At 34.4% G+C, this 72089-nt stretch overlaps 3 protein-coding genes across 3 annotated transcripts; 2 read left to right on the forward strand and 1 right to left on the reverse strand.

The window, feature by feature from the left end:
* Positions 1 to 3063: 3063 nt before the first annotated feature.
* On the forward strand, positions 3064 to 9955 carry LOC133338119 (antigen 5 like allergen Cul n 1-like). Its single transcript, XM_061546305.1, has 5 exons — positions 3064 to 3104; positions 8856 to 8927; positions 9036 to 9114; positions 9250 to 9644; positions 9703 to 9955. The coding sequence occupies exons 1-5, from the start codon at positions 3064 to 3066 to the stop codon at positions 9953 to 9955; spliced, it is 840 nt and encodes a 279-aa protein (XP_061402289.1).
* Positions 9956 to 14241: 4286 nt separating this feature from the next.
* Positions 14242 to 15251, forward strand: LOC133338120 (antigen 5 like allergen Cul n 1-like). The gene is made up of 3 exons (XM_061546306.1): positions 14242 to 14364; positions 14542 to 14936; positions 14999 to 15251. The coding sequence occupies exons 1-3, from the start codon at positions 14242 to 14244 to the stop codon at positions 15249 to 15251; spliced, it is 771 nt and encodes a 256-aa protein (XP_061402290.1).
* A 3332-nt stretch (positions 15252 to 18583) lies between these two features.
* Positions 18584 to 37123, reverse strand: LOC133338121 (antigen 5 like allergen Cul n 1-like). The gene is made up of 4 exons (XM_061546307.1): positions 36980 to 37123; positions 29613 to 29762; positions 18903 to 19150; positions 18584 to 18836 (listed from the first exon to the last, which is right to left on the reverse strand). The coding sequence occupies exons 1-4, from the start codon at positions 37121 to 37123 to the stop codon at positions 18584 to 18586; spliced, it is 795 nt and encodes a 264-aa protein (XP_061402291.1).
* Between the last annotated feature and the right edge of the window lie 34966 nt (positions 37124 to 72089).

Consider the following 72089-nt stretch of genomic DNA (forward strand, 5'->3'; position numbering starts at 1 on the left):
ACTAAGAACAATAGTAAAGTCGGTCTGAGCCGACTGTATGATACCCTTCACCACTTTGGGTATATTGTACATATGTATCTTTACAATTGTATGTCAATGTTCCCTCGAAGGAACATACTCGTGTTTTTCTGCAATCTATGAGACGTATCAAAATCTGAACCGATTTTTCCGAAACTTAGCACACATCATTCTAGACTCAATTCAGTACGCTATGACGAATTTCGTGCAAATTGAAATATATAGGGACTTTGGTACATTATTTACATTAAATCGGACAAAAAATATATATCGGAGCTATATCTAAACCTGAACCGATTTTCACGAAATTTAACACACATTGCTCTCGACTTAATTCATTACGCTATGCTAAATTTCGTGCAAATCGAAGGATATATAGTGACTTTGGTGCACCATTTACATGAAATCGGACGGAAATATATATGGGAGCTATATCTAAATCTGAACCGATTTTCCCGAAACTCACCACTTATCATTCTATACTCAGTTCTGTACGCTATGCCAAATTTAGTGCAAATCGAAGGATATATAGGGACTTTGGTACATTATTTACATTAAATCGGACAAAAATATATATCGGAGCTTTATCTAAATCTGAACCGATTTTCACGAAATTTAACACACATTGCTCTCGACTTAATACAATACGCTATGCCAAATTTCGTGCAAATCGATGGATATATAAGGACTTTGATGCACTGTTTACCTTAAATCGGACGAAAATATATATCGGAGCTATATCTAAATCTGAACCGATTTTCGCGAAATTTAACACACATCACTCTAGACTTAATTTAGTGCACTATGCCAAATTTCGTTGAAATCGAAAGATATATAGGTACTTTGGTGCACCATTTACATTAAGTCGGACGAAAATATAAATGAGAGCTATATCTAAATCTGAACCGATTTTAACGAAATTTAGCACACATCACTCTAAGCTTAATTCAGTAGGCTGCACCAAATTTCGTTCAAATCAAAAGATATTCAGAGTCTTTGATGTACCATTTACCTTAAATCGGACGAAAATATTATATATGGGATCTATATCTAAATCTGGACCGATTTTCACGAAACATGGCAGACATCACTCTAGGCTTAATTCAGTACGTTATGCCAAATTTCGTTGAAATCGAAAGATATATAGGTACTTTGGTGCACCATTTACCTTTAGTCGGACGATTTTCACCAACCAATTTCAATAGGGGTTCATCCAATTCCAATCAAAATGCCCTCGTACGAATTGTGCCCTAAAAGTTGCATATGTTAATACGAGCGCCATCTATATTTGATTTTAGTTCTTGTTAAGGTTTTTTCTGCATACTTTTAAGAACTAAGAAGTAAAAAAATTCATTTTTTCTAAAAATGTCCCTTAGAGAAGCTGAGGAATTGATTTCAATAGAAATAGTTCTTTAGAGAGACTGAAAATATGTCTACAGCGAAAGTCTATCAAAGCACTGTATAGTAGTTCATGATCTTTTATCCATAGAATAGCTATGGGATTTTTTACTACATGTAGTATCAGCGCCATCTACATTTCATTTTTAGTTTTTATACATAGTCCGTCAGAGAGAGAGAGAGAGAGTAAGAAATAATTGATTTTGTCATAATCAATTGATTTTTATTATATATTGCGGGAACCGAGAATTATTTTCTATAGGTTGAAGAATTTTTATATGTAGCGAACATTTCGGAACATTTCATATATATTTTTGTTACGTTGTAAAGTATGCACTATACTTTTAGGAGTTAAATTGGGATCTTGAGTTATTGATCCGTTTTGTAAGAAGACACTCTATAGAAAAATACTGTCTTAGTGTAACTAAGGAGTTAGTTTCTTTAGAAAAGTCTCTCAGATAACTGAGGATTTTTTCTTTAGAAAAAAGATCCCTCAGAGTAACTGTGGATTTTTTCTATAGAAAAAATATCCTTCATAAAGAGAAAATGATCTCTCAGACTAACTGCGGATTTTTTCTATAAAAAAATGAGATTTTGTATAAAAAATATATCCCTCAGTTTAACCTAGGATTTTTTTTAGAAAAATTATCCCACAGAGAAAATAGATACATCGGAGGAACTGAGTAATTTTTTATATGAAAAATATCCCTCAAGAAATAATTTGTACAGGAAAAAGATCCCTCTGAGTAATTGAGGTATTTTTTTTCTATATAGAAAAGATGCCTCACGGGAATTGAGGAGTTTTTTCTATAGGAAAAATAACTCTCTGAGTAATTGAGTGTAACATTTGCATTTTTTTGCAGAAAAAATGTCTCAAAGATACAGAATAGTTTTTAGTGAAAAAAGTTTCCTTAGAGTAACAGAGGAATTTTTTTCTATAAAAATAATATCCCTCCGATTAACTAATGAGATTTTTTTGAGTAGCTGGGGAATTTGTTTAATTCTTTAAGCCCCATAATTTCCACAGGCTATATGTTTTTCCACCTTTTGGACACAGTTCAGGATCACATCAATCCAAGGTTAAAATGTTATATCCCGTTAAAAAAATGTTAATATTAGTTTTGAAATATTTTTTTTTGTTGCAGAATCAATCGATATTTTTGTGAAATTTTCTTCAATGTTTTCAACGAAATATTTTCTCATGTTCGAATACTTTTAATATTTACATGACAATTCATATAGAGTATTTTTAGACTATGATCTTATTTGAATGCAAAATTTTTCGAAATGAAAAAAAAATCACACAAATAACAATAACCACAAGAAATATTTCCTTAAAAATTATTTCCCTTACAAAATGAATCAAAACAAGAAAAACACAAAAAATCGTAACAGTTTCCTGAGAATTTGTATGAATTGCATCCAGAGCACGTGTTCCTTGCCGCTCAGATTGCACAACTTTTTATTGTATTTTTATTAACATTCTGATTCATTGCAAGTTATTTTTTTAATTTTTGTTGTTTTATTTGAGGTAGGTTAGGAGGCTTCCTCTGTCAGGCTTTGTTAAATATTGTCAGACATGTTGTGTGTTATTTTTTTCATTTCATTTAGCATTACTTTGTGATATTTACGATAATATTTATCAAAATGGACACGCTGGGAGATTTTTTGCTTGCTTGCAAATACAAGTTTGTTATAAATCAGCTGCTAATTAAAACCATAGCATGTGCATTCGTTATTTTATCGATAACTTCTTACATGCTATGATATACGGATGGACGTTTGTTGTTATTTGTGGAGGAAACATGTGTTACCGCCCCGCAAAGGTTAATCCAAGGGGTCAGCTTGCTAATTTGCATAATATGCATCATAGTAAATATTCAATTTACAAATAAATAAATGTAAATAATGGTTATAAAAGATTCAATAAATTGTTCTATCCGCTTAGGTTTATGAACATAATATATGTAATAACCAGTAAGGAAAGTAGAAATGTCGGACGTGGCCGACTATATGATACCCTTCACCACTTTGGATATATTCAACAGATAAATCGTAATAGACGTCGCATTTTTAAAGGACCAGTAAAATGAAATTTGATCCATAAACATGGTATTCTGCAACCGATACTAATTTTTCATTTGTTCAGATATAGAAGCTATATCTAAATCTAAACCGATCTTCACGAAACTTAACACACATCATTCTAGACCTAATTCATTACGCTGTGCCTAATTTCGTGCAAACCGAAAGACATATAGGGACTTTGGTACACCATTTACCTTGAATCGGACGAAAATATATATGGGAGCTATATCTAGATCTGAACAGATGTTCACGAAACTTACCACACATCATTCTAGACCTAATTCATTACGCTGTGCAAATCGAAATATATTAAGGGACTTTGGTGCACCATTTACATTAAATCGGACGAAAATATATATGGGAGCTATGTCTAAATCTAATGATGTGTGTCTGGAAACTTGACACACATCATTCTAGACCTAATTCATTACGCTGTGCCAAATTTCGTGCAAATCGAAAGATATATAGGGACTTTGGTGCTATATCTAAATCTGAACCGATTTTCAGGAAACTTAACTCACATCATTCTAGACCGAATTCATTAGTATGTGTCATGTTTCGTGCAAATCGAAAAATATATAGGGACTTTGGTGCACCATTTACATTAAATCGGACGAAAATATATATCGGAGCTATATCTAAATCTGAACCGATTTTTCCCAATTTCAATAGGGTTCGTCCTTGGGCCAAATAAGTGACCTATGCCAAATTTCATCCAAATCGGATTATAAATGCGACTAGTACTTTGTTCACAAAAATACATGGACGGACAGACGGACATGCATAAATCGACTCAGAAAGTGATTCTATGCATATTCTCAAAAGGGACCAAGCTGTATCTGCTCTGCACCATTTTCAATAAAACACAATAACGTCTCAATTTGATACGTTGTGCAAAATTTCGTGTCAATCGGTGCAAAATTTTCCTAATATTCAACGAAAATATATATGGGAGCTATATCTAAATCTTAACCGATTTCAACAAAACTTGCCATAGATTAATTTATATTAACATCAATACTTTATACAAAATTGGGTGTCAATCGTACAATCTTTGGGTCTTTAGTGCACAATTTACATAAAATCAAAGGAAAATATATATGGGAGCTATATCTAAATCTAAACAGATTTTCACAAAACTTAGCAGACATCATTTTGCACTCAATTTAGTACGCTATGTCAAATCTCGCGCAATTCGAATAATATATATGGACTTTGGTGCACCATTTACTTTAAATCGCACCAAACTATATATGGGAGCTATATAAAAACCCGAACTAATTTTCACGAAATTTAGCATACATCAGTCAGACTCAATTCAATACGCTATGCCAAATTTCGTACAAATCGAAAGATATAAAGGGACATTGGTGAACCATTTCAATTAAATCGGACGAAAATATATATGGGAGATATATCTAAATTTGTACCGAAACTTACCACACATCATTCTACACTTAATTGGGTACGGTGTGCCAAATTTCGTGCAAATCGAAAGATATATAAGGACTTTGGTGCTCTATTTTCTTTAAATCGGACAAAAAATATATATGAGAGCTATAATTGAATCTGAACCGATTTCCCCAATTTCAATAGGGTTAGTCCTTAGGCCAAACAAATGAGCTGTAACAAATTTCAACCAAATCGGATTATGAATGCGAACTGTACTTTGTTTACAATTTAACATGACATCAGAAAGTGATTCTATGTATATTCTCAAAAGGAACCATGGGTCTATCCCGATTCCTTTAGTCTGTTACAAACATATGCACAAAGACATATTACCCTATAACATTTTATTTGCAATTAATTTATTTGCAATTAAGTTTCCCATCCTACGAATAAAAAAAATATTTTTTATGCCCTACACAACTATGTTGTCAGGGTATTAGCTTTATACAGCCCCAAGAGTTTGTAACGCCGCGAAATATTGGTCCTAGACCCATCTTTAAGTATACCGATCATATCTCGACTAGCTTAGTCGATCGAGACATGTGTGTCCGCCCATCCGCCCATCCGCCCGCCCGTCTGTCCATTATAATTTGTAAACACGATACAGGCCACAGTTATGGACGTATCTTCACGAAATTTTGCATGTAGGGTGGGTTCTGCCCAATGAAGACCCCTATTGTTTTTGGTAAAGATCGGTTAATATTAAGGGGATGAAATCAATCAAAAACTTTATTTTTTGTCTGATTTCTGGTTGCTCCAGAGGGCGCAATTATGACGCAAACTTCGAATTTTTACATGGAGAAGGGGATCGGGCCAAAGAATACCCATGCCTGTTTACATAAAGATCGGTCAATGTTTAACGGGTCAAATGGAACCTGACTTTTGTGCGAAAAATTACAAAATTTGTATTCTATAGCCTATATATTTAATTCTGAACGACATATCCAAGATGAGTGGTTGGCCTTTAAATTGATGTACTCGCATGCGGGACTTCGTATATACTGGCATGCGGGACTTCAACATAAATATTTACAGGTGCTTACGTATTCATATATTATTTAGTAACCTATTACCTCACTAGAGAGCGGAAATATAGAGCTGATCGCTTTGAAATTTTCCATGAGGTTCCACTTATGGTCAAGGACATAATAATTTTTTGTGGCCAAAATTGAAAGCCGAACATCGCAACACAACCCACGGGCAGGGGAATCTGCACATGTAATCAGAAGGTCTGTACTTAATATTAGTAATATTTGTTGACATCTAATCGGTCAAGAGGGTTCAAATATCGCGAAATATTGACCATGCTCAGAATATAGAACCACAGAAAGTTAGATTTTCGTGGAAGTTGTGTAGGGTATCATATGGTCGGCCCCCTCCGAATATACTGCTCCGCTCAGTGTTTTTTTATTTGATTCGACCCTAAACTAATTCAAGAATGTCCCTATAAAATTTCAAGTGAAAATCTTCTTTAGCCAGAACCGAACCTACATGCAAAATTTTATGAAGATTGGCCTGTACAGTGTTTACAAAAAAATGTACAGTCGGACGGAGAGTCACACATGTCTAGATGAACTCAGCTAGTCGAGATCGAGATACTAAAATATATGTCTATTACCAACATTTCGCAGCGATACAAATTCTTGAGGCCAGACGAAGCTCTAATACCCTTACAACATAGTTGTGTAGGGTATAAAAATGTGTTGTACGGGGTTTACCCCCAAAATATGGGCGAATATTAATAATTTATAGTAAGTAGATTTTTATCAAGTACGAATCTAAAATACAGAAAATACGGATAAAACGTTCTCAAAACCCCCAAAATGCCGCTACCCAAACAAATTGAAAATATTTTAGTATTTTTTGTCGGAAAGATGTGGTACGCAATTTGAACCCTATGTATCAAATTACAGCAAATTCTTTCGAAAAACTTTGTCAAAATCCTTAAGACTGGATATTTGGTGGCAAGGCCTTCCTGCGTACAGACAAATGACAACTATATGCACAATTTTAGCGATCTCAATTCGTTTAGAAGTTCGAGTGGTTACAATAAGCAGATATTTGTAAGTCGTCATACATCAAGAATATATATTGTTTATAGGGTCGAAAATGATTATTTTGATGAGTTGGAAACGGAAAAACAACCCTATAAGAAACATGGGCCTATAATGAAAAAGTTTTTTCTACACTAGAAATTTGGAATGCCAATTTTCAACCATTTTGGAGAAAAAATGCGGCTAAATCTTTAAATGTTGTCGGAACCATGATAAGCGCGCACTTTTAATAGACAATCCCAGAACAATATCAAATTACAGCAAGGAATAAATTATAGTCAATCTTTGTTTGATGGTGGCGTTTTCCCCACCCGGTCCGAACTACATGAAATTTTACATGGAGTATGTATTAGGGTTATGACTTTTTTACAACTTCGTATCCGATTCTATAAAAAAAGCTTATGCCCAAAACTATTTGAACATTTTTTGATTTTTTTTCTAAATATATATTTATACCTTTTACCAATCTGTGGTACAGGGTATTATGTCTTTTTGCATATGTTTGTAACAGCAAAAGGAAACGAGATAGACATAGACACACATATGCATAGAATCACTTTCTGAGTCGATTTATGCATGTCCGTGTGTTGATGTTGAATTGTAAATTTATGATCCGATTTGGATTAAATTTGGCACATGTCACTTATTTGCCCCAAGGACGAACCCTATTGAAATTGGAGAAAATCGGTTCAGATTTATAGCTTCCATACATATTTTTTCGTCCGATTGAGACAAAATATTATACTAAATTACGTTGAAATTACTTCCGATTTAGATATAGCTCTCATATATAGTTTCGTCCGGTTTGAGATAAAATTTTACACAACCTACAGAATTAAGTCCAGTTTGATGTCTGTGATGTTTTGTTGAAATCGGTTCAGTTTCCATATATAGCTTTGTCCGATATTATGTAAATGGTGCACCAAACTTTCAAGGATTTTCCAATTGAGACAACATTTTGAACAGCGTAGGAACAAATTAAAGTGTGCAAACTTTTGTTCAAGTCGCTTCATATTTAGATATAGCTCCCATATATATATATATATATATATATTTCGTTCGATTTTATGAAAATGGTGCACTAAAGCCCGTATATTTCTTTTGATTTGTATGAAATGCTGTTTGCTTAGTTGCTGCTGTTTGCTTAGTTGCGTGAAAATCGGTTTAGATTTAGATATAGCTATCTATTTCATACAAATGGTACACCAAAGAAATTAAGTCTGCCCGATTGGCATGTAATTTTTCATAGATTTCAGTATTGTATATGTATGGGTTGCTTTAAATTGGTTTAAATATCTTTGTAGATTATGTACTTAACTTCGTCCAATTCCATTTTAATATTCCGAACATATTCTATCTACAGGATAGAACAAACATTACATATCTTCTATGTACCCATGTGAATGGGCGAAGGGTATCATATAGTCGGCCTTTTGAACTTTTCTTACTGGTTTATTATAAAGATTGAACGTTGCCATGATCTGTGAAACACTACCTAATTTAAATGACCTCTAGCGAACTCTTACAAGCATTGATACTTTTGATGTAATTTTCAAACCCTTTTTAAAACATCTTTCGATGTGTTTTAAACGGAATGACAAATTTAATATACATTCCACCTTATGATGGACGGTATAACAATATTTTTGACAAAAATGTAATGTTATATTTTCAAGGGCACCGGATTACAGTTTCATATGCATATTCACCTTAGACCTGCCCTGCATCAACTTAAATTCCATTCCTCCACAGACTTAACAAAGGATTTAATAATAATTAAAAAACAACTTGTTAATTACATTCTAATGATTCAATGTATTGTCTTGTTTATTGTTTTATTTTAAGAATCAAATACGATATCGATTTTAATATCCTGATAACATTGCAGAATTATAAATATGATGAGACTACCGGATTGTGAGTTTATTAATATTTAAATTTTGTTCGGTCAAAGCAGACTCACGCGATTTATTGCAAAATGCATAAAGCCATAATATTTTCAATATTTTATTGTGTGATTGCCAGCTGTAGTGAGGTTTTGGATTGGTGTGATCCGAATTTATGTTCAAGTGGTGAACAACATATAGCCTGTAATAATGATGGGGTAAGAATCTATTCAAAAGACAATCTTTATAAATGGGGGACAATTTTTTAATTCATGTAAATCTATAAAAATCCCAAAATATAGCGAAGTTCCCTCAATAATCCCATTCCACTTTATAATTCCATCTTATATTAGGCTCTGCATGAACGATGTGGCTACGATGCTGAAATAATCGATTTGGAACCATATCGTGATTTAATCGTACATGAACACAATAAACGACGAAATTTTGTAGCACTTGGACTATTGCCAGGATATTATCCTGCCTCTCGCATGGCCACACTACAATGGGATGAAGAATTAGAATATTTAGCTGACCTGAATGTACGCAGCTGTATAGTGGAGCATGATGAGTGTCGTAATACATATCGTTTCCGTAATTCAGGACAAAATCTAGTTGGCATTTCACGTTTTAAAAATGTCTATCAAAATATAACTGAAATAATACTGAACGATATGTGGTTGTGGTTTCGAGAGCACAAAATAATCAATAGCGATATTATAACGGAATTTAAAGTTATTGGAGATCTGTAAGGAAATATGCTTAGTTTATAGAAAAATTAATAGATAATTTATATTTTTTTGCAGAGAAAAATACGGCCACTTTGCCGATTTGGTTTTGGAACGTAATACCCATGTGGGATGTTCTATGATACGTTACACACGACCAGAGTATCCGTATTTGTATATTTATAATTTTGCCTGTAATTATGCCACGGTATATGCCTATGATGTGCCCATTTATACGGTGGGTAGACCTGGTTCGAAATGTCGTAGCGGAATTAATTCTCATTATCCTGGGTTATGCTCCCCCGAAGAGGTTTATAATCCAAATTATTGAATAAAACAAGTTTTATTAATTTCTTATTTTATTTTTTTTAATAATTTAAAATTGTAATTTCGTTTGCAACATCCCAAATTCGACGCACGGATTTCTTATAATTTATATGTATTCTTGATCGGAGTAAAATTGTATATCTGTGGAACCAGACTCAATATTAAAGATAGGGACATTTTTATCGTTTATCGTACTCCGTTTCCTTAGTATTTTTTTTTTTAACCTCCATCAGAGACCTATATTAGAGATCGTAATATATAAGGTAGGGTTTTGAAATATTGCAAAGATATTGCTAGTAGATCGAGCATGTTTGGTATTGAAAATGGAATATATGGGTTTACGTTTTAGTATAGCCTTGATAAAGCGATACCCTTAGTATTTGGAAATGAATGAATATTTTTTTTTTCAATCGAATAGGCTGTAATTTGGTATTTTGTATTCTCTTTGGGTAGCATACTAAAAACAATTAATATTTTTTAGGGTAGCCACCATATCTTGGCCAGTTTTTAAACCAATTGTTTGTAATATACCCTCAGCCTATGGTTTGCGGAGGTCATCGGAATTACACACAGGATTTATTATTTTTTATCAAAGAGGTTTCGGATTTAATCTTGACCAAATCAGTTATTCAATTCGCTTCAAATTAAATTTACAAATTTATAAACCAGTAAGGAAAGTAGTAAAGTCGGACTGGGCCGATTAGGAGATACCCTTCACCACTTTGGATATATTCTACATATGTATCCTAACAGACGTCGCCTTTTCGAAGGGACATTGACATGAAATTAAACGAACATAAATATGTGATCTTTATCTAATCGGACGAAAATATATATGAACCGATTTTCACGAAACTTAGCACACATCATTCTTTACTTAATTCGGTATGCTGTGCCAAATTTCGTGCAAATCCAAAGAAATATAGTGGCTTTGTTGATTCATTACCATTAAATCGGGCGAAAATATATATGGAAACTATATCTAAATCTGAACCGATTTTCCCAAATTTCACCAGGGTTCGTCCTTGGGTCAAATAAATGAGCTGTGCCTGATTTTATCCAATTCGGATCATAAATGCGACCTGTATTTTGTTTACAATTTTCTAAAACTATGGTTCGCGGTACCATTACGATGCGAGGGCATTTAATTTGCACATGTCAATTAATTTTTCCACAAGATGTCTACTTGACAAGTATTTGGGAGATTTTGGCCTTTCCCTTCGGAATATCAATACAATAAATTTCAGAATTTAAGGTAGGTTAGTGTGCTGTATGCGTGGGTAGAAAACTTTTCGAATTCGAAACAATACAATTTATTTTCTTTGTTATTGAAATTAAATGACTGTTTTTGGTGATGTTTTGAAGGTGTCTGAAAAACCACCATTAATGTCCACAACTGTTAACTCAGATGCAGGTGATATAGTGAGAAATTCAAAAATAAAATAATTAATTATTAGTCATTGTTGACGTCAATTGTATAAATCAATATGTAAAAATTCATTCATATCGGTTGGAGTTTTTTTTTATATATAAATGAATGAAAGCCAGTATGTGGAGCAATAAAGTTGGATGGTAACGACGATATGATACCCTACACCGATTTTTTACGAAGTACGCCATACCAAATTTCATGCAAATCGAAAGATATATAGGGGCTTTGGTACAAACTTCTAAAAAAAGTCTGAAGGAAATATATATGGGAACTATATGTAAATCTGAACCGATTTTCCCCGTTTCAATAGAGTTTGTCCTTGGACCAAATTTATTATTATGGGGATGTGCCAAAATTTTTATATGTGGCTATCCGTCCAACATTGGTCATTTTTGATAGGGAGATTTTCTCCTCAATGAGAATCCAAAATATTAAATTATAGCCTATTTAATTGAGCTACGAGTCCAAATTCCAAGTAATACCGAAATAAACAGTTGAAAAATATTGATCATTTTGAGTAGGTTGAAAAACATGCTCAAACGCCTCAAAATATTTAATGGTACCGTAATATGAAAGGTACCCCGAAACTATGTTGATAATTTTTAGTGGGAACATTTTTTACCCAGTGAGATTTCACAATATCAAGCATGCCAAAGAGCTTCAAAATACCCTAAAAAGTGGGCCAATATTTAAAATTTTTAGTATGAAAAATTTCCACCCAGTGGTAAACGAAAATACTATATCACAGCTGATTAGTTGGAAAACCAGTGCCTAAAATCTTCAAAATATTGGGGTACCGGCTATTTACCCTGTGAAATATCAAATTATAGCTGATAAGGTTGAAGAACTTCCCCAATGCTGCAATATACAGAATATTGCGAGGTACCGTTAAAAAGGGGGCTACAACAAACCGTGGACCGATATATCACATTTACAATACCAATACCAATTCAAAGCTCTTTCTTTAATATTGCGATCTCTAACGTGATTTCAACAGACAGACGGACTGGGCTAAATCGACATAGAATTTTATTCGGATCAAGAATATATACACTTTATGGGGTCTAAGCTGAATATTTCGAGGTGTTGTAAATGGAATGACAAATTTACAATACACTCCAACTTGTGGTAGAGGGTATAAAAATATAAACAAACCAGTAAGGAAAGTATTAAAGTCGGACTGGTCCGACTATATGATACCCTTCACCACTTTGGGTATATTCAACATATGTATCCTAAAAGTCGTCGATTTTTCGAAGGAAAATTGACATGCAATTGAACGAATTGAACTTTGGGTATATTCTACGTACGTATCCTAACAGACGACACGTTTTTGTTATATATCTATATCTGAACCGATTTCGGGGAAACTTGCCAGAGACTAATTTATATTACATCAGTACGTTGTGTCAATCGGCCTAGCTATGGATCTTTTCACGAAGCTTAGCAACAACATTTTAGACTTAATTCAGTACCCTATACCAAAATTCATGTAAATCGAAAGGTATATAGGGACTTTGGTGCACCAGTTACATAAAATCGGACGAAAATATATATGGGAGCTATATCTAAATCTGAACCGATTTTCACGAAGCTTTGCACACATCATTCTAGACTTAATTTCGTTCGCTGTGCCAATTTTAGTGCAAATCGAAAGATATATAGGGACTTTGGTGCACAATTTATCTTAAATCGGACGAAGATGTATATGGGAGCTACATCTAAATCTGAGCCGATTTTTACGAAACTTGACAGACATCATTCTAGATCTTATTCATTACGCTGCGCCAAATTTCGTGCAGATCAAAAGATTTTCAGGGACTTTCGTGGACTATTTACCTAAAATCGGGCCAAGCTATATATGGGAGCTATATCTAAATCTGAACCGATTTTCACGACCTTTCTTATTACTAGACCTTATTATTATTCTAGACCTTATTTATTACGTGCCAAATTTCGTGCAAATCGAAAGATATATAGAGACTTTGGTGCACCATTTACCTTAAATCGAACGAAAATATATATGGGACCTATATCTAAATCTGAACCGATTTTTCCCAATTTCAATAGGGTTCGTCCGTGGGCCAAACAATTGAGCTGTGCCAAATTTCATCCAATTCGGATCATAAATGCTACCTGTACTTTGTTTACAATTTAACACCAACAGACGGACATGCATAAATCGACTCAGAATGTGATTCTATGCCTATTCTCGATTATTTGTGCATGTTACAAACATATGCACAAAGACATAATACCCTGTACCACAGTGTGGTGAAGGGTCTAAAAATGAAATAATTAAAAAAATCTGAAAATAATTTATCGAAACTTATATACAAATTGTTTCAAAAAATATGCATATTTCATTACATTTAATTCTGTAAAGGATATCAAATATATATATATATATATATATATATGTATATTATATATATTTATGTATTTATTATTTTTTAATTACAATGAATCTACATAAATCGCACCTGTTCCAAAATTTAATTTGAATTTTGCTTCAAAAGACTTGAATGAGGCGGAACAATAACAAAACAAATTAATTGATTTGCTAATTTTTTTTTCGCAAATATTTTTAATTTTTGGTCAATAACATTTTGTGTTTGTGTAAGTGTGTGTAATTAAATATGTAAACAATGTTACAGATTAATTTGAATGCTGGATGATATGATGGGAATGTAAACAAAAATACAGATTCCACCTTTACGATATATATTCAAATTATATATAAATATTTAAGTTGAAATCAATTTATTTTACATTTTCATTAAGCAATTTAAAGTAGAAGGATCGAAGAAAAAAGCATTCGGAAGATCATTCCAAGGTTAAATTAAAAAAGGAAAAAAATGAATTCGCATAAAGTGTTCTTAATATTCAGTGCTATTGTATGCGGTGTTAGTTCTTTGGATTGGTGTGATCCAGAATTATGTCCAAATGGTGGAACACATACGGCCTGTAATAATTCGGGGGTAAGTATGGGATATTGTTGATGAAAAGGATACAATTGTAAGGTTTCCTAATAATAATATATGGAGATTTATGGAAATTATTTCGTATTTGAAAATATTGTAGGTGTTCGACTTCATTCCTTAGTGTGGATCTAATCTGACCCTCCTTGATTATTATTTTCTAATTTTCTCCTTTAGGATTTCCACGAGAGATGTGAACCCGATGTGGAAATAATCGATTTACGACCATATCGTGATCTAATATTACACGAGCACAATAATCGTAGGAATTTCATAGCTCAGGGTTTGTTGCCGGGTTATTATCCCGCCGCACGTATGGCCACCCTGCAATGGGATGATGAATTGGAATTTTTGGCTGAGTTGAATGTCCGAACCTGTGTGGTGGATCACGATGAATGTCGTAACAGCTATCGTTTTCGTAATGTTGGACAAAATTTGGTGGGCATAGCCCAGAACAAGGATGAACCACAAAATATTACGGCTGTATTGCTAAAGGATATTTGGTTATGGTATACCGAACACAAATTGATTGATAGCAGTTATATTACGAAATTTAAGGTTACCAGTGATTTGTGAGTATTTTAAAAATTATTTTTTTTTGGAATTTTCGAATTTATAAAATTCTATTTTGTAGTGAAAAATATGGCCACTTTGCTGAATTTGTTTTGGATCGCAATACCCATGTTGGCTGTTCCATGATCCGTTATACACATCACCAATATCGACAATTGTATATCTATAATTTAGCCTGTGATTATGCCAGTGTCTATGCCTATGATGTGCCAGTGTATAGTGCGGGGAAACCGGGTTCGGGATGTAAAACTGGTACCAATCATAAATATCCAGCTCTGTGTTCTACAAGAGAACTTTATAATCCCAATTATTAGAATTGGATATGACATTGGAAATATTTATTTATATTAATTTATATATTTATTTTGTAATTTAGGAAAATGTTCATATTGAATATTGAATCAATTAAGTGCAAAATAAAAGACTGCGGATATTTATATATTGAATATAGAATTTAAACTCTAATAAACTGAGTACACAGACCATTCACATAGATTTTAAAGAGATTTTTTTACACACCATTTGAATATTTTTTAAGGGCTAAGATAGGCTTGGATTTTTTAAAAAATATTTTTTAAAGACCATTCAACGTGGATTTTTATACGCTACACAACTATGTTGTCAGGGTATTATAGCTTTGTGCAGCCCCAAGAGTTTGTAATACTGCGAAATATTGGTCCTAGACCCACCTTTAAGTATACCGATCATATCTCAGTATACCGATTAATTATCTCAGTCGTATCTCGACTTGCTGAGTCGATCTAGACATGTGTGTCCGTCCGTCTGTCCATTATAATTTGTAAACACGATACAGGCCACAGTTATGGACCAATCTTTACGAAATTTTGCATGTAGGATGTGTTGTGACCCCTATTGTTTTTGATAAAGATCGGTTAATATTTAGGGGAAGAAATGGACCAAAAACTTTATTTTTGTCTGATTTTCTGGTCGCTCCAGAGGCCGCAATTATAGCCCGAACATCGCGAATTTTCACATGGAGAAGGGGACAGGGCCAAAGAATAGGCGTTCCTTTTTTTAATAAAGATCGGTCAATATTTAGCGGGTCAAATTAACTTTGACTTTTGTGTGAAAATTTTCAAAATTTAAATTCATTATCACATTAGAGGGCTGAAATATAGCGCTGATAGGTTTGAAATTTTCCATGAGGATCCAGGTATGGTGAAGGACAACGCCTATAATTTTCGATGATGATCAGATTAAAATTTTGGGATAAAGTGGACCGAAAACTTAATTTTTTTTGTGTGTTTTCTAGTCGAATATAGGCGAACATCACAACACAACCCATCGTGAAGAGAATCTGGACAAGTAAATAGAAGGGCTATACTGAATATTTGTAATATTCGTAAAATGTAAGGAATATGTGCTGTTGACCTCTAATCGGGCAAGTCGGGGCAAATATCACTAACTATTGCCCAGGCTCGGAATAAACATTCGAGTTCCCTTGTAGTTGTGTAGGGTCCGTCCGACTATACTGCTCCGCTCACTGGTTTAAAAATATTTTTTTCAAGGTTTAACATATATGCGTGGATGTTTATACCCTTGACCACACTGTGGTACAGGGTTTTATGTCTTGTAACGTGCAAATCGAAAAGAGGTTCCTTTTGCATGGTCGATTTATACATGTCCATGTTAAATTGTAAACAAAGTACAGGCCGCATTTTTGATTGGAATTGGATGAAATTTGGCGTAGCTCATTTATTTGGCCCAAGGACGAACCCTATTGAAAATGGGAAAAATCGGTTCAGATTTAGATATAGCTCCTATATATATTTTCGACCGAGTTAAGATAAATGGTGCACCAAAATCCCTATATATCTTTCGATTTGTACGAAATTCGGCATAGCTTTCTAAATTAAGACTAGAATGATGTGTGCTATGTTTCGTTAAAATCGGTTCAGATTTAGATATATCTCCCATATATATTTTCATCCGATTTAAGGTAAATGGTGCATCAAATTCCCTAAAAATCTTTTGATTTGCACGAAATTCTGCATAGCTTTCTAAATTAAGACTAGAATGATGTGTGTTTAGTTTCGTTAAAATCGGTTCAGATTTAGATGTGTCTTTCATATATATTTTCCTCCGATTTAAGGTAAGTGGTGCGCAAAAGTCCCTAAATATCTTTCGGCTTGCACAAAATTTGGCACAGCATAATGCATTAGGTATAGAACGATGTGTGTTAAGTTTCCTGAAAATCGGTTCAGATTTAGATATAGCACCCATATATATATATATATATATATTCATCCGATTTTATGTAAATGTTGCACCAAATACCCTGTATATCTTTCGATTTGCACGAAATTTGGCGCAGCCTACTGACTTAAGCTTATAGTGGTGTGTTCTAAGTTTCGTTAAAATCGGTTCAGATTTAGATATAGCTCCCGTATATATTTTCGTCCGATTTAAGGTAAAGGGTGCATCAAGGTCACTATATATCTTTCGATTTACAGGAAATTTGGCACAGCAAAGGCCTAGAATGATGTGTGATAAGTTTCGTGAAAATCAATTCAGATTTAAATATAGCTCCCATATATATTTTCGTCGGATTTAATGTAAATGGTACACCAAACACCCTGTTTATCTTTCGATTTGCACGAAATTTGGCACAGCTTACTTAATTAAGCCTAGAACGATGTGTGTTAAGTTTCCTGAAAATCGGTCCAGATTTAGACATAGTTCCCATATATATTTTCGTCCGATTAAATGCATTTGGTGCAATTGGTGCACCAAAGGCACAGCGTAATGAATTAGGTCTAGAATGATGTGTGTTAAGTTTCGTGGAAATCGGTTCAGATTTCGATATAGCTTCCATTTATATTTTCGTCCGATTTTAAGTCAATGGAGCACCAAAGCGCCTATATATATATTTCTATTTACACGGAATTTGGCACAGCCTACTGAATTAAGCTTAGAGTGATGTGTGCTAAGTTTCGTTAAAATCGGTTCAAATTTAGATATAGCTCCCATATATATTTTCGTTCGATTTAATGTAAACTGTGCACCAAATATTCTATATATCTAACGATTTGCCCGAAATTTGGCATGGCATACTGAATTAGGCCTAGAATGATGTGTGCTAAGTTTCGTGAAAATCTGTTCAAATCTGCACCAAACTCCCTATATAACGTTCGATTTGCACGGAATTTGGGTTAACGTACTGAACGAAGTCTAGAGTGATATGTGCTAAGTTTCGTACCGAATATCAATTTTGTATCAATTTTGCCATAAATCGTTTTCCATAAATTTGTCCCATAGTACGCAGACGACTCTATATCTGCCCGAATGAAATTAAATTAAGAAACACATGAGTACGTTCCTTCGAGGGAGCATTGAATTGCAATTGTAAGGCACATACGTACTATATACCCAAAGTGGTGAAGGGTATCATATAGTCGGCTCAGCCCGACTTTACTACTTTCCGTACTGGTTTCAAAACATTTTTCAAGGGTTATCATAAAAAAAGTGTTTATTATTACTTTTCAGTTTTTATACAATAAAATATTCTTAATATTATTCTTACATTAAAAAATTAATGTAACCAAAAAAATTAACAATACAATATTTCGATATATAATTACAAAATCACTAAAAATATCTAAAGCTATAGAACTAAAAAAAAAATTTAATAATTTGGATCAAAATATTCTTTGACTGAACACAAGGCCGGGTATCGTGGATTAACTCCTGTTATGCAACCACTACCGGGACGACCGACATTATAGAGAGGAGCACCCAGTGCGTAAACTGAAGCATAATTGCACACCACATGATACACATGCACGTAGGGATAATCGGGTCGGGTATATTGCATGATGGCACATCCCAGGCGGATATTACGATCAACAATCATTTCCGTGAAATGGCCATAGTCTTCACTGTAAAAAGGAAAATTGAAATATTATCAAATTTAAACTTGAGATGAAATTATATTTTTCACTTACAAATGATGTGCCACTCTGAAAGCCGTGACATATGAACTATCCACCAAATGATGTTCATTATCGAACCACAGACGTATTGTCTCATCAATTAGACTGGTTACATTCAGAGCGTCATATTTCAAACGTGAAATGGCACAAAGATTTTGTCCACAATTCTTAAAGCGATAGGTGTGATAACAGTCGTCATGATCCAGAATACAGGTGCGTACATTTAGAGCGGCTAAATATTGCAGTTCTTCATCCCATACCTATACAAAAAAATAAATAAATAAATAAAATTATTAATTAAATTATCTCGTATTTTATAATAATTTAAATAAATTCAGATATTTTGATTTATTTATATTTTTTAAACTCAAATAAATTTGTGCTGATGCATATTTTTCAATACATTAATCAACTTTGCACATTACTGGCCATTTAAATTATGATGCAATAATGACAATGCATTCACCATTCATTATAAATCTCTTCAATTGCATGCCGCGGTTTTATGGAAATTCATGAATCGCTGCTATGACTATGCTAATCATCCGACTAATCATCACCATATGTGGCAATGCTAACAGCAAAAAATGGGTGGAACAGGTAACAAGAAAGCTCTTTGGGATGATTTGTGATCTGCTGGTTTTAATGTTGCACGACGACAAATTAATCGTTTGTCATTTCCGGCACCCATTGTGCAGTCTCAGCATTTTTTAATCATTTATCATAAATTTGTTTATGTGAGTGAACTGTGATGAACCTCTAAGTAAATATATACCCATACTTTAGCTAATATGAAACAAAACAAAAGATATGGGCGTGGATGAAAACCAAGCTTCGTTGTAAGATTCCAACCAAAATATTCAAGTATTGACGATCTATTCAACAGATCCTCCCCAAATTTTAATCTAAGCTACAATTCTGCTAAATGGAAACATGTATGCATGTATATCATGCGCAAATGAATAATCGTTGCAAAAATAATAAATATTAAATGCTAAAAAAAAAAAAAAAAAAAAACAAATTGTACAATTAAGATGTAATAAAATTTAATCGTTCATCATATCTCATTTTTGTTCTCAGACGTAATACGGTACAAGCGTGGGATCCTCAGTCGACTATTTTCATTTAAATATTATAAATTGTAGTCAAGTGTGAAGAAATTTGTTTAGCAAAATTATTATTGCTAATTACTTTATTATTATGTAATAAACAATTTTAATGATGTTTTTTTATTTAACAGATGTGCTTTAGTTGAATAGGATTTGTATACAAACAATGTTGGTAATAATAAATTCACATAAAATGTTCCGTTATTCCGGATGTAGCATCTGGCAGGTCGTATATTTCACAAATATTAAATATTTTTTTATATATATGTGTCGAATACGTGTTGTCGTTACACATACGACTGGGTTTCAACCCAGTTTTAAATGAAGATAGAGAAAAACATACAGAATTGCACAGGTGAAGTGAACAACATATTGTTATAAAAACCAGTAAGCGAGACAGTATATAGTCGATTATTTTCATCTTTATATATACAAATTACGTGAATGTTCGTGATCGCTAAACTCAAAAACTACTGCACCGATTTTGACCAAATTGTATGTATAGGCTCTATGGTGCGTGAGAAGTGTTTCTGTGTAGTTTGAAGTCCATCCGACAGATGGCGCAATATTTAGTTTTTTTTTGTGTTTTTGTACAGTAACTCAAGAATTACTGCACCGATTTTTGACTAAACTTTATGTATATGCTCTACGAGGGCTGGGGAGTGTTTCGGTTTAGTTCTAAGATCGTTTGACAGATGACGCGCTATATAGTTTCTTTGCGTATTTCCCGATTAGAAATTGGGTGCTTAATTGTATGTACAGGCTCTATAGGGCGTGAGGAGTGTTTCTGTGTAGTTTAATGTTCATCCGTCAGATAACTTCTACACCGATTTTGGCCACACTTAATGTAGATGCTCCATAGGGCGTGAGGAGTGTTTCTGTTTAAATTTAAGTTCGTCCGACAGATGGCGCGCTATATAGTTTCTTTGTGTTTTGCCCGATTAGAAATTGGGTGCTTAAGGGGACTCCCCCATTCTCGGGGTCAATTTTTTTTTATTTAATTCGAATCTAAACTAAATCACGAATGTCCCTACTAAATTTCAAGTGAAAATCTGAAGAACTCTTGAAAATATAGCCGATTTATTGTGTAAGCATCAATTGACGGCTAAAGGGCTTCTCAAACTTTAAACACGTTTTTCTCTTTAGCGAATGGTGGGCACGATAACTCAAAAACTAATAACCCAATCGATTCCAAATTTTTACAAGTTTCTCTGTGAGTATATAGCTATCGTATGAAATAGGATAAAGCCAATCGGTGAAGATCTTCCTTATTTTTTAACTTGGTTTTTGGTCAAAAATCGGCGATTTTCCAAAAATATTTTTTCAAAAGTCAGCCATTTTGTTAATTTTAGAGCGAAGTCAATAATCCTAGTTCATACGAGAGCCAGACATGTACTCTTTCTAACACCGTTGGAATTTTCGGATTCCGATGTTCCAGTGAGGAGTTATCATGCCCGCCATCAAAAATTAGGACTTTTCTTTAATACAAAAAACAACAACAAAACAATAACAAAAATTTTTTGTAAATTATTTTTCTTCTCTTTTAAATCTTAAAATATATATGTGTAAAGTTACAAACCTTAACAAGCATTGGTATTGATTTACCAGCCCATTGAAAATCTTGAAAAATTAAAATCGAGAATGGGTGGGGTTCCTTAATCGACGTTAAGTATTCCGACACCAATTCATACATAACGTGTTTACGCGAAAAGCGCGTGGGGGCGAAAAAATGATTATACAAACGATGTAAACAATGTATAGCATCTTATCAATTGAGAACGGCGGGCCGATTTGACTAAACATTTCTCTCTGTTAGCTGTAATTGAATTGGGAATGTTTTTATGAAAGAAAATTTTGAGAAATATACGTGAAAATCTTGAAAAATATATTTTGAAGGATCTGCTGGATCTCTCGTTATGTGGGACATATACCATAAAGTATATGAAGTATAAAGTACTATACCGACAGTTTACAGAGAACTTCCTTACACTACATGAAATACCGAATTAAAGGCAATTTATATGGTATTTATTACTACTTTCAAAGTACATGAAATCAGGACCAAAGATAAGGAGGCTTAAAACGTACAATAATGGCGAGCCATTTGTCTATGTTATAGAACCAACACATATACATACGTTGTTATGTTTAGGATATAGGAAAATTTCCATTTAAAATTTTCAATAATCGCTACATATGATTACAAATACATCAACAATTTAGCTAGCTATGCAAGGTATTGAAAGTTTTATTATATTCAGGAAGTATAAATATATAAATTCGAATCCTACATGGAGACAATTGCGCATTAAATGCTCTAGGTGTCTAACTTATATGTGCTTTTATTGTTCCTCAAATATTTTTTTCATGATGTGAAAAATGTTTCCATAGATAACGACTGCACCAATTTGACTCACATTTTCCTACGGTTGTTTTTAATTGCAAAGGGAAGAATTTTGCCAAGGAAAATTTTGAGAAAACCATAAAAAGTCGGAGATTGGAGTAATAGAATGTTGTTTTACTTACACCTTTTATAACTCTAGAACGTCTGCACCAATTTTGATGATTCCAAAGACTTATGAATTGTATGTGATCAAAATAGGAATAGTAATTACGCCATTCATACTTATCTTTGGAATAACCGAAATACCATACATACTGACATAATTTAGTATTTAACAATAACAATATTACTTAACACATTCCACACTAATATATAGTTGTTTTTATAAAAACAACAAACTGGGATTCCGCAAAAACAAAACATTACTTAAAATATTGGGGTATCAGCTAATGAAGGTTTACCATATTTTTACAAAACTTAAATTGATGCAATTCTGATACGGCAAAACAACGTTTGCCGGGTCTGCTAGTTTAAATATAATAAATTGTAGCCAAGTGTGAAACAAATTGTTTAGCAAAATTATTACTCCAAATTACTCTTGTGGTTACTCATACGCCCAGGTTTTAATAATATGATTCAAGGCGAAGATTTGAAATTAAATTACAGTTTTGGAAATGAAAAACTTTAATGAGTTCGTTATGAACCCGAAAAACCCACAAATAGGAGATCTGGTAAAAATGATTAAAAAAGTTAAATAAAACATATAAAAACAAAAAAATACAATGCCAATAGCCACTGATATTCCTTCGAAAAAATATTCTCATTAAAAAAAGCATTTCAAAATATATTTATTGGTGTTTGAACAAAATCTTCAAAAATTGTCCTAATAGTCTTGCCCTGAAAAGCCTCATATAATGGTTCTAAATGCCTTAAAATATGTTTTAAGAAGTCACCAATAATGACTCCGATAACATTGACTCTGAAGGCTCTGAAAGTCCTTTTAAAAGCTGTGATAGTCTTGGGAAAATATTCTTAAAAAATTCGCGTTTGTAACCGTCATAGAACTTCAGTTTTTTTTTAATCCGAGATTATTTAAATAATATACGATTTAGCTCTGTCTTTAAAAAACATTTTCTTTAATAAAACAACGCCTCTCATAGTTCTTAAAGAAATGTTTGTTTTTAAAACCCACGCCTCCGATAGTCCTTAAAAAAAGTATTTTTTTAGTAAACCCACGCCTCCTATAGTCTTTAAAAAAGATTTTTTAATAAATCCAAGCCTCTAAGTGCCCATAAAAACATTTTTTATAAATCCATCCTTGAAAAATATTCTTTAAAAATCCAGGTTTCTCAGGTTAAGTGTGAACCAGTAGGCGAAATAATATATAGTCAAACGATGATACTCCACACAACTTCCACCAATGACATGAAAGCAACTTAACTGACAAGATATTCCAACTGAGTGGATCTAAATATCGATTCTGGGCAAAAATTGTGTAGACTGTTGTCCCATATTTACGTCTAAAATAATTATAAAAAATATTAGAATATACAGAAACTCAGTGAATATTTTATTAATGCGACCATATACACCAAAATAGTACAAATTAATTAAAAATAAAAAAACTATGTTTTTTTCGACATCTGTCACATTAGGTTGCTAAACCATTTTTAAACGGCAAAAATGTGAAATATTGGTTTTAGACCCCATGTTTCTTTGGACCAAATCCGTTTCAGAAAATTTGGTTATAAAAATATCCGTTCGACCGGTTGGGTCGACCGATAACTGTCCCAACTTTGTTTGAAGCGAATTGAATAATCGATTTGATCATCACAATGTCTCTATGTTTGGTCATCCAGTAAGACCAGCTGATATCTAAATTTTTTGTCAAAATATATCGAATTCAAAAAAAAAAAAAAAAACTATAACAAATGTTGTGAAAAACAATTATTTATAAAAATAAAATCATTACTGGTTTAAACATTTAAATTAAATCTCAAATAAATTATTAAGTAGGATGTTCGTTAAAAACATTGAGAAAATATGTCCTGGAAATGTTCTGTCAATAGAAAAACTACTTTCAGTAGTCTTTCATCGAACGTCCTCTTATTCTATATGCTATACTTTTGAGCAGCACTGTATATAAATAAAGATTACTTCAATAATTTGTCTAAGTGGTTTGTTTACTGGGTGTTACTTGCAGACAACACGGCATTATTTCATTTCTCTAGACAAATTCGAACATTTAAGTTATTATTTGATGAACGTGGAATAAATTAAAAATGCAACTGCATTGGATAATTAATTATGTTTTGTTTGTTTTATTTTATTGAGATGTTCGGAACGAGTAATTTGCTTTTTGTTATGCATTATGCATTCATATAAATTGTCCAATAAAAAATAATTTAAATAAAACATAAAATCATCAAATGCTATATCCCCGTTGATATCGGAATTTTCTACAACATTAAAGGACAATGCTTAATTTTGCGACAATGCTTAATGGTTTGACGCTTGAATATACGGAAACTAATTTGAAATGGGATTTAAGCCAATATTTCCATTGGTGCATTTTTGGTGACAACAAAGTATGGCAAGAGACTCTTAAAATATAGTAATTTGTGGAATCAGTGTTGTCAAGAAATTATTAATGCTACTTTGTGAAGAAAAAATCTTTTACAAATTTCTGTTAGGATTTTATAAAAAATTTTTCCACAATTGCGTATGTGTTGCGGCAACACTTATACGCCCCAGTATTTGAGTATTTTCTATTCCAATCATTAAGGTCATGAATAGCATCATACCTCAAGAATTGGATTCGAAGGCCTACAAAAGCTCAACAATGAAATAGGAAACCTTCCAACGTTTTGCTGTCTTTTACACATGGTTTCGGTCTCACCAATTTTGACGGTCTCTTTCGCCTATGACCTCACTTCTGCTCACATCTATAGTGTGTAGGTCAATAGCATTTCTGGTTGACATTCTCATTGCTTATGATTCTTGTGTGATCCGGTTCCCATATGATTCGTACAACCGTATCATGTTGAGATAAAAAATTTATGTCACATAATAAAAATGGTTATTCACGAGACGATAACAAGTATGCTTAAATATTTTTCCATTTTCATTATCATGTCTAAATTACAATATTTAGCATCAGTCCACATTGGCATATACGTTGTGAAAACACACATATAAGCCCCCAGAACGAAGTTATACTTTTATATCGCACTACTGGATACAATTTCGATCAAAAAATCGGACCCCAATATTTATGTGCAAAGAGAATTAGGGAAGTGAGAAACTTAGATTTCAGTAGTAGTTGTGTATGGTATCATATGATCGGCCCCGTCCGCTCACTGGTTTTTATTTATGATTTGTTCAATCTTTGTAAGCAAATATATAACAATGCAGCACTGAAAATTTGTACCAACCCTGGCTGGTTTTTGAATTATTAGATAAAATCGGACCCCAATATTTACGTGCAAAGAGAATTAGGGAAGTGAGAAACGTAGATTTCAGTAGTAGTTGTGTATGGTATCATATGATCGGCCCCGTCCGCTCACTGGTTTTTATTTATGATTTTTTTTTTTAATCTTTGTAAGCAAATATATAACAATTCAGCACTGAAAACTTGTACCAACCCTGGCTGGTTTTTGAATTATTAGAAAAGACTTTAATTTAAACCTGGTTTTAAGTTTTTCGACTTGGGGTGGAATTTCAAACTATTTCCCTTTCCGTTGACATTTTTCCCGTTTTAAAACATAAATAAATTAAAATAAATTTTTTCCACAAAGGGCAAATTGGCGTGACCTTTTTAAATCAATTGGAATAAAAAAAATCTCCTCAGGACACCCGGAGGTGTCTTTTTATATAGAAAAATATTCTCATGTCCCTCTGAGGTGTATTTTTCTGTAGAAAAATATCCTCAGGTCCCTCTGAGGTCTTTTCCTATAGAAAAATCTCTTCAGGTCCCTCTGAGGTGTATTTTTCTATAGAAAAATATCCTCAGGTCCCTCTAAGGTGTCTTTTTCTATACTAAAATATACTCAGGTCCCTCTGAGGGGTCGTTTCTATAGAAAAATCTCCTAAGGTCCCTCTGAGGTGTCTTTTTCTATAGAAAAATCTCCTAAGGTCCCTCTGAGGTGTCTTTTTCTATAGAAAAATCTCCTAAGGTCCCTCTGAGGTGTCTTTTTCTATAGAAAAATCTCCTAAGGTCCCTCTGAGGTGTCTTTTTCTATAGGAAAATCTCCTCAGGTCCCTCTGAGGTGTATTTTTCTATAGAAAAATCTCCTCAGGTCTCTCTGAGGTGTCTTTTTCTATAAAAAAAATCTCCTCAGGTCTCTCTGAGGTGTCTTTTTCTATAGAAAAATCTCCTCAGGTCCCTCTGAGGTGTTTTTTTTCATAGAAAATTCTCCTCACGTCCCTCTGAGTTGTCTTTTTCTATAGAAAAATCTCCTCAGGTCCCTCTGATGTGTCTTTTTCTATAGAAAAATCTCCTCAGGTCCCTCTGAGATGCTCTATTCTATACAAGTCCTCATTAATTCCTACAATGGGAAATCATCTTTAAAGAAAAAATAAAAAAAATCATAACCCTAATGTGTATACGTTACGACAACATGTCTGCGCCTCATGAACGACATAATTTATTGATGAGGCTTGATAGAAAAAACCCTTTAGAATAAATAGAAGTTTAAATGCATCCGCCATACAGTCCGGACTTGGCACCAAGCGATTATCATGTTTTCTTGGATTTTATTTCTTTTTTCCCCAACCTAATATTAGTGTTACGCAATGAAGTAGCATTCAGACCTATCAGTGCGCTTATGGCACCAGTGGATCATCTTCATAAGTAGAAGAAAATCATTTCCTTACGTCAGCACAGCAATATACTTTCATTGCAGTACCTGCTCGGGTGCTTCAAGGACACTCATCCTAATCATCATATGGTGGATAAGACTCCCCCACCCAGGCATGTCAAAGAGAGCCTCTTTATCAAGTTGTGTATTGTGCAGGTCTGAATATACTGGTGTAGTTGCTGCAGCGCTGAACGAATACAGAGTGAATACCGTCCTCGGAGCTCATCCCCCACCCATCGCAGCTGAATAACGTCAGCTGTCAAGGCCAATCAGAGTAGTTTTGCCCAATTACGTTCAGGATGGTGCAGTCATCTCAATTAGTATTGCGCACAGATTGATGACCATGTGCAGAATGACTGCCTAGCATGAGGTACGGGTCCTCATATCATACTGCACTTATTCAATTGCCCTGCCAAACCAAAATTTAGGCACGTTTTTTAACCGAATTGAATGTTTTTACTTTGAATTTCCATTGGAAACTTGGTAATTTATTTTTGTGAAATTTGTATTTTACCCATTATATGTGTTCGTGACATAGTGCGACATCTACAGTTCCCAGTCATCCCTCATATTTTATATTAATTGATCACATAGGTGTATACGTTGCGACAACACTTATACGACCCCCATACAATTGCTATGCATAATAAGTTATAATTAAAACAGAGTTTTGAAATGTTGTATATACATTGGTAATACTCCTAGGATGGAATATATTGAATGGGATATGGAGGTAGGTATTAAATTTTCTATATAACGGTACCCCCTTAATATTCCTTATTTTGAGATTCTTTAACCGAATTTTCTATAATGTGATGTCTTTGGTTATCATTGAATAACACATCTTCCTACTAAAAGATATAGACTATAACGGTTTTTTTGGGCATGTTGACTGTAACTTTTTCTCCCTACCAAAAAGTATCAAGATTGGTACACTTTTCAGGGTAGCATATATATAAAAGTACTTCAAACATGTTATGTTATGATGATTTTTGATTACAGCAATTTGGTATTTCTGATTCTCATTGGGTAGAAAATCTTCCTACCAAAAAAATTATCATTATCGATTTAAGTTTCGGGTTAGCCACTATATAACGATTTACTTTCATTCGTTATTTTAGGGAACGTTTTTCAACCTAATTGTGTTTCGAATTTGATATTTTGAGTTCTCATTGTGTTAAATATTCTGATCAAAAAAATATCATGGCATATCATCCATATAAAAATCCCCGTCGATGACAGGTATTTTGAAAGCAAATGTCATAACAAGCAAATCTCAACTTAACGACGGTTTTACCTGTTAATATAAAGCAATAATGCCTATATTTACTGTTTATTATATTTTCTAAATAAAATATATAATTATTCATATATAAATGTGTATAATTCCAAATTTATTATGATTAAATACATTCAAAATCTGACATTTGTCTGCAATATAATTTGGGTTTAAATTTAAAATTCTGGATCGATTAATATCACATTACACATCAAGCAAACGAGTTTCTGTTTTTCAGATTATTATCTATTTAAAGATCGGAAATAAAATTACCATAAATAATAAAATAATTGCAGCCATTGTCGTCGCTATACGAACAATACCCGTAACAGGTATCCCGTTTCCTATGGGGACATTTAAGCAGTTGTTAAGGCGATGCTAATCACATTTAATAACATGGCAATCATCACTTTTTTGACAGTTGTTGTGATATTTTATTTTTATTTTAAGCAGATAAGAATCTTGTCTAACCAAACACACACACACACCCAATGATGAAAGAGAAGAGAGAAAAGAAAAAAGGGGAAGGGTGGGTCAACCCATCTTTCTTCTTTTCTTTTTTTAAGTGAATTGATTAGCTGGCCAGCCAGTGGCTTTTGGTGTTTTAATTCAACAAATTTTACGAGTTTTATTTAAATTTTTATTTATTGTTTTTGCTGGGTGCTTATTCATAGACAAATGAATTGTTGTTGTTGCTATTGTTGTTTTAATTTTAACATTTCCATTAATATTTATAAAGTGATGATGTCCAATCATTGAGACCCTGTAGCATTTCGCATGAGAGAATTTTATTTGTTTTGTTGTTTTTTTTCTTTTGTATTTGCTGTTGTTTCATTTTTTCTTATTAATCTCTTGGTCATTTGCATAAATTACGAGTATAAAACTAAACATTTTTGTATTTAGTTTATTGTTTAGATGCTGTTTAGACCTACTTTACCGTTATGATGATGCTGAAACATGCCTGTTCTATATGCAATAATTCTAATTCTATTCAAAAAAAGATTTAAATTATTAATAACTTGAAAGTCTTTTGTTAGAGTTGTTGTTGTTGACATTTCTTTTGTTCGGATTATTCAATCAAATGTGGGTCTAATGAAAGTTTAGCTGCTGTTATTTTGTATTTGAACTTACCATTGTGGCCATTCTTGAGGCTGGATAGTAACCGGGCAGTTGTCCGGAGGCAATCAAATTGCGTCGTTTATTGTGCTCATCAACGAAGACATGCCGATAGGGATTTATATCGATCATTGTGGCATCTGGTTGACAACGAGGTGCGAAGAACTGAAATGAGATGAAATTAAAAATCATTAAATTAAAAAAAAAAAAATGAATAAAATAAAATTTTAAAAATTATAAATACAAGGTTAAATAATTTTTTTAATTAAAAAAATTTATTTGAAAGGATTTTGTTATACCCTCCACCATAGTATGAAGGGTATATTAGTTTTGTTTTTCCGTTTGTAACGCATCGAAATAATCATTTCCGACCCTATAAAGTATATATATTCTGGATCAGCGTATGACGATCTAAGCATGTCCGTCTGTCCGTCTGTCTGTTGTAATCACTCTAGCGTCTAAACGAATTGAGATAGAACGCCAAAATTTTGCATAAAGTCGTCTTTTGTCTGCAGGCAGGTCAAGTTCGAAGATGGGCTATATCGGTCCACGTTTAGGCATAGCTCCCATATAAGGGTACCCCCAAATTTTCAGTATTTTGGGGTTCTTGAGGTTCTTATTGCGTAGCAAATCTCTTCACTAAAAATTATAAATATAGGCCCATTTTTTCGGGTAGCCCCCATATAAGGGTACCCTCCAATTTTCGCTATTTTGGGGTTCTTGAGCGCGGTTTTCAACCGAATTCGCTGAAATTTGGTACTTTGAGTTCTTATTGCGTAGCAAATCTCTTCACTAAAAATTATAAATATATGCCCATTTTTTCGGGTAGCCCCCATATAAGGGTACCCCGCCAATTTTCGGTATTTTGGGGTTCTTGAGCACGGTTTTCAACAGAATTCGCTGTAATTTGGTATTTTGTAGTCGTGTATGGTAACAAATCTCCTTACCAAAAATTATTAATATTCTTCCCCTTTTAGGGGTAGTCCCCTTATAACCCCTTTTTTATTTTAAAATAGTTAGCTGATTTTTTTCCGTGTGTTGGGGTTATCCCATATAGCTGTATTCCACCATAGTACCATAGGATATTCGGTAGACGAAATTTTCAGTTCATACCGCACATAGTGTGGTATTCTAAAACGATTTAGTCGATTTACCGCATTTAGGACCAGGTCCTATATAAAACATCCTACCTATTTAATATTTAGCGTGATGGACGTATTGGGATTCAAAACTAAAATATTAGCTTGGAACTTGAGCTACATCGATCCTTAATTAGGCCTAACCCCTTATATATAATTCCTACACAATGTTGTCAATATTGGTTCCGCTTTAGTATGCCTCATATATATTTTGAGATTTTAGGAAAACCTCAATTGAAATTGCTGAATTTTCTATTTTGTTTACAACAATCGATTGGAAGAATTTTCGTTATATGTTTATTCCCTATGTTTTCACATCAAAAATTTGTCAGTATTTCTATGGTGGAGGGTATCCAAAGTTCGGCCCGGCCGAACTTAACGTTTTTTTCTTGTTTTGTTTTGTATGCGCATAGGACATTTAAAATTATTAAAATTGAGAAGGGCCGTTATATGATCCTTGAATCCTAAACATTTTATAACAGGATCGTATAGGAAAAAGAAACACATAAATACAGTCACTTCGTTTGGATATACACCTTCAAACTACTTATATGGTCGGTGAAAATAGATCTATATTATTATTTTTTCATGTAGGCTTTTGAAACCCTATTTACCGAGAATGCAAAATTAAAGGCACTACGATAAAAAAAAAATAAAACAAGTACAACCATCATTAAGTTCAAAAGTACAGACACTCATAATTGAAAACTGGGGTAACAAGATGTTTTTGACCAGGAATTTGATATGGTAGATTATAGGCATCTTGATAGAAAATTCGGTTAAAATGTTAATAATACCAAAAATTTGGAGACAGCTATCTATAGAGGCAATGTGAAAACATTGACTGATATCGAAAATTATCTAAAAAATATGTTTTTCGCGCTCCAAAACTCGCAGTCTTAAAATACAACAGCTTTAGTGGAAAATTCTGCAAAACTTCTCAAAATGTGGGGAATGGAGGTTAGTGGGGCTAGTTTAAGAGAACCCCCCATTCTCGATTTTAATTTTTCAACATTTCCAAAGAGCTGGTAAATCGATACCAATTCTTGTTAATGTTTGTAACATTGCACATATATATTTGAAGATTTAAAAGAGAAGAAAAATAATTTACAAAAAAAAAAAAAAAAAAAAAAATGTTGTTGTTTTTTGTAATTAAAGAAAAGTCCTTCTTTTTGATGGCTGGCATGATAACTCCTCACTGGAACATCGAAATCCGAAAATTCAAACGGTGTTAGAAAGAGTACATGTCTCGCTCTCGTATGAACTAGGATTATTGACTTCGCACAACAATCAACAAAATATCGGACCTTTGAAAAAATATTTTTTTGAAAATCACCGATTTTTGACCAAAACCAAGTTAAAAAATAAGGAAGATCTACACCGATTGGTTTTATCCGAGTTCATACGAGAGCTATACACTCCAAGAGAAACGTGTCAAAATTTGGAACCGATTGGATTATTAGTTTTTGAGTTATCGTGCCCGTCATTCGTACAACACTGTTTCGATAAAAACGCGTTTAAAGTTTGAGAAACCCTTCAGCCGTCATTTGATGCTGACACTATAAATCGACTTGAGATTTTCACTTTTGACCCCGGGAATGGGGGGGTCCCCTTAAACTTTTAAAATACTGACAATGAGTATTTACCCTCATATGGAGGCGTATACCAAAACATGGACCTACATTGATCATTTTCTGTATATATATACTTGTGGCCAAAACTAAAGCAACTTGAAAAATTTGCTACGAATCGTCAAAATTCCGACAATTTTTGGTTCTCGCTATATAGGGGCTACCATAAAACATGGACTGGTATATTCCATTTTCTATACCAAATATTCTTGGAGTAATAGCAACATATTTGCAAAATTTTAAATCTCTATCTTTAATATTGCGAGCTCTATCGCGATTGATGATAAATCGGTTCTATGAAGGTTGGCAAAATCACAAATATGATTACATTGATTTTTTGCAACGTATAACCGAATCATTATAAACCAGTCGATGGACATTGAACAATTTTTCTTTTGGTAAAACTAAATAATAGAAAGATAGATTATGAAGTTTGTGTCTTAAGTCTTTTGTTTTATTAAAAGAGCTTTATTATACCCATCACCACACTGTGGTACAGGGTATTATGTCTTTGTGCATATGTTTGTAACAGACAAAAATAATCGAGATAGACCCATGGTTCCTTTTGAGAATATGCATAGAATCACTTTCGGACTCTATTTACGCATGTCCGTCGGTCTGTCCGTCTGTCCATGTATTTTTGTGAACAAAGTACAGGTCGCATTTATGATCCGAATTGGATGAAATTTGGCACAGCTCATATGTTTGGCCCAAGGACGAACCCTATTGAAATTGGAAAAATCGGTTCCGATTTAGATATAGCTCACATATATATTTTCGTTCGATTTAAGGTAAATGGTGTACCAAAGTCCCTATATATCTTTCGATTTGCACGAAATTTGGAATAGCATACTGATTTAAGTCTAGAATGATGTGTGCAAAGTTTCGTGAAAATCGGTTCAGTTTTAGATATAGGTCCCATATATAGATTCGTACGATTTAAGGTAAATAGTCCACTAAAGTCCCTGGAAATATTTTGATTTGCACGGATGTTGTCATAGCGTACTGAATTAGGTCTAGAATGATGTGTGCAAAGTTTCGTGAAAATCGGATCAGATTTAGATATAGCTCCCATATATATTTTCATCCGATTTTATGTAATTGGTGCACCAAAGACCCTATATATCTTTCGATTTGCACGAATTTTGGTATAGGGTACTGAATTAAGTCTAGAATGATATTGCTAAGCTTCGTGAAAAGATCCATAGTTATGCCGATTGACACAATGTGCTGAAGTAAATTAATCTCTGGCAAGTTTCCCTGAAATCGGTTCAGGTATAGATATATAACAAAAATGCGACGTCTGTTAGGATACATATGTAGGGTATACCCAAAGTGGTGAAGGGTATCATATAGTCGACCCAGTCCGACTTTGCTACTTTCCTTATGTGTGTCATTTGTGTTAAAAATAAACTCTATACAATACTAGGGTTTTTTCTAGTCTTCGATTAAGGAAACCACCACCCCCCCCCCCCCCCCCCCTCTTCACGATTTTCAATTTTCAAGATTTTCAATGGGCTGGTACACGTTGCAAATTGTGATTTTAGTCTTACAATGGTAATCCTGTTTTCAATAATAATGTTAAGTGGTATTGAAAAAAAATTCTCATTCGATTTTATTGATGAAAAGTAAAAGTATAATAGGGTTGTCACCAAAAAATATATCACGCAATATCTCCGAATTTTGGCCTATGACGAAATTTTCCTTCTGGGGTTTTCATATACTCATCAAGGTCTTTAATCTCCAATAGGAATTTTCCACCCCTCCAGACCATGACCTCGATTTTGTGACGTAGTGTTATTTTGAATTATAATACCAATACATCAGGAATGTATTTTACTCCTTAGGAAGATATTTTATTCTCATATTGAGGTCCGATCAGGCTTTTGCTGCTATCACATCAATTTCCGAAGCAATTAAACGGGGTTTCCACATTTTTTATGCAGAGAGAGAGAGAGAGAGACAAAAAACTCTATTTGTGTTGGCCCAAACAACGCGAATTTTTCCATGGAGAAGGGGATCGGGCATGTCTGTTTTGATAAAGATCGGTCAATATTTAGCTGGTCAAATGGCCCTGACTTTTGTGTGAAAATGACAAAATATGCATTCTACAGCGCATAAATTTACCCCTGAAGGACATAGACCCAAGAAATTGATAGAATATCCAAGAAGCGTGTTTGGCCTTTAAATTGATACAATTATATTATCCTATATGCTCGGATGTGGGAGTTACACTTAAATATTTACAGGTGCTTACGTATTCAGATATTATTTAGTAACACATTACCTCACTGTACGGCGGAAATATAGCGCTGATCGCTTTGAAATTTTCCATGAGGTTTCGCTTATGGTCAAGGATAACGCCTATAATTTTTGGTGATGATTAGATTATAATTTTGAGATAAAGTGGATCGAAAACTTATTTTTTTTGTGATTTTTCTATAGGCCACAATTGAAAGCCGAACATCACATCTCAACCAACGGCGAAGGGAATCTGGACAAGTAATTAGAAGGGCTGTACTGAATATTAGTAAAATTCTAAAATATGTCAGTGTAAGGAAATATGTTTGTGCAACTATTACGACATATTGCCCAGGCTCGGAATAAATATCCGCAGAATGTTAGAGTTCAGTGCTAGTGGTGTAGGGTATCGTATGACCGACCCTGTCCGACAATACTGTTCCGCTCACTGGTTTTAATTTTCCAAAGGAAACAAGAGAGATCCATAGTTTTTTCTTCTAATGATTTGATACTAAAACGACGTACGTTGAGTTTTGTTCAATTTGGATCAAATTTTATGTAGATGATACACGTTTATCTGATGAAGTCGAAATTTTTGCATAGATTTCCGCATTAAGTGTAGAATGACGTTAGTCCAAATGTGTTTTAAACACGTTCACATTTAAATATGGGTTTAGTGACGTATGAAAGCAAATAGTTCCAAATCAAGTATAGAATGGACTCATATTAAAGTGGTGTAAGGTAACATACCGTAACGAACAAGATAAATGGGTTTTTTTGAGAATATGCATAGAACCACGTACTGAATTGATTCTAGAATGATGTCTGCTGAGTTTCGTGAAAATCAATTCAGATTTAGGTATAGCTCCCATATATATTTTCGACCGATTTTATGTAAATGGTGCAACAAAGTCCCTAAATATCTTTTGATTTCCACTAAATTCGGTACTAAATTAAGTCTAGAATGATGTCTCCAAAGTTTCGTGAAAATCGGACAAGATTTCGATATAGTTTCCATATATATTTTCGTCCGACTTTATGTAAACGATGCACAAAAGTCCCTAAATATCTTTCGATTTGCGCTAAATTTGGCATAACGTACTGAATTGAGTCTAGGATGATGTCTGCTAAGTTATATAAAAATCGGTTCAGATTTAGATATAGCTCCCACGTATATATTTCCGTCCGATTTTATGTAAATTGTGCAGGGTATCATATAGTCGGGGCCGTCCGACTTTTGAACGCTTTCTTACCAAGATACAAAAAAAAAACAGTGAGTGGAGCAGTATAGTCGGACGGGGCCGACCATACGATACCCTACACAACTACCACAGAACTCTATCTCTCTGCGAATATTTATTCCGAGTCAGGGTAATATTTCGTGATATTTGCCCGATTAGAGGTCAACAGCACCTCTTCCTTACATTTTCGAATACTCAGTACAGCCCTTCTAATTACTTATCCAGATTCCCTTCACGGTGGCTTGTGTTGTGATGTTCGGATTATATTCGACTCGAAAATACAGAAAAAAATAAGTTTTCGGTCCATTTCATTCCAATAATATTATGTGATCATCACCGAAAATTGTAGGCGTTGTTCTTGACCATAATTGGAACTTCATGGAAATTTTCAAAGCGATCAGCGCGATATTTCCGCCCTCTAATGTGGTAATGGGATACTAAATAATATTTGAATACGTAAGCACCTGTAAATATTTGAGTGTAACTCCCAGATCAGAGAAGATACATAAATGTAGTTGGTATCAATTTAAATGCCAGCCACTCCTCTTGGATATACTTTCAACTTCTCGGGTCTATACCCTTCAGGAGTAAATATATACGCCCCAGAATACACATTTTGTAATTTTTCACACAAAAGTCAGGATCTATTTGACCCGCTAAATATTGACCGATCTTTATCAAAACACCCATGCTTATTCTTTGGCCTGACCTTCTTCTCCATGCAAAATTTCGCGATGTTCGCGCCATAATTACGGCCTCTGGAGCGGCCAGAAAAACCGACAAAAAATAAGTATTTGGTCCATTTCATCCCCTAAATATTAATCGATCTTTATCAAAAACAATCCTACATGCAAAATTTCATGAAGATTGGACCATAACTGTGGCCTGTATCGTGTTTACAAATTATAATGGACAGACGGACGGAAGGACGGACGGACACACATGTCTAGATCGACTCAGCTAGTCGAGATATGACGATCGGTATACTTAAAGGTGTGTCTAAGACCCATATTTCGCGGCGTTACAAACTCTTGGGGCTGCACAAAGCTATAATACCCTGACAACATAGTTGTTTAGGGTATAAATATATATATATATATATATAACATTCTACATGAACAAAAACTTACACCATAATTTTCACATGCAATATGCTTGACATCGGTACGATCATTACATAGCTCCGGATTACACCATGAAAGTTGACACCAAACCGAAGATAGTTGCAAGGGCAGTAGCACAAGTAACAACAACATCTTGCATTGCACAAACATTTTTAACATAGTTTCTCGAAGCTCTTATTAAATAACTATTTTATATATTGAAATAAAAATTTTGTTTAGTTTTGTCTCTGAAATATATTTTTATTTAAATGGTTTCTGAATTTTGTATTTTATTTATTTTTATTTTTTTTCAATTTCCAAACTTCACCAAATCAAAGAATATCTCACGACACTTCTGTTTATTTAGGAAGTTATCAATTTGCCGATCTGCGGAGCGGACAATGTTTCGCGGTTAAGCGGTGAATTTTAAATGATGTGAATGGTGTTGAAATATCAACATCTAAGCTGTGTGTTTTTTTTTCTCTTCTTTTTCTAATCACTTGTCGTTGTCGTTCACGTTGCTTTTTGGTTTTTTTGTTGTTCTTCCTTTCTTTGAATTTGCATAATTGTCTATGTGTGTGAGTGTGTCTTGTGGCTTCTGTTAGTTAATATATTTGCTATTGTTTTTATATCGTAAGCGTTTTGAAAATTTAGAACAAGCTTTTTAGTAATGTTTAAAAACCTGCGGTTTATTATTGCCATTTTTTATTAATTTTTTAATATTCAATTTATTGTTTTTTTTTTTTTTTTTTTGGTTGGTAGGAGATATTTCTTTTATTTTTTTTTTTTTTTTTGCTTTGGGACAAGAAATTTTATTCACGAGACTGCAAAGTTTTTTTTATTATTTCATTTTTTTTTTGCTGGGAACCGCTGCTAAATAGACAAAGTACTCCAATGACGCAAATTTTCGATTTTGTTATCTATCGGAAATCGTATACACAAATTATGCAATACTATGTTGTAGGTGTTATAAAATATTTCGGAAGTGCATAAAGAAGAATTTGTGTGTCATACGATTTTTATGTTTCTTGTTTTATGTCAAGAGCAGATGTTGACTGCTTTTGGAAAAGTTGAACTAATAAAGTTATTAATTAAAGACTAGAGAACATTAAATAAACAAGAATTTGTCTTTTTAACAGGAAAATATTCGAAATTGTGACGTTTTTATATTTGGCGTGACAACTAAAATATTTGTTGCAATTTGTCTACAGGCTCAACCAAAATCAACAGCAGCGGGTTTTTATGCAAATTTTTAGATTAGAAACAAAAAAATTAAACTGATAAATATGAATAGTGGAAGTAAGTGTGGTCACATATTCTTTTAATAAAAAGTTATAAGATTTTCACCTTTAATAATTATATAACACCCGTTTGTGTCTTAAGTCTTTTGTTTCAATGACCGACTCAATAGACAGAAATGATTGATAATTTGAATTTCACAAAATATAAGAAATTCACAGTGCAGTGGTCGCCTACATATACAAATATATGCAGTCGTGTTGTACTTTTGGTGCTAATTGTATTTTTTTTGTAAATAATGTAGATAGGTTGGTAAAGGTAAAAACTTCACAGTTTGGGATATATTTCTAATACCATTTGAACTTTTGATTTTTTTGTTATTTTTATCACTATATGCTAAAAAACATATTTTTAGAGAAAAGTTCTGTATAATGTTACCCCAGGTTAAACATGCTGTAACACATCATATTGATACGAATGTAGGTTATACTCAGGGCGGAGGTTATCCCCAGAGAAACACAAAAGAAAACCAGTGAGCGGAGCAGTATAGTGGGACGGGGCCGACCATATGATACCCTACACAACTACCACGAAAAGCACACTTTCGGCGGTTCTATATTCTGAGCCTGGGCAATATTTCGTGATATTTGCACCCTTCTTACCGATTATAGATCAATAACTCCTCTTTCTAAGTCTTGCATATTTTCCAAAATGTTTTTTCTTGAAGTGAATTTTTACGCTATAAAATATAAAAAAGTGGTCACTTAAGGTTTTGGTTGATTTGATCCGCTCTAAGTATTTGGTCAGATCCCCTCCAATTAAAGTTTTCGGTTCATTGCATAAAACTAAAAACGTCGTCCTTGACCATAATCGGAACTTCCTGTACAATTTCAAAGCGATCAGCGCTACATTTCCATCCTCTAATGGAGTAAAAGTAATAATATGCACATAGTCACCTTTACTTACTTACGTATAACTCCCGCATCGGAGTACATACAACCATATAAATGGTATCAATTTGAAGGTCAACAACTCCTCTTGGATATACTATCAACTTCTCGGGTATATGTCCTTCAGGGGCAAAAATATAAGCCCCAGAATAAAAATTTTGTCATTTTTCACACAAAAGTCAGGGTCCATTTGACCCGCTAAATATTGACCGATCGTTATCAAAACAGGCATGCTTATTCTTAGGCCCGATCCCCTACTCTATGTAAAATTTCACGATGTTCGGGCCATAATTTCGGCCTCTGGAGCGACCAGAAAAACCGACAAAAATTTAGTATTTGGTCCATTTCTTCCCCTAAATATTAACCGATCTTTACCAAAAACAATAGGGGTCTTCATTGGCCAGAACCCATCCTACATTTCGTGAAGATTGGTCCATAAATGTGGCCTGTATCGTGTTTACAAATTATAATGGACAGACGGACGGACACACACGGACGGACTCAGCTAGTCGAGATATGACGATCGGTATACTTAAAGGTGGGTCTAGGACCAATATTTCGTGGCGTTACAAACTTTTGGGGCTGCACAAAGCTATAATACCCTGACAACATAGTTGTGTAGGGTATAATAATACCCTGACAACATAGTTGTCGGACGGGGTCGACCATAAAAAATATAACTTTCTGCGGTTCTATATTCTGAGCCTGGGCAATATTTCTCGATATTTGCATAATCTTGACTGATAATAGGTCAACAACTTCATTTTCTACCCCTGGCATATATTCCAAATCTTGTTTTCCCGAGGTAAATATTTACGCAATAAAATAAAAATTTGGTCACTTTAGGTTTTGGTTGAATATTGACCAATTATCATCTAAATAGACGTTCTAAATATTTGATCAGATCGTGTAAAATATGCGATGTTCTGCAAATAATAATGGCGTCTAGAGTGACTAGAAAATCGGACAAAAATTAAGTTTTCGGTTCATTGCACCCCCTAAATATCTTCTCAACATCACCGATAATGATAGACGTCGTTCTTGACATTAATCGGAACTTTATGTAAAATTTCAAAGCGATCAGCGCGACATTTTCGCCCTTTAGTGGGATTTTAATAATACTAAAAAATATCATAAAACATGGACCCCTTTAAATATTTATGTATAATTCCGACATACAAGTACATAAAACGATATAATTGGTATCAATCTAAAGGTCAACAACTCCTCCAGGAGTAAATATATACGCATATGTGGGTGCAGTTCTATGTGGGTGGAAGTTAGGCGCACCCAACTTCGGACGAATGTATTTATGAGATTTGTATCTAAATCTGAGCCGATTGCAACAAAACTTCGCAGACATTAAACTGGACCTAATTCTGTACGCTGTGCAAACATTTATCTTAATCGGGCAAATATTGGGAGTTTGGTGCACCATTTACATCAAATCGGACGAAAGAAATATATAGGAGCTATATCTAAATCTGAACCAATTTCAATAGGGTTCGTCCTTGAGCCAAATTAATGACTTGTGCTAAATTCCATCCAAATGGGATCATAAATGTGATCTGTACTTTGCTCACAAGAATACATGGACAGATGGACGGACATGCATAAATTAATTCAGAAAGTGATTCTATGCTTGTTCTCAAAAGGAACCATGTGTGTATCTGTTTTATTTTGCCTGTTACAAACATATGCAAAAAGACATAATACCCTGTACCACAGTGTGGAGAAGGGTTAAAATATGAAATTTTGACTTTGACCTCATGTCATTTCTTAAGAGTGCACTATAGGTCAAATGACCACTTTTTCTGTGCAAAATTAATAGCGGCAACAAAATCATAGTTTTCGTCATGAAATTTGGACCAACGGATTTTTTGTTACTAGAATTGTTGAATTTGGAACAAATCGGTTCAGATTTGGATAAAGATCCCATATATATTTTCATCCGATTTCAAGTTTAAGATGCACCAAATCGGTAATATATGACGGATGGCGATGAAATTTGTTTTGTACGATTTTTTTTAAGTCTGAAAATAAGTGTGTCGAATTTGGATCAAAGCGGTTCAGATTTAGATATAGCTCCAATATGTATGTTCTACCCGATTTCACGTCTAAGTAACTCCAAACCCACAAAATACATCCGATCATCGTTGAATTTAGTTTGCTTGTTTTTTATAGGCTAAAAACAACTCAGAAACATTTGGTTCAGATCGGGTCAGATTTAGATATAACATCCATATATATGATCCATCTGATTTCACGTTTAAACCATGCCAAAACCACAATATACACCCGATCATAACGAAAATCAGAAAGATTCAAATCGTATCTGATTTAGATATAGCTCTCATATATATCTTCTATCCTATTTCAACTTAAACCACTTGTTTGCATTATACCGCCCTTTTGAAAAGTTATATTCTAGAATGAAAGCTAGAGCTTCAGAGAGGAATAGGCTTTTGGGGTTCTTGGGGTGTCACGTTTCTCAGTTGAAAGGTCAGAAGCTTCTTCTTTTTTACCAAATTCAAAGCTTTTATTAGGTGCCGCTTTTTTGAACAAATCTTAAGCAAAAAATTTAAATCCGAATTTAGCCATTCATGATTTTTGTCTTTGAAAACATTCATGTTTTTGTAACATGTTTCCCAATTTTGTGCTAATTTTAAGCAAAATAAAAGTACTATTTGCTTTAAAAATTTCTCTCTTTCATCTGAAATGTTGTCGACATCAATTTTGCTCACTATATGTTTAAAAATAGCACCAGCTTTTTTATACCCTCCACCATAGTATGGAGGGTATATTAATTTTGTTTTTCCGTTTGTAACGCATCGAAATAATCATTTCCGACCCTATAAACTATATATATTCTTGATCAGCGTAAAATTCTAAGACGATCTAAGCATGTCCGTCTGTCTGTTGTAATCACTCTAGCGTCTAAACGAATTGAGATAGAGCCCCAACATTTTGCATAGAGTCGTCTTTTGTCTGCAGGCAGGTCAAGTTCGATGATGGGCTATATCGGTCCACGTTTAGGCATAGCTCCCATATAAGTGTACCTCCCATTTTTCGGTATTTTGAAGTTCTTAAGCGTGTTTTTCAACCGAATTCGCTGAAATTTGGTACATTGGGTTCTTATTGGGTACTAAATGCCTCCACAAAAAATTATTAGTATAGGTCCACTTTTTCTGGTAGCCCCCATATAACGGTACCTCCTAATTTTCAGTATTTTGAGGTTCTTGAGCGCGTTTTTCAACCGAATTCGCTGAAATTTGGTACATTGGGTTCTTATTGGGTACCAAATGTCCCTACTAAAAATTATATATATAGGTTCACTTTTTCTGGTAGCCCCCATATAAGGGTACCTCCCCATATCCAGTTTTTGGGGGGTTTTGACCGTATTTTTTCACCGAATTGGCTGAAATTCGGTACTTTGAGTTCTTATTGGGTAGCAAATCTTTGTACTAAAAATTATAAATATAGGTCAATTTTTTCGGGTAACCTCCATATAAGGGTACCCCACAATATTCGGTATTTTAGGGATCTTGAGCGCGGTTTTCAACCGAATTCGCTGAAATTTGGTACATGGGGTTCTTATTGCGTACCAAATTTCCCCTCTAAAAATTATAAATATAGGCCCACTTTTTCTGGTAGCCCCCATATAAGGGGGCCTCCCAATTTCCGGTTTTTGGGGGGTTTTACCGGATTTTTCCACCTAATTGACTGTAATTTAGTAATTTGAGTTCTTATTGGGTAGCAAATCTCTTCACAAAAAATTATAAATATATGTCAATTTTTTCGGGTAGCCCCCATATAAGGGTACCCCCAATTTTCGATATTTTGAGGTTCTTGTGCGCGTTTTTCAACCGAATTCGCTGAAATTTGGTAATTTGTAGTCGTATATGGTAACAAATCTCCCCACAAAAAATTATTAATATTCACCGCTTTTTAGGGGTTGTCCCCATATAACCCCCTTTTTTATATTAAAATAGTTTACTGATTTGTTCCGTGTGTTGCGGTTGGTTAGTCGTTACGGGGAATAGTGAATTTTTACCCTACAAAGACTATTTAGCCGTCTGTTGTAAGCATTCCACCTTCTAAAGATATTGTGATAAAAAAACTCAAACATGATGATAATGAAATATATCGGCAGACATTTAGGCGTATCCTCAATATAGAGATACCTCCTGAAGGAAAGAATTGAGATAAACAATTAAAATATTTGGTTCAAAATTGGCATATAACGGTCATTAATTAGGCATAGCCCTCATATGATGATATCCCCAAATATTCACTATTTCCTACACTATGTAATCAATATTGGTCCCTTTTTAGGCATAGCCTCATATAACTTTGTAATCTAAATTATAGTAGTTTGAGGATTTCATACTCTACAATGCGTTATCAATATCAGTCCACTTTTTGGATCTTACAGATTTTAGGAAAAATCCCCATTAAAAATTGCCGAAGTTTGTATCTGATGTACATAATGGTTTACATAAATCGGTATTATCGGTATGTGCCCACTTTTTGGTATGTTCCCTATATTTTCATTGCATGTATCTGTCAGTATAACCATGGTGGAGGGTATCCAAAGTTCGGCCCGGCCGAACTTAACGCTTTTTCACTTGTTTCTTTTTTACCTTCTTTTCGCCATATTAAAAAAATCGATTTTTTACGGTGGTTGCCTAGAAAAAGAGGCGTTACTCGCAAAACGCAAAAAATCGCAACTTGAAATAAATTTAAATTAACTCATTACTTATCAATTAATTTATGTGCAAATTTCAAAGAGGTCATATTGGGTAATTTTTTTTAATAGCTTACTGAAAGTCAATCTATCAAATTACTTTAACCCTTTAAAGTCTTCAAAGCTAAAGGGTTATTTTCAAGTATAGTATCGCAAACATAAAAATGTTTTCATTTAATATAAATATGCTCACTTGTATCTATATTTTCCATTTTACAATAATTAATAATTATTGCAAACACAATCGAAATAGTACGCACTCAAAGTTGACTAAGCACCACAGAAATATAAGCATAATTATAAACTAAATTGTATTGAGCGACTTTCACGGCCTGATGTTTAACGGTACTTTATATTTAGCACTAATAAATATTACGTGTCCTTATTTTGGAGTGTTCTAAATACAAAAACTCGTGAAAAACGACACTTTGATTTTTCCCAATTTTGCACAGAAAAACTGGTCATTTGACCTATAGTGCAGTGGCCCAAATGATATAACATTTTATTGATATAAAGCTTTAAATATATAACGTTACTTTCCTGTCAACCTGAAATGGACTTTGTGGTTTAATATTATCATTACGACATCAGAGTATGTAAATATAGGGAAATATTGTCCATGGTCAAGATTTAGCTCCGCCGTGGTACCCCGGTCACTGGTTTCTAAATATATATACCAATGGGAGGGACTCAAAACTTATATTTAAAATTGTTTGTAATTAAATTCCAAATTACCGAAACATTAGTTGGAAATGCTGCTTGGAGAGGAAATGCTCCGGAGTGACGTGTGTAAGGTTTTGTTGAAATCGGATCAGATTTAGACATAGCTCCCACACATATTTTCGTAAAGATTTCAGGTTAATAGTGCATTAATGCCCCTATATTTCTTTCGATTTGCACGAAATTTTGCATAGCGTACTAAATTGAGTCTAGCGTGATGTTTGTTAAGTTTCATGAAAATCAGTTCAGATTTCGATATAGCTCCCATATACAGTTTCGACCGATTTTATGTAAATGTTGCATTAAAGACATTAAATATTTCTCCGATAGCGATAGAACTATGCACGGGGTCCTTTTCCACCCAGTGGGAAACCAAAATATCTAATTATAGCTGATTAGCAGAGATGGCCTATAAGAAACAGCGACGTAAATGACATACATTTCCGACGTATAATACATACGTCAGAAACGTCGGAAACCTACCCAAATCCATTAGGTTTCTGACAAAATAGCTGGTTCCATTAATCAATTTGGAAATTACGCATCCTTTATTCAAATTAATATAAAAAAAACAACTATTTATTAGTGGGGAATGTATGGCATTGTTTGCCGAGGGGTAAGGCAGGGAAGACTATAGTTTCGGATCACGCCACTGATCCTCATCAGTTCCCTTAGTTTTTTGTTGGGATATTCTCCCCAGAAGCTATTGCTTCTATACAAAAAACCTTTCATACCCAAATGTCTCTTGTAACAAAGCGAAGTACTTAGCTGACCAACGACATAAACTGCATGAGAATTTCGTTGGAGCCTCACTTCGAGGTTAACAAGGCATTTACAAACAATACCACACCTTTCCCACTGTTGTGTGTTGTCACATCGCGACAAATGCACACAACGACTTTGTTGGTGTTGCTAGTATACAGCAACAAACCAAACAGTTCAACCGTGCCTGCGTCTACAACTTCAGTAGTGTTGGCGGTTTATTTGGGATACCATTTGTATACAAAATACAAATGGTATCCCAAATAAACCGCCAACACTACTGAAATTAATATAAAATTTCAAAATTTTCTTCTCAAAAAATTTAAAATTTGTTATCAGTTCTTGTAAGTAATAGTCAGATAAATGTAAAAATTATATATATTATTGAAAATAACTGTATATGCTGATAATATTGAAATAAATGACGTTTACCACATTTATTACATTTTATACAGGTATATGACGTTTTCACCTTTTTGACAGTCGAAAACCTAAAAATTCGTCACACGGACCATCTCTGCTGATTAGTTAAAAAATGAAGAACCGCCTTAAATACCGCTATATGGAGGCTACCGTAAAAAAATGGCCTATATATCTCATTTTCAATATCAAACATCGTAGAAGTAGATATTCTGAACTTATATAAATATATAAGTTATGAATTTCTATCTTCAATATTGCGAGCTTTAGTTTTTTATAGAAGTGTAGTTAAGTCAATTTGCATTAATAAAAACATGCTATTGTAGTTATGTCCGTTTGAATTTCTTTCATTAGATCACTGTTTTTGACGTTAGATGCCTAAATTTTTGTGTGAACATGTAGTTTGACTAGACGAACAATCATCAAACAAAAAGTCAATTTCGAATTTTTCTGTAGTTACGTCCGTTTGCATTTATGATTACGATATATTAATGAAAATGTAAATAAAATTGAATTTATAGCAATTGATTTGCCGACTACTGTTTGATGCTTGCAAATATTGTGATACTAAAAAATATTAGTCATTTAGTTATTGAACTCTGCTCATTAATGTATGCTATGCTTTTGACTAATTCTATTAGCATATATGCTGGTGGAAATATTAGCGTTGATTGGCATAATTACGTTGTTTGATTTGTTGTTTGTTTTGCTGCTTGCTTTGCTGTTTTAACTAACAAATTAACAGTTAATATGGTTTTGGCGTGTCAATTGATCGAGAACTTCATTGTAATGAAATAAATTTATTAGCGTTGCGATAGACGAGAAAAAAGAGAAAAGAATGATTCATGAAATTAAGGAAAAAACTATGCACTGAAAGAATATATATATATATATATATATGAATTTATTAAAAATATAATTGGTATTATTTTTTACAGATTTAGAATAATAATATATATCGATAATATTAATATTTAATTTTTTTCAGTGTTTGAGAAAAAATTTTTAATTTTATGCCAAGTATAATTTCGATTAAATAATTGTTTTCGAATTGTTTGTTTTTACACATAGTTTGCATAATTTGAAATTTATTTGTATTTCTAATTTATGTTGAAAATGTCTTAGTGTCAAATGTAATAGAGACATAATAATTATAAATTGAGTGGGAAATGTTGTTATTCAAAACATCACAGGAAGTTTACGGAATTTGTCAATTTTTATGCGCATATTTTTGGTTTTGAAATTAAAGGTAATGAAATAATGTTTAAAAATAATTATGTTTTATGTTCGGGGAACTGAAATGGAAAATTAAATGTACATTATTCTTCCTGAAATCCATTCTTAGACGTTTGATGATTGACAGAACTGAAAGTTTAATTTAAACACGGTCGTACCTATTGTTGATAAAAGCCAATACCAGCATTAACAAATGACACATGTGCCAGGGAAAAAGTAAAAGTTAAACGCTCAATACGTGATTTTTTTTAATAAAGTTGTTAACGTCTGAAGATAATCAGATAAGTCTAATTGCATACTTAGAGGTGGATTATTTTGAAATGTTAATTTGTTTAGTGTAAACACAAAAACTCACTTTCAATGTACATTAGAACGGTGTGTGAAAAATATTTATTAATTGAAAAATATAAATAAAACCAGTAAGGAAAGTTCAAAAGTCGGACGAGGCGGACTATATAATACGCTTCCCAATTTTGGGTACATACAAGTGATGTTAATATCTACAATATCCTGTAGATAGTACAGACATATTACCTTTGGAGGACCATTGAGATGGAATCGGAATCGGATAGACATTTGAACCAATTAATAAAAAATTGCATGTCAAACGGGCAGCCTTGGATTCTTTGGTGTACCATTTGTATGAAATCGAGTAAAATTATGTATGGGAGCTGTATATAAACACATGGACCTAATTGAGCAACCGTTGCATACACCTTTTGTTTTTTGTTATCACTCTAAATTCAATTTAATACCCTCTGCCATAAAATCGAACGAAAATATATATAAAACCTATATAAAAATCTGAACGGATTTTAACAAACCTTAGCACATATCAAATATTGGAAGTTTGGTGCGTCATTCACAAAAAATCGGACGAAGCTATATATGGGAGCTATATCTAAATTTGAACAAATTTTTACAAAACTTCGTAGACATCAGTCTGGACCCGATTCAGTACCCTGTGCAAAATTTTGTCCCGATCGGATAAATATTGCGAGTTTTATGTATCATTCACAGAAAATCGGACGAAACTATATATGGGAGCTATGTCTAAATCTGAAGCGATTTAAACAAAACTTCGCAGACATCATATATGGGAGCTATATCCAAATCCTAACCGAACTTAACACAACTTCGAAGATATCAACCTGATCTAATTCAGTACTCTTTGCAAAATTTTGTCCCAATCGGACAAATATTAGGTGTTTGATGTATCATTTACAAAAAATCGGACGAAACTATATATGGGAGCTATATCTAAATCTGAACCGATTTTAACTATGCTTGGCATATATCACTCTTGACATAATTCAGTACTCTGTGCAAAATTTTGTCTCAATCGGACCAATATTGGCAGTATCGGACGATATTATATATGGGAGCTATATCTAAATCTGAACCGATTCCAACAAAATTTCGCATACATAAGTATGGACCTGATTTAGTGCGCTGTGTAAAATTTTGTCCCAATCGGAAAAAATATATATATGGGAGCTATATCAAAAACTGAACCGATTATCTCCAATTTCAATAGGGTTCGTCCTTGGGCCGAATAAGTGAACTGTGCCAAATTTCATCCAAATCGGATCACAAATGCGACCTGTACTTTGTTAACAAAACTACATGGACGGACAGACAGACGAACGGACGGACGGACATGCGTAAATCGCCTCAGAAAGTGATTTTATGCATATTCTCAAAAGGAACCGTGGGTCTATCTCGATTCCTTTTGTCTGTTACAAACATATGCGCAAAGACATAATACCTTGTACCACAGTGTGGTGAAGGGTATAAAAAGGGGAACCTTTGGAAAACTATTTCTTTAAAAATTTACTCCTGAGGAACCTTTGAAAAATTATTTCTTTAAAAATGTACTCCTGAGGAACCTTTGAAAAATTATTTCTTTAAAAATGTACTCCTGAGGAACCTTCGAAAAAGTATTTCTTTAAAAATGTACTCCTGAGGAACCTTTGAAAAAGTATTTCTTTAAAAATCCACGCCTGAGGAACCTTTGAAAAAATATTTCTTTAACAATCCATGCCTGAAGAAGCTTGAAAAAGTATTTCTTTAAAAATCCATGCCTGAAGAAGCTTGAAAAAGTATTTCTTTAAAAATCCACGCCTAAGGAACCTTTGAAAAATTATTTCTTTAAAAATCCACGCCTGAGGAAGCTTTGAAATAATATTTCTTTAAAAATCCACGCCTGAGGAACCTTTGAAATAATATTTCTTTAAAAATCCACGCCTGAGGAACCTTTGAAAAAATATTTCTTTAAAAATCCACGCCTGAGGAACCTTTGAAAAAATATTTCTTTAAAAATCCACGCCTGAGGAACCTTTGAAAAAATATTTCTATAAAAATCCACGCCTGAGGAACCTTTGAAAAAATATTTCTTTAAAAATCCACGCCTGAGGAACCTTTGAAAAAATATTTTTTTAAAAATCCACGCCTGAGGAACCTTTGAAAAAATATTTCTTTAAAAATCCACGCCTGAGGAACCTTTGAAAAAATATTTCTTTAAAAATCCACGCCTGAGGAACCTTTGAAAAAATATTTCTTTAAAAATCCACGCCTGAGGAACCTTTGAAAAAATATTTCTTTAAAAATCCACGCCTGAGGAACATTTGAAAAAATATTTCTTTAAAAATCCACGACTGAGGAACATTTGAAAAAATATTTCTTTAAAAATCCACGACTGAGGAACATTTGAAAAAATATTTCTTTAAAAATCAAAGGCCTGAGAAACCTTTGAAAAAGTATTTTATTAAAAATCCACGCCTGAGGAACTTTGAAAAAGTATTTCTTTAAAAATCCACGACTGAGGAACATTTGAAAAAATATTTCTTTAAAAATCAAAGGCCTGAGGAACCTTTGAAAAAGTATTTCTTTAAAAATCCACGCCTGAGGAACCTTTGAAAAAGTATTTCTTTAAAAATCCACGCCTGTTTGGCCTTTGGGAAAGTATTTCGTTGTAAAACAGTTTCTTTAAAAATCCACGACTGAGGAAACGTTGTAAAACAGTTTCTTTAAAAATTCACGCCTGAGGAACCTTTGAAAAAATATTTCTTAAAAAATCCACGCCTGAGGAAGCTTTGAAATAATATTTCTTTAAAAATCCACGCCTGAGGAACCTTTGGAAAAAATATCTCTTTAAAAATCCATGCCTGAGGAACCTTTGGAAAAAATATTTCTTCAAAAATCCACGCCTGAGGAACCTTTGGAAAAAATATTTCTTCAAAAATCCACGCCTGAGGAACCTTTGGAAAAAATATTTCTTTAAAAATCCATGCCTGAGGAAACTTTGGAAAAAATATTTCTTCAAAAATCCACGCCTGAAGAACCTTTGGAAAAATATTTCTTTAAAAATCCACGCCTGAGGAACCTTGAAAAAGTATTTCTTAAAAAATCCACGCCTGAGGAACCTTTGAAAAAATATTTCTTAAAAAATCCACGCCTGAGGAAGCTTTGAAATAATATTTCTTTAAAAATCCACGCCTGAGGAACCTTTGGAAAAAATATCTCTTTAAAAATCCATGCCTGAGGAACCTTTGGAAAAAATATTTCTTCAAAAATCCACGCCTGAGGAACCTTTGGAAAAATATTTCTTCAAAAATCCACGCCTGAGGAACCTTTGGAAAAAATATTTCTTTAAAAATCCATGCCTGAGGAAACTTTGGAAAAAATATTTCTTCAAAAATCCACGCCTGAAGAACCTTTGGAAAAATATTTCTTTAAAAATCCACGCCTGAGGAACCTTGAAAAAGTATTTCTTAAAAAATCCACGCCTGAGGAACCTTGAAAAAGTATTTCTTTAAAAATCCACGCCTGAGGAACCTTTGAAAAAGTATTTATAAAAAAATCCACGCCTGGGGAACCTTTGAAAAATATATCTTAAAAAATCCACGCCTGAGGAACCTTGAAAAAGTATTTCTTAAAAAATCCACGCCTGAGGAACCCTGAAAAAGTATTTCTTTAAAAATCCACGCCTGAGGAACCTTTGAAAAAGTATTTATAAAAATCCACGCCTGAGGAACCTTTGAAAAAGTATTTATAAAAAAATCCACGCCTGGGGAACCTTTGAAAAATATATCTTAAAAAATCCACGCCTGAGGAACCTTGAAAAAGTATTTCTTAAAAAATCCACGCCTGAGGAACCTTGAAAAAGTATTTCTTTAAAAATCCACGCCTGAGGAACCTTGAAAAAGTATTTCTTTAAAAATCCACGCCTGAGGAACCTTGAAAAAATATTTCTTTAAAAATCCACGCCTGAGGAACCTTTGAAAAAGTATTTATAAAAAAATCCACGCCTGGGGAACCTTTGAAAAATATATCTTAAAAAATCCACGCCTGAGGAACCTTTGAAAAAATATTTCTTAAAAAATCCACTCCTGAAGAACCTTTGAAAAAATATTTCTTTAAAAATCCACGCCTGAGGAAACTTTGAAAAAGTATTTTTTTTTTAAATCCACTCCTGAGGAACCTTTGAAAAAATATTTCTTTAAAAATCCAAGCCTGAGGAACCTTTGAAAAAATATTTCTTTAAAAATCCACGCCTGAGGAACCTTTGAAAAAATATTTCTTTAAAAATCCATGCCTGAGGAAGCTTTGAAATAATATTTCTTTAAAAATCCACGCCTGAGGAACCTTTGAAAGAAAAAATTCTTTAAAAATCCACCCCAGAGGAACCTTTGAAAAAGTATTTTTTTTTAAATCCACTCCTTAGGAACCTTTGAAAGAAAAAATTCTTTAAAAATCCACTCCTCAGGAACCTTTGAAAGAAAAAATTCTTTAAAAATCCACGCCTGAGGAACCTTTGAAAAAATATTTCTTTAAAAATCCACGCCTGAGGAACCTTTGAAAAAATATTTCTTTAAAAATCCACGCCTGAGGAACCTTTGAAAAAATATTTCTTTAAAAATCCACGCCTGAGGAACCTTTGAAAAAATATTTCTTTAAAAATCCACGCCTGAGGAACCTTTGAAAAAATATTTCTTTAAAAATCCACGCCTGTTTGGCCTTTGGGAAAATATTTCTTTAAAAATGTTTGCCTGATGAACTTTTGGAATAATATTTCTTTAAAAATTCAGTCCAGAGGAACGTCTAAAAAATATTTTTTAAAAAATCCACGCCTGAGGAATCTTTGGAGAAACATTTCTTTAAAAAGTCACTCACATTAGTCCTCTATAAATACTCATACTTAAAAATTGAGGCCTATTGGTTCTTTGGGAAAATATTTATTAAAAAAAAATTTGTTGTGTTTTTTTATATTTTTATTTACATTGGAAGGCAATCAGTGTATTTATTTCAAAAATAATCATTAATAAAAAAAGCCCTGACTATTTTAATCTGATTGATCTACACATTCTAATTAATCTTATACGCCCATCATGGGCGTTGAAGATGTTGAATGGCAAGCGATTCAAATCGCTTGTCATGTTGGCAAAGTAATGTTACGCTCCCAAATGAATTGCATTATTTTTTTTTGTTTTTGTGGTTATTTTATGAATATTTATTATGACTGTCGACTAAGTCATATTTTGTATGTAATCGATATCCAATTTAAATGGATAGACATGAATTTCTTGTTTTTTCGTATCTTCGTTTTCTATTTCTTTGTCACAAAGATTGTCATTAATTAAATGCATTCCCCTCCCTGATTTTGTTTTTGTTATTGAATCCGAATCCTTATGCCATGCAATTCAATCATCCATAAAAAAAGTTGACAGTCATTAATTGTTTCAGTATTCTGTCCCCTGTGAATATTTTGTTAAATAATTGCTAATCATAAATTTATTCGATTCTTCTTCGTTTTTTGTGTAATTACGACTATTTCTTCGTCTTTATGGAGGTTTCTAAAAATAAATGCATATTTTATTATTCGATTTTTTGTCTTTTAGCCAATGAAAGGATGACAAAGGAGACGGCTTCTTGGGTCATTTGATTTAAGCTTTAAGTCAATATTCATATAGCCATCATTCATTTATCTATTCAGCACCCACTGGAAACCGGTCGAAAGCAATTCATTTTTTTGTTTTTGTTGTTTTTTTTTGTGAATTGTCGAAACCGAAAACAGAATCGAAAAGAACGGAAACCACAAGAAAAAATATCTCCAGACATTTTGGCATCAAAAGTGGCCAACAACCCACATGGTTGGGTGAGAAGTTAGCAGAGCTGACTAGTTTCTACTGCCTTTCGCCCCACCCAAACCATCCGCGGTGACTTCTTCTCATTTTGCATGTGGATGTCGCAGGTTTTATGGCCAGAAATCAATCAAAACTTGTAAATTATTTTTATTACCTTATTTCGTTTCCATAGAAGAAGAATGATTCCCATCCATCCAGCCAGAAATAGAAATGGTAGCACGTGTACTGTTCAAATTATAGGTGAATTAACGAAATAGATTTTTGTTGTTCTTCGAATCATAACTGAAGAACAGGTATTTGTGCAAATTAAGAAAGTTTTTTATTTCACATATTGTTTTGTTTAAATTTATTTATCAGAATCTGTAAATGTATGTGTGTGACTTTTTTATCATTGCCCACCACCATTTGTTTTTGAAATGTTTTGTTTTTGCTGAAACGGAACTTAGCTAGCCAGCAACTAAAAGTATGCTTTAAAATCCATTACAATATTTTTGAAATTTGAATTTTTTCGCGTTTATATCATTGAGAATTTTCTATTGTTCTTAATAATGAATTATTGTTGTTTAGTTAAAATGCAATGTGGTATAATTTGCAAAAATTTAAATTAAAGAAAACCAACAGACGTAGATTTTTTAAGAACTTTTTTCAACGGTTCCTCAGGCGTGGATTTTTAAAGAAATATTTTTCCAAAGGCCAAGCAGGCGTGGATTTTTAAAGAAATATTTTTCCAAAGGCCAAGCAGGCGTGGATTTTTAAAGAAATATTTTTCCAAAGGCCAAGCAGGCGTGGATTTTTAAAGAAATATTTTTCCAAAGGTTCCTCAGACGTGGATTTTTAATTTTTGAAATGGATTTTTCAAAGAATATTTTTCCAAAGGCCAAGCATGCGTTAATTTTTAAAGAAATATTTTTTCAATATTTTTCCAAAGGCCAAGCAGGCGTGGATTTTTAAAGAAATATTTTTCCAAAGGCCAAACAGGCGTGGATTTTTAAAGAAATATTTTTCCAAAGGCCAATCAGGCGTGGATTTTTAGGGTGGCGTAGGGGATGATTGTACCAAGCAACGGCTCTGATTGGTTTTCACATGGGGAAGCCCAGGCTTGGTCACCCTTTCATCTCAATTGTGGACACTGACCTCCCCGTGGTGTCACCTGGGGTAGCTACTTTCATCACCAGTTGAAATAGTGAGCTGATATGTGCCGCGAGTTCACCCATAAGAACTATAAAAAAATGGGTTGAGGCGTCGGGTTAGTTGGAGGGGAAAACCCCTCCATCTTTGAAAAAGCAAAGACGACCTCCACAAACGTATAAAGGACCACGATCTGCGAATCTGCACTTGGAATGTGCGCCTGTTCTGTGCAACGGAGCAGGCGCAGTTTTCCATTTGGCGGATGTACTCAAGAAGTACAAACCCGATATTATTGCCTTATAGGAAATGCGATGGAAAGGGACTGGCGTAAGTAAATCAGATGATTACGCCCTGTATTATAGCTGACATGAAACGAAACACGAATTTGCCTGCGGATTTGTGGTTAACAGGAGAATAAAAGACCTCGTCTCCAAATTCACTCCAGTAGATGAACGAATTGCTATAATCCGTCCATGCTCCTACGGAAGACAAAAATGAACAGGTCAAAGACATATTTTACGAGCGCCTAGAAACAGCATATGATCGATGCCCTGGTCATGACATAAAAATTCTGCTTGGAGATTTTAATGCAAAAATCGGAAGGGAAAATATCTTTGTCTCCACCGTCGGAAAATTCAGCCCTTATGAAGAAACATCCGACAACGGCATGAGGTTGATTGACTTTGCGCAGCAAAAAACGTGGTAGTTAGCAGCACCAGATTCAAGCATCTTGATATACACAAGGCCACTTGGATTTCTCCTGATCAAGCAACGAGAAATCAAATTTATCATGTTGTGATAGACGGAAGGCATTCATCCAGTATACTAGACGTTCGATCGATCCGAGTTGTCAATACCTTGTAGCAGCCAAGGTTCTAACACAACACGGAAACACGACGTCGAAAAGCTGCAAACACAACAGGTAGCCGAGGCCTACTCCGCTCAAGTTACCCACCTGCTTGACGAAAGCACTTCTTGTCCCGATAATAGTAAAGCAACACTTGTATACCAAAACCACCAACAAGAAACCCATGGTATGATTAGAAGTGCTACTGATGTGAAAAACGCAGCGTATAGGGCAATCCTGCAGACAGTAGCTACACGTAATGTGATGGAGAATTATCGGGAGAAAAGGAGAGATCAGAAACGTGTTTTCAGAAAAATGAAGAAAGAACAAGAAAAACGCGAGTGTGAGCAAATCGAGATGTACATGAGTCAGAATGAAGTCCGGAAATTTTACCAACAAGTAAAACACCAAACCGAAGGCTTTGGTGCAGGCACATCCTCCTGTAGAGTCGAAGAAGGAAACCTGGTGATATATACAGACAGCGTGGTGAGGATCTGGAAGGATAGTAGTGGTGAAAAAGAAACCCCAGAACCAATAAGAGATAATGGTATAGAGTGTATACCACCTAGCCAAGAGGTCGTAAAAGCAATTAATCGGCTCAAAAGAATAAAGCAGCAGGAACCGATGGGTTACCAGCCGAACTATTCGAGACTGGTTTTGAGATTCGTAGAAGGATTGTGATGGCCAACAGATGCTACTATGGTCTAAGTAAGCAGTTTAGAAACAAGGCCACCTCCCGGCAGACCAAACTCACTCTTTACAAGAAGCTGATACTACTCGTGCTATTATATGGATCAGAAGCATGGGTACTTGCGCAAGCAGATGAGACAGCTCTTGGGGTGTTTGAAAGAAAAATTCTCGGAAAGATCTAAGGCCGATCTGCATCGACGGTGAATATTGGCGTCGAATGAACGACGAGCTTTACAATTGATATGCGGACATCGACATAGTCAGTCGTATTGAGCTACAGCGACTACGATGGCTAGGCCATGTTCTGCGAATGAATGAAAATGCTCCAGCTCAAAGGCATATAAAAGCGAGCCTACTGATGGTTCCCGCAGAAGGGAAAGGCCACGAATTAGAGGGAAAGACCAAGTATAAGGCAACATCTTGGAACGTGGTCTTTCAAATTGGAGGAGATGGGCCCAAGACCGACGCGCTTGGAAATCTTTTTTAAGCTCGGCTTAATGAAATTGTTTTTCAAAGGTTCCTCAGGCATGGATTTTTAAAGAAATATTTTTTTCAAAAGGTTCCTCAGGTGTGGATTTTTAAAGAGAAAAGGTTCCTCAGGCGTGGTCTTAAAAATAAACTGAAAAAATAATGTTGTACTTCTGTAAATTAAGTCCTTTTACATTTATCTACAAAATTAGATAAAAATAGCATTCATAAAAATCATCTCCGCAATTTGCCTGCGTGAGCGTTTCGGCCATTGCCAAATTGTTATGTGTGGGTTTCCAAACAAAAACTGATTCTAATACAAATTTGACGTTCCTCCGTTGTCGTTCATTTGCTCCTTATCGCTTATTGTCCTGTCATCATATTAAAGTATTAATATTTCACTACAAAATGATGGTGTTTGACAATTTTGTAAAACCCACACACGATGAGTGCGATGAAAATTCTATTCCGTTTTGGCACGGAACATTGAACAATTTTAAAATTTGGCAAAAGGAAAATCGCATCGAATCAGTTTTGTTATTGTAATTTTATTTATTTTGTCTTTATTGCCGAATATAAGTGGGATTTTGATTATCCGGGAGTTGATGTTATTTTAAATGAGATAACTAGAAATTAGATTGGAATTGTCAATTTGTGTGTGTGTGAGTATGTGGTATGCGTTTTTCAATGGCAATGAAATGGACATGTTTTTTTTAATGTATTAGAAGTTGGAGGAAGATACATTTTGAGAAGGAATCGTAGAGGTATTTATACCCTTCACTACACTGTGGTACAGGGTATTATGTCTTTGTGCATATGTTAGTAACATGCAAAAGGAAACGAGACACATGGTTCCTTTTTAAAATATGCATAGAATCACTTTCTAAGTCGATTTATACATGTCCGTCCGTCCGTCTGTCCATGTTAAATTGTAAATAAAGTACAGGTCACATTTATGATTGGAATTGGATGAAATTTGGCACAGCTCATTTGTTTGGCTCAAGGACGAACCCTATTGAAATTGGAAAAAATCGGTTCAGATTTAGATATAGCTCCCATATATATTTTCGTCCGATTTAAGGTAAATGGTGTACAAAAGTACCTATATATTTTTCGATTTGCACGAAATTATGAATAGTGTACTGAATGGAGTCTAGAATTACATATGTTGGGTTTCGTGAAAATCGGTTCAAATATAGATATATCTCCCGTATATAGTTTCGTCCGATTTAAGGTAAATGATGCACCAAAGTCCCTAAATATCTTTCGATTTGCACGAGATTTCGCACAGAGTACTGAATTAAGCCTAGAATGATGTGGGTTAAATTTTGTGAAAATCTGTTCAGATTTAGATATAGCTTCCATATATATTTTCATCCGATTTAAGGTAAATGGTGCATCAAAGTCCCTAAAAATCTGTCGATTTGCACGAAATTTCGCACAGCATACTAAATTAAGCCTAGAATGATGTGTGCTAAATTTCGTGAAAATCGGTTCAGATTTAGATATAGCTCCCATATATATTTTTTCCGATTTTAGGAAAATGGTGCACCAAAGCCCCTATATATCTTTTGATTGCACGAAATTTGGCAAAGGTTACTAAATTAGGTCGAGAATTATATGTGCTATGTTACGTGAAAATCGGTTCGGGTTTAGTTATAAATCCTATATATATTTTCGTTAATGTAAATTGTGCACTAACGACCCATAGCTACGCCGATTGACACAACATACTTATATGAGTATTCCTTCGAAACGGCGACGTCTGTTTGGATAGATATGTAGAATGTATCCAAAGTGGTGAAGGGTATAATATAGTCGGCCCAGTCCGACATTACTACTTTACTTACTGTTTTTTTTGATACACGAAAGACTAAATAAAAAATTAAAAAAAAAAAATATTTTTTTAAAAAATACTGTAAAAAATATTATTTAAAAATCCACGCCTTAGGAGGTAGTGAAAAAATATTTCTATAAAAATCCAATAAAAAATATTTCTTTAAAAATCCTTTGTAGGCTTTGAAAAAATTTTTCTTTAAAAATCCACGCCTTTGTAGGCTTTGAAAAAATTTTTCTTTAAAAATCCACGCCTTTGTAGGCTTTGAAAAAATTTTTCTTTAAAAATCCACGCCTTTGTAGGCTTTGAAAAAATTTTTCTTTAAAAATCCACGCCTTTGTAGGCTTTGAAAAAATTTTTCTTTAAAAATCCACGCCTTTGTAGGCTTTGAAAAAATTTTTCTTTAAAAATCCACGCCTTTGTAGGCTTTGAAAAAATTTTTCTTTAAAAATCCACGCCTTTGTAGGCTTTGAAAAAATTTTTCTTTAAAAATCCACGCCTTTGTAGGCTTTGAAAAAATTTTTCTTTAAAAATCCACGCCTTTGTAGGCTTTGAACAAATTTTTCTTTAAAAATCCACGCCTTTGTAGGCTTTGAAAAAATTTTTCTTTAAAAATCCACGCCTTTGTAGGCTTTGAAAAAATTTTTCTTTAAAAATCCACGCCTTTGTAGGCTTTGAAAAACATTACTACTTTACTTACTGTTTTTTTTTGATACACGAAAGACTAAATAAAAAATTAAAAAAAAAAATATTTTTTTAAAAAATACTGTAAAAAATATTATTTAAAAATCCACGCCTTAGGAGGTAGTGAAAAAATATTTCTATAAAAATCCAATAAAAAATATTTCTTTAAAAATCCTTTGTAGGCTTTGAAAAAATTTTTCTTTAAAAATCCACGCCTTTGTAGGCTTTGAAAAAATTTTTCTTTAAAAATCCACGCCTTTGTAGGCTTTGAAAAAATTTTTCTTTAAAAATCCACGCCTTTGTAGGCTTTGAAAAAATTTTTCTTTAAAAATCCACGCCTTTGTAGGCTTTGAAAAAATTTTTCTTTAAAAATCCACGCCTTTGTAGGCTTTGAAAAAATTTTTCTTTAAAAATCCACGCCTTTGTAGGCTTTGAAAAAATTTTTCTTTAAAAATCCACGCCTTTGTAGGCTTTGAAAAAATTTTTCTTTAAAAATCCACGCCTTTGTAAGCTTTGAAAAAATATTTCTTTAAAAATCCACGCCTTAGTAGGCCTTGAAAAAATATTTCTTTAAAAATCCACGCCTTAGTAGGCCTTGAAAAAATATTTCTTTAAAAATCCACGCCTTAGTAGGCCTTGAAAAAATATTTCTTTAAAAATCCACGCCTTAGTAGGCCTTGAAAAAATATTTCTTTAAAAATCCACGCCTTAGAAGGCCTTGAAAAAATATTTCTTTAAAAATCCACGCCTCAGTAGGCCCTGAAAAAATATTTCTTTAAAAATCCACGCCTTAGTAGGCCTTGAAAACATATTCTTTTTAAAAATCCACGCCTTAGTAGGCCTTGGAAAAATAGTTCTTTAAAAATCCACGCCTTAGTAGGTCTTGAAAAAATATATCTTTAAATAAATATAAATTCATCAAAAAATATATTGCCCATGACTTGAATATGGTCATTTGGATTTATAAAATTGAATGATTAGCAATCCCCATCTAAATAAACAAGAAAAGCTAATGACCCTTAGCCTGTCCGATAAATCGTCCATCCATCATCGTATGGGCGTTAAAATATTGGCCACATTGGTTATAATAATTCATTCTTTACAAAATATATCATGCGTGCATGTCTGTATATACGTATGCATGAATTCTAAAACCGAGGACAACCACAAAACAGTAATCATTTATGTCCTTTTATGGCCAAACATAAATTAGAAGATTATTGTAAGTTGTGGCAAAGACTCGCCATTAGAAGCTAAGGATAAAACCCACAACTCCATTTTCCTTAAAAATAATCTTTGGATTTCAATAAATTAATTTAATTGTCCATTGGGTACCATTGGCTATTTTCATTTTTAATGGCTCGTGTTTCCTTGCCATTCCGTTTCCATAAATCCACAAATCATGGCTGATGTCTTCTTCAACGACGAAGACGAAAACAAAAATTATGATTTGTTTCGGTTTCTTACTTTTTGGCGAATGGATGCCATGTCTTAGCATAAAAATGTCGGAGTCTGTTCGATATTGAATTTCATGAATGGCATTGATTTCTGTGGCACGTACATAAACATTGTCTTGTCGCGAATCTAGGCAAAACAAATGGCCCAGATGACGATGATCTGACAATAATGGAGAGTAAGCAAGAAAAGAAAAACTAGTAGAAAAAACAAACCTGGAACAAGAACAGTATCAGACTCATTTATTGGTAAGGGAGTACTTACTTACATAGCTGGCTTGTGACAGAACTTTTGTTCCATAAGCCGAGCTTAGAAAGAATTCCAGGCGCGTCAGTCTTTTGCGTAGTTTTTCCCATTTGAAAGACCATTTTCGGCAATGTTGCCTTCGATTTGATTTTTCCATCGTATTCGTGGCCTTCCCCTTCTGCTTGAACCATCAGCTGGTTCGCTTTTATATGCCTTCTGGGCTGGGGCATCTTCATCCATTTTCACAACATGACCTAGCCAACGTAGTCGATGCAGCTCAATACGAGAATAGCTGGTGCAACTCATGGCTCATTCGAGGGCGATATTCACCGTCAACGCAGATCGGTCCATAGATCTTTCGGAGAATTTTTCTCACTCCAAGAGCTGCCTCATCTGCTTGCGTAAGTACCCATGCTTCAGATCCATATAGTAGCATGGGTAGTATCAGCGTCTACCTCGAAGCTGTACTTCTCAAGTTCCACAGTTTGTCTGAGTCTACTGGACGTCCTGCGCGTTGATTCCATCAGCTTGGTCTTCTCGCCGTTTACTGTCAGACCCAATTTGGCAGACTCCTTCTCAATTTGTTCAAACCGCTGTTACCGCTCTCAATGTTCGACCCATTATGTAAAAAGGTCACTCGACAAACTATCACCTTTTCAGAATTCTTGTTCGGGCTCCGAGAGGTCCTTTCCGCTTTTAACTGCTGATCTTGTGCCATTTAAAGTTATACTGCATAGCCGAATTAATTTTGCAGGAATGCCAAGCGCAGACTTGGCTTTATACACCTCTGAAAGGATAGGGTTGTCGAATGCGGCTTTATAGTCGACGAATAGGTGGAATGTGTCAATGTGTTTTTAGCGGGTTTTTTCCAGGATTTGACGCAGAGTGAAAATCTGGACACTGGTGGACTTGGCAGGTCTGAAGCCGCATTGGTATGGTTCAATAATGTCATTAACCGATGCGATGGGAAGGAGACTTATTCCTCTATAATTGGCACATATTGTCTTGTCTCCTTTTTTGTGCACGGGCCACAGGATGCTTAGGTTCCAATCATTGGGCATGCATTCCTCTACCCAAATTGTACTAATCAGCTGGTGCATGCTCCTTACCAGAATCTGACCACCAGTCTTGAATAGTTCGACTTGTAAACCATAGGCACCTGCTGCTTTATTATTCTTCAGCCGTTTGATTGCTATTCTGACCTCATCTTGGCTAGATGGTATACACTCTATACCGTCATCTCTTATTGGTTCTGGGGTATCTTCTTCACCGCCTCTATTTGATACCAGAATTTTTTCAAAATGTTCCTTCCAGATCCTCAGCACGCTGTCTATAAATTTCACCATGTTTCCTTCTTTATTCCTACAGGAGGAGGTGCCTGTACCGAGGACTTCGGTTTGGTGTTTTTTATCTTCAGTCATCTTTATCTTCGGTCGGAGAATGGGCGCAAATGAGACTGATGTAGAAGAACTTCGCTTTTATAAGGATTATAGCAATTCGCTCATCTACTGGTGTGAATCTGGAGACGAGGTCTTTTATTCTCCTGTTAACCGTAAATCCGCAGCCAAATTCATGTCTCGTTTCATGGCAGCTATAATACAGGGCGTAATCATCTGATTTATTTACGCCAGTCCCTTTCCATCTGTAAGGCAATAATATAGGGTTTGTACTTCTTGAGTACATCCGCCAATGCGAAAACTGCGCCTGTTCTGTACAACGTGCGCACATTTCAAGTGCAGATTCAAAGATCGTAGTCCTTTATACGTTTGCGGGGGCCGTCAACATTAGGTGGGTTTTCTTTTTCTTTGCTTTTTCATAGCAGGAGGGGGTTTCCGAGTGTGGGCAACTAACCCGACGTCTCAACAAATTTTTTTTTTATAGTTCGGGGAGGTCAGTGTCCTCTATTGAGATGAAAGAGGGACCAAGATAAGCCTGAACTTCACCATATGAAAGCCAATCGGAGCCATTTCTTGGTATCTGTCATCCCCTACGCCACCCTGGTAATGGTAATGGGAGTTCCTGCCAAAAAAATAGCAGACCTTGAAAAAATATTTCTTGAAAAATCCACAAATATTCAGCCTACAAATATTCATATAGTCCACTTTATTATTATTTTCATTATACCCATGTTCTTTGCCGGTCATTGTATTCAAGACTATCATCTTCGCCCATAATTAATATGTGACCACTCCATTCAAACCGAAAAAAGTGTTTACTCAAAAATATAGAATTTCAGCCCGACAATGAGACATAAACACATGTTGTTGTCCACCAACAACCCCCAAGTAATATTTCTTGGACCACATTAACGAATTAATGGACCCGAGTTGCTAGGAGAGCTTCGTTTTTGATGTCTTGCCTTTTCATGTCACATCATCGTACTACGAATTAATAACCAAACAAACGAATTATGCTACTGTCAACTGATTCCACGGGACAGGGACACACACACACGAAAAATATAATAATTTGCTACTCAATCCAAAATTTCTATAGGACGAACTGCTGCTGCTCTACGTAATTGAGAACCTACAATACAATAACACGAAAAAATACACTTCCATTAAAAAGAAGTCTCCAATTCCAGTTAATGTGAAGGAAACAAAAAAGGAAGAAGAGGAAAACAAACCGAAAAGTAATGCCGCGTCTGAAATGTACTTCGTCGGGTGGCTGGGGCTACATCATTCTTTTTGACCACCAACTATGAGCTAAGAAAGTGTTGGTCAGAAGGGCACAGTGATTCAAAAGGAAACACATTTTTTAAGGACGTGGGTTTTTAAAGAAAAAAATTTACTACCCCCTAAGACGTGGATTCACTACCCTTTAAGGCGTGGATTTTTAAAGAAATATTTTTTAAGGCCTTTCACTACCCTCTAAGTCGCGGATTTTTAAAGAAATATTTTTTAAGGCCTTTCACTACCCTATAAGTTGCGGATTTTTAAAGAAATATTTTTTAAGGCCCTTCACTACTCTTTAAGGCGTGGATTTTTAAAGAAATATTTTTTTAAGTCCTTTCACTACCCTCTATGGCATGGATTTTTTAATGAAATATTTTTAAGGCCTTTCACTACCCTCTAAGGCGTGGATTTTTAAAGAAATATTTTTTCACTACCCACTAAGGCGTGGATTTTTTAAAGAAATATTTTTTAAGGCCTCTCACTACCCTCTAAGGCGTGGAAATATCTGAGGCGTGGATTTTTAAAGGAATATCTGAGGCGTGGATTTTTAAAGGAATATCTGAGGCGTGGATTTTTAAAGGAATATCTGAGGCGTGGATTTTTAAAGGAATATCTGAGGCGTGGATTTTTAAAGGAATATCTGAGGCGTGGATTTTTAAAGGAATATCTGAGGCGTGGATTTTTAAAGGAATATCTGAGGCGTGGATTTTTAAAGGAATATCTGAGGCGTGGATTTTTAAAGGAATATCTGAGGCGTGGATTTTTAAAGGAATATCTGAGGCGTGGATTTTTAAAGGAATATCTGAGGCGTGGATTTTTAAAGGAATATCTGAGGCGTGGATTTTTAAAGGAATATCTGAGGCGTGGATTTTTAAAGGAATATCTGAGGCGTGGATTTTTAAAGGAATATCTGAGGCGTGGATTTTTAAAGGAATATCTGAGGCGTGGATTTTTAAAGGAATATCTGAGGCGTGGATTTTTAAAGGAATATCTGAGGCGTGGATTTTTAAAGGAATATCTGAGGCGTGGATTTTTAAAGGAATATCTGAGGCGTGGATTTTTAAAGGAATATCTGAGGCGTGGATTTTTAAAGGAATATCTGAGGCGTGGATTTTTAAAGGAATATCTGAGGCGTGGATTTTTAAAGGAATATCTGAGGCGTGGATTTTTAAAGGAATATCTGAGGCGTGGATTTTTAAAGGAATATCTGAGGCGTGGATTTTTAAAGGAATATCTGAGGCGTGGATTTTTAAAGGAATATCTGAGGCGTGGATTTTTAAAGGAATATCTGAGGCGTGGATTTTTAAAGGAATATCTGAGGCGTGGATTTTTAAAGGAATATCTGAGGCGTGGATTTTTAAAGGAATATCTGAGGCGTGGATTTTTAAAGGAATATCTGAGGCGTGGATTTTTAAAGGAATATCTGAGGCGTGGATTTTTAAAGGAATATCTGAGGCGTGGATTTTTAAAGGAATATCTGAGGCGTGGATTTTTAAAGGAATATCTGAGGCGTGGATTTTTAAAGGAATATCTGAGGCGTGGATTTTTAAAGGAATATCTGAGGCGTGGATTTTTAAAGGAATATCTGAGGCGTGGATTTTTAAAGGAATATCTGAGGCGTGGATTTTTAAAGGAATATCTGAGGCGTGGATTTTTAAAGGAATATCTGAGGCGTGGATTTTTAAAGGAATATCTGAGGCGTGGATTTTTAAAGGAATATCTGAGGCGTGGATTTTTAAAGGAATATCTGAGGCGTGGATTTTTAAAGGAATATCTGAGGCGTGGATTTTTAAAGGAATATCTGAGGCGTGGATTTTTAAAGGAATATCTGAGGCGTGGATTTTTAAAGGAATATCTGAGGCGTGGATTTTTAAAGGAATATCTGAGGCGTGGATTTTTAAAGGAATATCTGAGGCGTGGATTTTTAAAGGAATATCTGAGGCGTGGATTTTTAAAGGAATATCTGAGGCGTGGATTTTTAAAGGAATATCTGAGGCGTGGATTTTTAAAGGAATATCTGAGGCGTGGATTTTTAAAGGAATATCTGAGGCGTGGATTTTTAAAGGAATATCTGAGGCGTGGATTTAAAGGAATATCTGAGGCGTGGATTTTTAAAGGAATATCTGAGGCGTGGATTTTTAAAGGAATATCTGAGGCGTGGATTTTTAAAGGAATATCTGAGGCGTGTTTTTTTAAAGGAATATCTGAGGCGTGGATTTTTAAAGGAATATCTGAGGCGTGGATTTTTAAAGGAATATCTGAGGCGTGGATTTTTAAAGGAATATCTGAGGCGTGGATTTTTAAAGGAATATCTGAGGCGTGGATTTTTAAGGGAACCCCACCCATTCTCGATTTTAATTTTTCTAGATTTTCAATGGGCTGGTAAATCAATACCAATGCTTGTTAAGGTTTATAACTTTGCACATATATATTTGAAGATTTGAAAAATAAGAAAAATAATTTACAAAAAATTTTTGTTATTGCCTTGTTGTTGTTTTTTGTAATTAAAGAAAAGTCTTTATTTTTGATGGCGGGCATGATAACTCCTCACTGGATCATCGGAATCCGAAAATTTCAACGGTGTTAGAAAGACTACATGTCTGGCTCTCGTATGAACTAGGATTATTGACTTCGTTCTAAAATTAACAAAATGGCGGACCTTTGAAAAAATATTTTTGAAAAATCGCCGAATTTTGACCAAAAACCAAGTTCAAAAATAAGGAAGATCTTCACCGATTAGCTTTATCCGAGTTCATACGATAGCAGTACACTCACAGAGAATTTGAAATCGATTGGGTTATTAGTTTTGAGTTATCGTGCCCGCCATTCGCAAAAGAGAAAAACGCGTTTAAAGTTTGAGAAGCCCTTTAGCCGTCACTTGATGCTGACATAATAAATCGGCTATATCTTCAAGAGTTCTTGAGATTTTCACTTGAAATTTTGTAGAGACATTCTTGAATTAGTGTAGAATCGAGTTAAATCAAAACAAATTTTGACCCCGAGAATGGGGGGTCCCCTTAAAGGAATATCTGAGGCGTGGATTTTTAAAGGAATATTTTTTAAAGCCTTTCACTGCCATCTAAGGGGTGGATATTTTTTAAAACCTAACCTCTAAGGCGTGGATTTTTAAGGCCTTTCACTAACCTATAAGGCGTGGATTTTTGAAATATTTTTTTGCAAGTCCTACTAATGCGTGGATTTTTAAAGAAATATTTTTTTCAAACCACTGTCTCCCTTAAAGGGCTTGATGCCCAGCCACAGCTGGAGTACATCACCTAACATGGCACAGTCCACACATGTATGCAATTTGTTTTTTTTTTTAGTTTTAGTCCATAAAAATGTGAGTATTGAATTACTTGTGACTAAATAGCCTGTGAGTGCTTAAAAGCAACGAAAGACAAGGATTCTCAGTGCAGATCGAATAAAAGAACAACGCATAAAATGACTAGACTGGGCTATGGGTGGACTATGGCACTGGACTAACAGTCAGTCCGGATGGATTACTAGCTGCTGCGGCTTCGTGTCGGGTGTGTGTGTACGCGTGTATCCAGTGCAGTAAATAGCTTTTGTTTTGCTTGGCAAAGTAATGGATTTGACCGTGGGATGATGACATATGACTTTGTTTCTTTTTGGTAACAACTAAGAAGAAGAAAAAAAATCAAGTCAACAAAATTTATTATTTTTGTTCGTTCGGTTTCTTGTGGTCTGTTTGTTATTTTGTTACGCCCTGGGCGGTGTCTTCGTTTTCATTTGAGCACTTTTGTTGGTTGGACAACAACAAATATGAAATCACTTACCCAAAGGGTTCAAATTGCATGCAGTAATAAAAAGCAAAAGTCAATGTCAAAGCGTAAAGATCTCAATTGTTGTTGAATTGAGATGCTGTAGGATACTCACACACACATACACACTCACAGTAGAACAAATATACTGTAAGTTAACAACTTGATTATGAGAAAACAAAAGCCATTGTTTAGGCTAATTGAATTACAAATTTCACTGGAATTGAAAGGATGTAATATTGTACAGATGGTGGTATAAGGTGAGATCATCATCGTATGGACAGAACGGTTCCAAAAGGACTAATAGATGAAAGGACTGTAATGGGTTTTAATAAGTATTTCTTCAAACACCTACAAGAGTGGGAATTTCTAATCAATATTTTGTTGGTTTTGTTTGCTGTCGATAATTTTGATTGGCTTTAACATGTCGAAGTCCAGGCTTATCTTGGTCCCTCTTTCATCTCAATTGTAGACACTGACCTACCCGCGGTGTCACTTGGGGTATGTATTTTCTTCCCAGTTGAAATAGTGAGCTGATATGTGCCGCGAGTTCACCCATAAGAACTATAAAAATGGATCGAGGCGTCGGGTTAGTTGCCCACACTCGGAAAACCCCTCTTACTATGAAAAAGCAACGAAAAAGAAAACCAAACCCGCCCAATGTTGACGACGCACGTTGTACAGAACAAGCGCTGTTTTCGCCTTGGCGAATGTTCTCAAGAAGTACAAAGCCGATATTATTGCCTTACAGGAAATGCGATGGAAAGGGACTGGCGTAAGTAAATCAGATGATTACGATCTGTATTATACCTGCCATGAAACGAGACATGAGTTTGGCTGCGGATTTATGGTTAACAGGAGAATAAAAGACCTCGTCTCCAGATTCACTCCCGTAGATGAGCGAATTGCTATAATCCATATAAAAGCGAAGTTCTTCTACATCAGTCTTAATTGCGCCAATGCTCCGAAGGAAGACAAATATGAACAGACCAAAGAAATTTTTTACGAGCGCCTAAAAACTGCTTATGACCGCTGAGGCATGATGTTCATTGACTTCGCGGCAGCAAAAAACATGGTAGTTAGTAGCACCAGATTTAAGTATCTCGATATACACAAGGCCACCTGGATTTCTCCTGATCATGCAACGAGAAATCAAATTGATCATGTTGTGATAGACGAAGGGCATTCGTCCAGTGTATTAGACGTTCGATCAATCAAAGGAGCGAATATCGATTCGAACCACTACCTTGTAGCAGCCAAGGTTCGCATTCGTCTTAATGTAGCAGCCAAGGTGTGATCTAACACAACACGGAACTTAATGTCGAAAAGTTGCAAACACAAAATGTAGTCGAGGCCTACTTCGCTCAACATCTTGTTCCGATAATAGTATAGAAGCACAATGGCAAAGAATTTCCATTCCCTAAAAACTGCAGTAAAAGCAACACTTGGGTACCAAAAACCACCATCAAGAAACCTATGGTACGATCAGGAGTTTCGTAATGCTACTGATGTGAAAACGCAGCGTATGGGTCAACCCTGCAGACTGTAGAAACACATAATGCGATGGAGAATTATCGGGAGAAAAGGAGAGAGGAGAAACGTGTTTTCAGAAAAAAGAAGAAAGAACAAGAAAAACGTGAGCGTGAGCAGATCGAGATGTACAGGAGTCAGAATGAAGTCCGAGATGGTGAGATGCTGGCAAGGAGCATGCACCAGCTGATTAGTACAATTTGGCTAGAGGAATGATTGGAACCTAAGCATCCTGTGTCCCGTGCACAAAAAAGGAGACAAGACAAAATGTGCCAATTATAGAGGAATAAGTTTCCTTCCCATCGCATATAAAGTGTTATCCAGCGTGCTGTGTGAGCGACTGAAGCCAATGATTAATGACATTATTGGACTATACCAATGCGGCTTCAGGCCTGACAAGTCTACCCAGTGACCAGATTTTTCCTCTGCGCCAAATCCTGGAAAAGAACCCACGAAAAACACATCGACACATAACACCTATTCGTCGACTATAAAGCCGCATTCGACAGCCCTATCCGTTCAGAGGTGTTTAATGTCATGTTTGCGTTTGGTATTCCTGCAAAAGTAATACGGCTATGCAGGATAAATTTAAGTGGCACAAGGTCAGCAGTTAAAGTAGGAAAGGACCAATCGGAGCCCTTTAATACAGAACGAGGATTCAGACAAGGTGGCAGTTTGTCGTGTGACCTTTTTAACATCCCGCTAGAGGAGGACATACGAGAGGTAAACGTGAACAGAAATTTCACTCTGTACACCAAACAACACATGCTACTCGCCTACGCCGATGAAATCGACATAATGGGTCGAACATTGAAAGCGGTAACAGCCACCTTTGAAAAAATTGAGAAGGAGTCTACCAAAGTGGGTTTGGCAGTAAACGGCGAGAATACCAAGCTGATGGTATCAACGCGCAAGACGTCCAGTGGACTCGGACCAACTGTGGAACTCGAGAACTACAGCTTGGAGATAGTCAAAGATTTTATATACCTTGGTACCGCCATAAATAAAACGAATGACATCAGTTTTGAAATTCGGAGAAGGATAGTGTTGGCCAGCAGATGCTACTATGGTCTGAATAAGCAACTCAAAAGCAGGGCCATCTCATGCCAGACCAAACTCACAGTCTACAAGACGCTGATACTACCCGTGCTATTATATAGATCTGAAGCAAGCAGATGAGGCAGCTCTTGGAGTGTTTGAGAGAAAAATTCTACGAAAGATCTATGGGCCGATCTACGTCAATGGTGAATATCGCCGTCGAATGAATCACGAGCTGTACCAGTTATTCTCGGATATCGGTGTTGTCAGACGTATTGAGCTGCAGCGACTACGTTGGCTAGGTCATGTTGTGAAAATGGATGAAGATGCCTCAGCCCAAAAGACATATAAAAGCGAACCAGCTGAAATATGTAGTGGAAGACAACATTGCCGAATATGATCTTTCAAACTGGAAAATCTGCACAAAAGACCGATGCGCCTTAACATCTTTTTTAAGCTCGGCTTATCGAACGAAAGTTCTGTCACAATCCAGCTAAGTAAGTAAATATTTTTTCATGGATCAATAAAGCCTTGTTATACCCTACACAACTATGTTTTCAGGGTATTATAGCTTTGTGCAGCCCCAAAAGTTTGTAACGCCGCACAGTGGGTTAGAATACCCTGTTTCCTTGGATTAATTAAAAAATTAAATTTTAAGTATCGGTAAAAATTTTTGCACACGGTTAAAGTATATAAAATTCTACATCACTTGTCGTTGAAATAAATGTCAAAAGTGGTCTGGTGTTTTTGTAGTGAAACTTCAAAGTCAAACTTCATAGAAATTTTTGTGCCAAAAAAGGCTGAAAAAAGTGAAAACGTTCCCGTTGAAAATTTTATTTATTTTAAAAAGTATTGTAAAAGTTAAACATTTTTCAACGGAACCATAAAGTTTAGGTTATTTTGCAAATACTTCGTTAACATTTGAGTATGAAATTGTGTTTGGAAGTGATTAAAATTTAGGTATTTATATTGAAAATGCCAAAAAAATTAATATTTTTATATTTTAAATGGATAAATAGTTATTATTCGTCCACATTCGTGTCATAATTTTTGGTTCATATTAAAGAGGACATAAATCTGTGTTATATTGCAAAATTGTACGCTGCCCTTTTGTGCCTTTTAGAAGCTATGCATTGTTTAATACAAGTGTTGCAGCAGTCAAATTAGCTAAAAGTCTCATTGATCTCGTGGCTGGTGCTGTTGTTGAGTGTTGTGTTTTCTTGTTTTTCATGTTATTTTTTCTAATTATTTTATTGTTGTTATTTTTGTTTCTTTTAATAATATTCTTTGTTACAATAATATTTTGCTTTTGTTTATTTTAATAATATTCATTGTTTTGACAAATAGTGATTGTGTTGTGCAGTTTCAAGTAGTCGGGTAAAATGGTTCTTTATTAGCATTTTTTTATAGGTACAAGTTCGAACGTTGTTTTTTATAATCGTCGAAGCTTATGACGAATTCGAGCGCTCAAACAATGAATGACAAAACGCTAAAAAAATCTGCCGAAATAACAAAAATATATGTTAATTTAATAAAAATGCACGTGTCGGTTATAGCTGTATCCAGTGGCCATGAGATTAATAATGAAAAATTTCAAATATATGCAAACAATACAGGACGACTTTTTGTTGAAATGTATCCTTGGTATAATATGCCTACCACTTTGCACAAGTTTTTTTATTCACGGAAATAAATGACGTTTACTACATTTTATACAGGTATATGACGTTTTCGACGTTTATACCTTTTGACAGTCGAAAACCTGAAAATCCGTCATACGGACCATCCCTGGCTGAGGATGATGACGATGTGGATGATTAACTTTAAGATGTATAAAATTCAATGTTTAAGTTATCATATTGTACCCCTTCCACTATATACCTACACTGATATTTGGCACTACTTAATAAAATATTAACTGAAAAATAAAGAAAAATTATTCTAACATAGCTTCCCTGATTTGATCCAAGAAAACATGGTACTCTAACCCACTGTGCGCCGTGAAATATTGGTGCTAGACCCACCTTTAAGTATACCGATCGTCATATCTCGTCTAGCTGAGTCGATCTAGACATGTGTGTCCGTCCGTCTGTCCATTATAATTTGTAAACACGATACAGGCCACAGTTATGGACCAATCATCACGATATTTTTTTGCATGTAGGATGGGTTCTGCCCAATGAAGACCCCTATTGTTTTTGGAAAAGATCAGTTAATATTTAGGTGATGAAATGGACCAAAAACTTTATTTTTGTCTGATTTTCTGGTCGCTTCAGAGACCGCAATTATGGTCCAAGCATCGCGTATTTTTGCATGGAGAAGAGGATCGGGCCAAAGAATCAGCATGCTGGTTTTGATAAAGATCGGTCAATATTTAGCGGGTCAAATTACAAAATTTGTATTCTATAGCGTATATAATTAATCCTGAAGGAAATAGACCCGAGAAATTGATAGTATATCCAAGAGGAGTTGTTGGCCTTTAAATTGATAACAACTATATTTTAGTAGGTGATCGGATATGAGAGTTACACTTA

The sequence above is a fragment of the Musca vetustissima genome, unplaced genomic scaffold (assembly GCF_032173495.1).
Source record: "Musca vetustissima isolate MV318-11 ecotype Yass unplaced genomic scaffold, APGP_CSIRO_Mvet_v1 utg39868, whole genome shotgun sequence".
Lineage (NCBI taxonomy): Eukaryota > Metazoa > Arthropoda > Insecta > Diptera > Muscidae > Musca > Musca vetustissima.

Excerpts from the sequence above, each read along its gene's own strand:
- LOC133338119 (XM_061546305.1), top strand. The coding sequence starts at position 3,064 with ATGGACACGCTGGGAGATTTTTTGCTTGCTTGCAAATACAA. Across the intron at positions 9,115-9,249 it reads TAGCCTGTAATAATGATGGG|GCTCTGCATGAACGATGTGG; the intron begins GTAAGAATCTAT and ends ATCTTATATTAG. Across the intron at positions 9,645-9,702 it reads TTTAAAGTTATTGGAGATCT|AGAAAAATACGGCCACTTTG; the intron begins GTAAGGAAATAT and ends ATTTTTTTGCAG.
- LOC133338120 (XM_061546306.1), top strand. The coding sequence starts at position 14,242 with ATGAATTCGCATAAAGTGTTCTTAATATTCAGTGCTATTGTATGCGGT. Across the intron at positions 14,365-14,541 it reads CGGCCTGTAATAATTCGGGG|GATTTCCACGAGAGATGTGA; the intron begins GTAAGTATGGGA and ends TTTCTCCTTTAG. Across the intron at positions 14,937-14,998 it reads TTTAAGGTTACCAGTGATTT|TGAAAAATATGGCCACTTTG; the intron begins GTGAGTATTTTA and ends TCTATTTTGTAG.
- LOC133338121 (XM_061546307.1), bottom strand. The coding sequence starts at position 37,123 with ATGTTTGTGCAATGCAAGATGTTGTTGTTACTTGTGCTACTGCCCTTG. Across the intron at positions 19,151-29,612 it reads CCTCAAGAATGGCCACAATG|GTATGGGATGAAGAACTGCA; the intron begins GTAAGTTCAAAT and ends TTTTTTGTATAG. Across the intron at positions 18,837-18,902 it reads TTCAGAGTGGCACATCATTT|TGAAGACTATGGCCATTTCA; the intron begins GTAAGTGAAAAA and ends TCCTTTTTACAG.